A 72,089-nucleotide genomic window follows, 5' to 3' on the forward strand; every position below is an offset into this window, starting at 1 on the left:
AAGCCTTGTCAACCCGGGCTTTGTGAAGCTTTCCGCAAACTTAATCTGCAAGTTGTTCCTCAAGGTTTCCTCGCCAACCTTCAAGTCTCTCCTACCTTGGAAGACCAGATTCGCCAAGCCCAGCTTCTTGATGCTATGGTGAAAAAGGTGAAGATTGGGATTGCCAAGAGTCAACCCAAGTACAAGTGCTACCGCCTTGATGACAAGGACACTCTCTTCTTCGAGGATCGTATTGTTGTACCCAAAGGTGACCTTCGTAAAGTGATCATGAACGAGGCTCACAATTCTCTCCTCTCCATCCACCCTGGGAGCACGAAGATGTATCAGGACCTCAAGCAGGCTTATTGGTGGACTCGAATGAAGCGCGAGATTGCTCAATTCGTGAATGAATGTGATGTCTGCAGAAGAGTGAAGGCAGAACACCAAAGGCCAGCAGGTCTCCTCCAACCTCTTGCCATTCCAGAATGGAAGTTTGACCACATTGAAATGGACTTCGTGACTGGGTTTCCAAAGTTCAAGCGTGGCAATGATGCTATATTCGTTGTCATCGACAAACTCACCAAAATGGCTCACTTTCTGCCTATCAAAGAGTCGATCACTGCAGCTCAATTGGCGGAACTCTATACCTCCCGTATTGTCTCTCTGCACGGTATTCCTCAAGTGATCTCTTCAGACCGTGGCAGCATTTTTACCTCGAAGTTTTGGGATTCTTTTCAGAAGGCCATGGGCACTAACATCCGCTTCAGTACAGCTTTCCATCCTCAAACTAGCGGTCAAGTCAAGCGTGTCAACCAGATTCTTGAAGATATGCTCAGGGCTTGTGTGATCTCCTTCGGCATGAATTGGGAGGATTGTCTTCCTTATGCTGAATTCTCCTACAACAACAGTTTTCAAGCAAGTTCGGGCAAGGCCCCATTTGAAATCCTGTATGGCAGGAAGTGCCGTACCCCTCTCAACTAGTCTGAAACCGGTGAACGTCAGCTTTTGGGTAATGACTTAATCACAGAGGCAGAAGAAATGTGCAAAGTCATTCGTGATAACCTCAAAGCAGCCCAATCCCGCCAAAAGAGCTACTATGATAGTAAGCACCATGATTTGGCTTTTGAGATCGGAGATCATATTTACCTCCGCATCTCTCCTATGAAAGGTACTCATCGCTTCGGTATCAAAGGGAAGCTTGCCCCCAGATACGTGAGACCTTTCAAGATTGTCAGCAAGAGAGGCGACCTCGCCTATCAACTCGAGCTTCCTTCAAACTTTGCAAATATTCATGACGTGTTCCATGTCTCTCAGCTTCGAAAGTGCTTCAAGACTCCTGACCGCACCGTCAACTTCGAGGACATTGAGCTCCAAAAAGATCTTTCCTATCGTGAGCACCCAGTTGCTATTCTCGAAGAGACTGAACGCAAGACTTGCAACAAGTCAATCAAATTTCTCAAAGTCAAGTGGTCACACCATTCCGACCATGAAGCTACCTGGGAACGCGAGGATCACCTCCGTTCTGAGTACCCGGCGTTCTTTCAGTCCTAGATCTCGGGACGAGATCCTTTCATAGTGGTGGAGTGTTGTAACACCCCGGGTGTAACTTTCCCAATTTGTACTCCAACTCTTGTCGTTTCCGGCGTTAAGTTAATTTATTTTCTCGGGTTCGGGTCTTTGTCTCCGTGTGTTGTGATCGTTGTCATGCATCTCATATCATGTCATCATGTGCATTGCATTTGCATACGTGTTCGTCTCATGCATTCGAGCATTTTCCCAGTTGTCCGTTTTGCATTCCGGCGCTTCGTTCTCCTCCGGTGGCCATTTCTAGATTTCTTTCGTGTGTTGGGATTAAACATTTCCGGATTGGACCGAGACTTGTCAAGCGGCCTTGGTTTACTACCGGTAGACCGCCTATCAAGTTTCGTACCATTTGGACTTCGTTTGATACTCCAACGGTTAACCGAGGGACCGAAAAGGCCTCGTGTGTGTTGCAGCCCAACACCCTTTCAATTTGGCCCAAAACCCACCTAAGTCTGCTCCATCGTATAGAGCGTTCAATCACAATCGCGTGGCCGAAAACCGCACCTCATTCGGACTCTCCTAGCTCCCTCTATGGCTATAAATAGACCCCTCTCGAAAAATCTGGATCCTCCCCCGTCCAAACCCTAAAAAAATCCACCGCGCCCCGCCGGACAAATCCCGTCGCCGTCGCCAGCCACTCCTCGCCCGACACGTGGCGCGCCGCCACCCGCTCCCGCGCCAGCCCGCTCGGCCCGGGGAGAGCCCCCGCGGCCCAGCCGCCCGCGCCGCCTCCTTGCGCCCGGCGCCGCCGCCTCCCTCGACTCCGGCGGCCGGCGCCGCCGCACGCCATCGCCGCCCGGCGCCGCGCCTCCTCTCGCCAACCCCGTCGCCTTCTTCCCGCGGTCCGGCCACTGCCGCCACCGCAAGCCGCCGCCCGAGCTCGCCGGCCGGTCGCCGCTCGCGCCGCCCGCGGCCGTCCCGACCTCCGTGCTCGCCGGCGTCGCCCCCAAGCTCCGGCCCATCCCCTCCCTCTTCTCCGGCAATGAACTCCGGCGAGGGACCCGTCTGACCTCGTTTTGCGTGCAGATCTGAGATCCGTGAACAGTAACCCTAATTTTCGCGAGGTTGATTTTTCTCTAAGTCCCAGAATTCCAGATCCAAGTTGCCATGTTCGTAGCTCCGTAACTTTGCATCTGTAGCTCCGATTCATGCATATAGCATATCAAAATGTTCATCTTAGAGAGTACATCATTTCATTCCATTGCATCATTTTCATTTGAGTTCATCTTGATGCCCGAAATGCTGTTAGAAGAGGGCTACTTGAGTTAATTGTCAGATCTGCTACTCCATTTAGGTTTTTGTCATTTTTGCCATGATTATTGTGTGCATGATATGCCCTGATGCTCTACTTATGTTTTGTTAAGGGTTTTGTCATCTTTCCAGAGGTGCAACCCATGTATTTTTTAGGATGTGTGTGGTGACTTGTGCAAGCTTGCAAAGTGGTGCACTTGCTAATTCTGTTTTCAGGGACTTAGCAATTCCACTAAGTCCTTGATCTGTTTAGCTCATGTTGCCATATGTTCTTGTTGTTTCCTAGTGGTCCGTGCCTCTTTTGAGGATGATCAGTAAGGATGTTTTGTTAATCGTGTAGTGCTCTATCCATCCATGTATTTGTTTGCAATTATGGAGCAACCTAGCTTGAGTCAATCGAGCTCTACTTTTGCTACTTTGTGAATCTGAGCAGTTTGTCAACTTGTTTGCAATTTTGCCGATGATGTTGTAGTTGATCTGTGCCTGCTATGCTGTTGATCTTGCCATGTCTAGCTTGCATTTTGTGCCTTCTTGATGGATGTATGCTTGTCTTGTCATGACTTGCCGTTGGTTGGCTATGTTACCGCTTTGCTCAGCCCCTCTTATAGCGTTGCTAGTTGCAGGTGAAGTTTGAAGGCCGTTCCTTGTTGGAACTTTTATTCACTTGTTGGGATATCATTATATTGCTATGTTATCTTAATGCATCTATATACTTGGTAAAGGTGTGGAAGGCTCGGCCTCTCGCCTAGTGTTTTGTTCCACTCTTGCCGCCCTAGTTTCCGTCATATCGGTGTTATGTTCCCGGATTTTGCGTTCCTTACGCGGTTGGGTTATAATGGGAACCCCTTGATAGTTCGCCTTGATTAAAGCTTTTCCAGCAATGCCCAACCTTGGTTTTACCATACGCCACCTATCCTTTTCTTTCCCTTGGGTTCTACAGACTCAAGGGTCATCCTTATTTTAACCCCCCCCCCCCGGGCCAGTGCTCCTCTGAGTGTTGGTCCACCTGTCAGCTGCCGGTGGCCACCAGGGGCAACTCTGGGCTGGCCTACCCGTACCTAAGACAATCTGAGTGTGCCCTGAGAAAGAGATATGTGCAGCTCCTATCGGGATTTGTCGTCACATTCGGGCGGTGTTGCTGCTCTTGTTTTAACCTGTCGAAGTGTCTTGAATTACCGAGATACCGAGTCTGATCAGAACGTCTTGGGAGGAGGTCTATTCCTTCGTTGACCATGAGAGCTTGTCATGGGCTAAGTTGGGACTCCCCTGCAGGGATTTGAACTTTCGAAAGCCGTGCCCGCGGTTATGGGCCGATGGGAATTTGTTAATGTCCGGTTGTAGATAACTTGAACCTTAATTAATTAAAATGAATCAACTGAGTGTGTTACCGTGATGGCCTCTTCTCGGCGGAGTCCGGGAAGTGGACACGGTGTTGGAGTAATGTTTGCGCAGGTTGTTATCTAGTTTCTCACTCGCGCTTTGCCTCCTTTTCTTGCTCTCTTTTGCGTATAAGCTAGCCACCATACTTGCTAGTCGCTTGCTGCAGCTCCACATATATTTACCTTGCCATACCTATAAGCTTAAATAGTCTTGATCGCGAGGGTGCGAGATTGTTGAGTCCCTGTGGCTCACAGATTACTATTACACCAGATGTAGGGCCTGATGATTCCGCTCCAGGAGACGCGTATGAGCTCAAGTGGGAGTTCGACGAAGAATCTCAACGTTACTATGTTTCCTTTCCCGATGATCAGTAGTGGTGCCCAGTTGGGGGTGAACGGGACCATTGTCGCATGTTGGGTTCTCTTTTATTTTGGCGCCGTAGTCGGGCCATGAGTGTTTGAATGATGTAATGTTATTTATGTACTTGATTGACGTGGCGAGTGTAAGTCAACTATGTTATCTCCCCTTTCATTATTATATTACATGGGATGTTGTGAAGGTTGCCTAACTTGCGACATATGCCTTCAATGCGATTATGCCTCTAAGTCGTGCCTCGACACGTGGGAGATATAGTCGCATCGAGGGTGTTACAAGCTGCTTATATATTGGGCATCAAAATCTATAGAGATAGATCAAGACGCCTAATTGGACTTTCACAAAGCACATACCTTGATAAAGTTTTGAAGAAGTTCAAAATGGATCAAGCAAAGAAAGGGTTCTTGCCTGTGTTACAAGGTGTGAAGTTGAGTCAGACTCAATGCCCGACCACTACAGAAGATAGAGAGAAAATGAAAGATGTTCCCTATGCTTCAGCCATAGGCTCTATCATGTATGCAATGCTGTGTACCAGACCTGATGTGTGCCTTGCTATTAGTTTAGCAGGGAGGTACCAAAGTAATCCGGGAGTGGATCACTGGGCAGCAGTCAAGAACATCCTGAAATACCAGAAAAGGACTAAGGATATGTTTCTCATTTATGGAGGTGACAAAGAGCTTGTCGTAAATGGTTACGTCGATGCAAGCTTTGACACTGATCCAGATGACTCTAAGTCACAAACTAGATACGTGTTTTTATTGAACCGTGGAGCTGTCAGTTGGTGCAGTTCTAAGCAAAGCGTCGTGGCAGGATCTACGTGTGAATCGGAGTACATAGCTGCTTCGGAAGCAGCAAATGAAGGAGTCTGGATGAAGGAGTTCATATCCGATCTAGGTGTCATACCTAGTGCATCGGGTCCAATGAATATCTTTTGTGACAATACTGGTGCAATTGCCTTGGCAAAGGAATCCAGGTTTCACAAAAGAACCAAGCACATCAAGAGACGCTTCAATTCCATCCGCGATCAAGTCAAGGAGGGAGACATAGAGATTTGCAAGATAGATACGGATCTGAATGTTGCAGACCCGTTGACTTAGCCTCTCTCACGAGCAAAACATGATCAGCACCAAGACTCCATGGGTGTTAGAATCATTACTGTGTAATCTAGATTATTGACTCTAGTGCAAGTGGGAGACTGAAGGAAATATGCCCTAGAGGCAATAATAAAGTTGTTGTTTATATTTCCTTATATCATGATAAATGTTTATTATTCATGCTAGAATTGTATTAACCGGAAACTTAGTACATGTGTGAATACATAGACAAACGAAGTGTCACTAGTATGCTCTACCCGACTAGCTCGTTGAATCAAAGATGGTTAAGTTTCCTAGCCATAGACATGAGTTGTCATTTGATTAACGGGATCACATCATTAGAGAATGATGTGATTGACTTGACCCATTCCGTTAGCTTAGCAGTTGATCGTTTAGTATATTGTTATTGCTTTCTTCATGACTTATACATGTCCCTATGACTATGAGATTATGCAACTCTCGAGTACCGGAGGAACACTTTGTGTGCTACCAAACGTCACAACATAACTGGGTGATTATAAAGGTGCTCTACAGGTGTCTCCGAAGGTACTTGAATTGGCATAGATCGAGATTAGGATTTGTCACTCCGATTGCGGAGAGGTATCTCTGGGCCCTCTCGGTAATGCACATCACAATAAGCCTTGCAAGCAATGTAGCTAATGAGTTAGTTACGGGATGTAGTATTACGAAACGAGTAAAGAGACTTGTCGGTAACGAGATTGAACTAGGTATTGAGATACCGACGATCGAATCTCGGGCAAGTAACATACCGATGACGAAGGGAACAACGTATGTTGTTATGCGGTTTGACCGATAAAGATCTTCGTAGAATATGTAGGAGCCAATATGAGCATCCAGGTTCCGCTATTGGTTATTGACTGGAGACGAGTCTCGGTCATGTCTACATAGTTCTCGAACCCATAGGGTCCGCACGCTTAACGTTCGGTGACGATCGGTATTATGAGTTTATATGTTTTGATGTACCGAAGGTAGTTCGGAGTCCCGAATATGATCATGGACATGATGAGGAGTCTCTAAATGGTTGAGACATAAAGATCGATATATTGGATGACTATGTTTGGACTTCAGAAAGGTTCCGGGCAAGTTTGGACAAATACCGGAGTACCGAGGGGTTACCAGAACCCCCCAAGGAGTGTAATGGGCCTATTGGGCCTTAGTGGAGAAGAGGAGGGGAGTCCATGGCAGGTCGCGCGCCCCCTCTCCCTCTAGTCCGAATTGGACAAGGAGGGGGCGGAGCCCCCCTTTCCTTCCCCCTCTCTCCTCCTTCCCTCTCTCCTACTCCTACTCATGGAAGGGTTGGAGTCCTACTCCCGGTGGGAGTAGGACTCCCCTTGGGGCGCGCCTAGGAGGGTCGGCCTCTCCCCCTCCTCCACTCCTTTATATTCGGGGGAGGGGGGCACCCCATAGACACAAGTTGATCAGTTGATCTTTTAGCCGTGTGCGGTGCCCCCCTCCACCATAATCCACCTCGGTCATATCGTAGTGGTGCTTAGGCGAAGCCCTGCGTCGGTAGCATCATCATCACCGTCATCACGCCGTCGTGCTGACAAAACTCTCCCTCGAAGCTCTGCTGGATCGAAGTTCGTGGGACGTCACCAAGATGAACGTGTGCTGAACTTGGAGGTGTCGTGCGTTCGGTACTTAGATCGGTCGGGTCGTGAAGACGTACGACTACATCAACCACGTTCTCATAACGCTTCCGCTTACGGTCTATGAGGGTACGTAGACAATACTCTCCCCTCTGGTTACTATGCATCACCATGATCTTGCGTGTGCGTAGGATTTTTTTTAAATTACTGTGTTCCCCAACATATCCATACCCACTAGATATCCATTGGGTCCTCTCAAGATATACAAATAAGACATAAGACAATGTTAACATAAGATCTTCCATTCTTCACCTCGTGGCAAGCTAGACTTCGCTTACTGTAAACATTAACTTATGGTAAATCAACGTCTAGTAACAACCTAATATAATTTAGTAATTTTTTGAAAAGATGAGAATGACGAGTCATTTAATGAGGAGATAAAAATAAGGGAAGGGGCGATGGAGTACGTTAGTGGGGATTGAATGTCAACTAATGAAAGTTACGGTGGGGATTGTACAATTTCCTTTTGCATGCTTTACATAACAAAGTTTAAATTTGTAGTGGGACATGTGATTATGGGGTAGGGATAGCAGATTTTGCCCACTAATGCATACTATCGGGTTCGGTTTGGGTATATACACGGGTACAAGATTATATCCATGCCCTACCCACGAGCAATCGGGTCGGGTTTGGGCGCCGTCCATGGGCACAAAAGCATATCCAAACCCTATCCATTCGGGTCGGATATCCATGGGTATCCATGTCCATGGGTAAAATTGCCATCCTTACAACACACACTCCTCATTGTCGGGGTCGTGTTGTTTTCAAACCATAGATCGCCAACAAGTCGGTCTTGGATCAAGCCATATGAAGATTTTAATCTTGGTCATCACACAAGCCTTTATAATATCCATGGCTTGAAATTCAGCAACTCCTTAATGGAAGGCATGGTATAAAACATTCAGGGTGGTTCCAACTTCCATCGGGAGGAGTCAGGCTCGAGGCAAAGAGTGCGGGTTGCGAGTAGACTCGCCAAATGTTGCCACCCGACCATCTATGTTGTTCCTAGGTTACGGCTGTAAGGAGGTCTCCACTGACCTTAGATGCAAACATCATCTAGTAGGGTTTCAGGGTCATCTACAATCGCAAAAGAGGCCCACAAAATAGCTGGAAGCGAAGCGTCGCTAATCCAATGATCCAACAAAAGCATGTGGCATTGTGGCCTGGCCGTTCATGACCTCACGGAATACGCAAGTCCGCAAAAGGTGACGAACCTTCACTATAGACTTCAAGAATTAGGACCTTGTAGCATAAACCCCTGTCGCCAGAGCCCAAAGGGGCTAGTCAAAGATTTCTTTTACAAACTATATCTAACGACATGCCCCCTAGCCGATGATAATTGGCCACACCAACTTAGCCATCAAATATTAGTTCATGTGCCTATCCAGGTGGAGTCAAAGTTCTTATCAGTCATAACATCCTCTAGAAAGTCTGAGCTAACTCCATCATATACCTTCGCGAAGTCAATCCTCATGATGAAGATTTCTTGAAGGCATGCGTCGAGTGGAGCATTTCATGGAGAATACAGACCCCCTTAAGGATACTCCCACCATGAACAAACGCCAATTGATTCGGCTGAATCAATCTATTCCCACCGGGAATGGCTGGGTGGAATAACCCTTGATGGCTAGCATAAATGCTATGTTGATCAAGGCAATCATACCAAATTAACAAATAAACTCTTCGTCAGGTACTTTAGGTAGCAGAATACGAACTATGGAATTCAGGTGTTCGATTTCAATCCTACCCTTGGCAAAGTCATCAAGAAACCCAAATATCTGGCCAGCCATAAGGTGCCAGAACTTCTTATATAACGATATCAAGAAACCGTCGCAACCGGGTGCCATATTGGATCCAATATCCCGCATGATGGCCTCTAATTCATTGAGGTAAAAGTTCTCATCATGGTTGTTTTCTGGTTTGCATTAACCCTTTCTCGGGTATCCCGAGCCGATAATGAGATGTCAAAGCCTCCTCGCTCCTTGAAAGTGAGGAGCGCAAGGTAGAAGCCTTAAATTTGTTGTTGCAGCGTCGCGTCTTTGGTGATCATATGGAGTTAGTGCGGAACACAAAAATGAAACACCTATGTGTTCTTCAATTGACCAAAACATGAAACTAGGACATATTAAGGTCTCCTTTTATCTTTCCAATTTAATGCCCCCACTATAGTTAGTGAATTATATTTCATCTTCTAATCTCTTACTACTTAAAAACAGAGTACTACTTCTTTTCCTGCCGACAGAACGGTTCGTCAACCGGTTCCCCCATTCATCGTTTTTTGTCAGCCGGTTTTTTGTCTCACCATGATCTTTGTCCGCACAGTTCCCTTATGCTAACCGATCACCTTAATTTACTTACCAAACTTCTTATCAAACTATAAGGAAAATCACATACAGGATTTGATAAATATTTATTTACACAATTGAATTAATATTGGCAGTCAAAGCACAAACATTTATTTACGAAATATTTATATCGCGTTGCAACGCACGGGCATTGTCCTAGTCATTTTTGAGGAAATAACCGGTAACTGCTCGGTTAGCTGGCAAGTAGGGAATTAATAGGCTTCGACATGGTAATCACTTAATCCAACTATTTATCAGTTTATCGGCTACTCAATGACCCTATGAGTAGGGATTGATCGACAAGTTAACTGGTTAATCGGATGAATTCTTGAACATGGGTCCTAGTAAATTGAAAAGAACCGAGCCTACAGAAAAAGAGAGGCATACTCGACTTCCTACCAGCAGAACGCTTCGTCAACCGGTTCCCCCTCCTTCCACCACATCCATTCATGATTATTTTTCATCCAACCGGTTCTTTAGTCCCACCACATGCTTTTTCACACCTTCCCCTAGTCAATCAACTTAATATACTTACTTTTTGCACCAAATCCATCTTAATTTATTTAACAAACATTTATTTACACAATCACGAGCAGGATTTGATAGACATGTAGTCCTTCCGTTTTTTTAGTCTGCATATAAAGTTTGGTCAAATCAAACTTCGCAAAGTTTGACTAACTTTATATTAAAAAATATCAACATTCGCAATATGAAATCAATATTATCAGATGCATCATGAAATGTATTTTCATACTATATAGTTTTAGTATTGTAGATGTTCATATTTTTTGATATAGTTTTGGTCAAACTTTGTGTAGTTTGACTTTGACCAAATTTTATACGTGGAGTAAAAAGAAAGAAATGGAGTATTTATACAATCACATTAATATAATAGATAAATCACTGACTAACGTATAGAACATTTATATCCCGTTGCAATGCAAAGCATTCTCACAGCACTGTACGATTGCAAAGAGACAAAAGAGGATATTACAATTCCAAATACCTGGAAGGCATGCGCTTTGGTCAGAACTTTTTGAAGAAATCGTAGATGTGCTCGCTGACCTCCTCCGCCTTCTCCAGGTGGATGTAGTGCGCACCGCCGGCGATTACCGCCACCTCCTCAAGCCCCGGCACGTCGCCCTTGAGCCCGCCCTTGTGTATGTACTCCTGCACCCCCGTGTAGTTGTACAACATCGCCGATTCCCCCGCCATGAACTTGGTTGGCACCGTCACCTTGGCAGAAAATGATACACACAGAAAATAGAAACGAAAGATGTTGAACTAATACAGTAACATGGCAGTACAACCGCACTTCACTAAATTACTTTCACGATGAAATAGAATGTAAAGACCACGTCACACAAAGCTGAATGGCACACGACGTTCTCTGGCTCATCGTCGGTTCATGTTGTATGTAGATATCACAGTTCAGCCTCGAGATCCTACACAGAAGAATACAATAAATCACATGGACATCAATTATGAGTAAAACACATGCAAAAAATAAATATGAACATATTTTGTACCTCTAGCAATTTAGCGCATTTACGTCGATTGTGACCTGGTTTCTTGCAATAGCCACAGATATTCTATGATCTTGACTTCTTTGTCTTTGCCTGCAGCCTTTTCTTCGATGCACCTCGTCCTGGCACATGCACAAGATCCAGAACCTTATCAACTTTCTTCGAGTGCGGCATCAACGGGCCAAACCTAATGCTGTTATGCTGAGCATTACTTGACTCCTTGCTGTCAGCTTGTTCAAAACTTGATTGCTTGCCATGATGTTGTGCTTGCAAAAGCATCTTTAGACGGTGATAGTCCTCATCAGAGTGGCATGCCTTGAAACTTGCGGCGTGACTACAATTCCGCAACTCACAGTACCTCTGCAGGCTTACCGAATAGTCATACATCTGGGTTTTTCTGGTAGGTGTGTATGCGCATTTTGCATTCATAGTCCACCTAGTGGGAACGCAACAACCTGGCAGAATTGTTTGTTTTAAAATCCCCAATATGTAAAAAATGTGGGAACATGGTGTGCCTGCGCATTCCAGCTTACGGCAAGAACAACTCACCCTGTGCAAAAGACCTCCTTGCTCTTCAATGCGCACTCCAAACTTTTTATCCATTCTTTCCTGCTTGGACACAACATAAGTGGAATCTTCTGATTCATCTAGTATCTCTCTGATTTGACATTTGCTGACAGCATTTGTGCTCCATAAGACCATCTTAAAGACACTAGGTGTGAAAACTGTTGCGGCGTGTTTCTCAAGTGGCGAAGCATTTTCCTCTGTAAATGGAACGGACTGCAAGGCTTCGACGTCATGGAGAGCTTCGTTAATCCGTCGCGACGCAAGGCAACGCTCATAGTGCTCTAGCATTTCAAACAATGACATCTTACCCTCAAGATGCGTATGTAGCACAGAGTTCAAGCTCTCACTCCTCTGATTGCTGCTCAATCCTAGGAAACAACGCCCCTCAAGATATGGAGCACACCACAACTTTTTCATCTGATACATCTGATGCAGCCAAGACTCCTCACTGGTTACTTTATTCCGTTGTAAGAATTGTATCCATTTTATCTCATGCTCTTCAATGGAAGAAGTATCATAAATGAAAGATCTGAATTCCTCCTTTACGTCGTCATCATGCAGATGGCGCACAATGTTCTGCTGAATGTGCCATATACATAGTCTATGGTTTGAGTCTGGCCAGACCACCCTTATTGCTCTCTGCATTGCAAGGTCCCCATCTGTGATCATAGGTATCGGATGCTTCTGTGTCATGCAATCAGAAAAGGTCCGCAACATCCACTCGTATGCCTGGCTTGTTTCATGAGAAATTATACCATAGCCAAAAATAACAGTGATGCGGTGGTGATTCAACCCGACAAACGGCACGAATGGCAGATTGTATTTGTTGGTTCTGTATGTGCTATCGAAAACAATGACGTCTCTGAAAGCCTCGTAGTCAAGTCACGACTGACTATCAGCCCAGAACAGTCCTTTCAGATGGCCATGCTCGTCTACCAAGTACTTGAAGAAAAAATCCACATCTCGCTCTCGCCTCGCCATCATGTGCATGATCACCGTATTAGCATCACCGGCACTGATTGTCTCCTACTTATTAGCATGGCAGAAATTATAAACGTCCCTCTTTATGCATCCAACCTTATCAAATCCACCGTATTAAAAGCACAAAATATCCATAATACGATATTTGCGGATCCCATATTTTTCCATGTCCGCTTTCTGCTCATCGCTAATTCGTCTGTGCGAACGCAGCAGACAAGAAAGATCCCGTGGGGCTAGAGGATGGCTGTGCTCATCGATGAAATCCTTGACAAACCACCGACCGGTTTCCTCCTGTCTCGTAATTACCAATTTAGCATTACACCCAACACGAGTTAAACTTCGTGGCCTCCTCTTTCTATCTTCCATCTTTCTTTTCATGTGCTTCTCTTCACGAAACCCTTGACGACTACACACAATTTTCCTTAAAATTATGTATTTGTTGGATCCATCCCACTCAACGTAGCTTTTCCTCACACTAAAACATTTTTCAAGAGCATATTTGTTGTAGAATTCATAGCCTTCAGCCTCACTATCAAACATCTTGCTAACAACATTTACATACTCGAACATACTCTCATCACTTGCATACGCCATGTCTTCCTGCATATGACATGTGAGGGAAACCAATCATCAACATCTTTCTGTTTATCAATGTTGCAGGTGTAAAATAGCTCATAGGCAAAGACAAGTGCATGGAAAAGACTTTGCTCGTTTGACATGTGAGGGAAACCAATCATCAACGTCCAACAAGTAGTATCTCATCTTCCTTTAAACTATATTTCATGCACTATGCAAACCTAAAGTGATGATGACTTTAATAAACTAAATTAAGTGAACTATGGAACCAGTATCTCATCTTCCTTTAGTATATCTCATCTCAAACGTCAAATAAGTCACTTTTTTCTGCGGTACCAAAGGAAGTAAGCAATGCCCTCAACATCTTACTTAAACAAACATGATGTGATTAGCTCAAGAGAAACTATGCCACGATGAAGCTTTCCATTCGTTATTCTAGTCCGTACCCGGATCTTGTGGGGGTTGAGGTTGTACTGCATGCACGGTGGAGGGGCGCAACGGCCAAGAGAACGAGCAGAACGCCAAGCCGAATTCATACCTTAAGGATGGTAGCGCGAAGAGATGGGATCGCCCGCCGCGGTCGCCGCCGATTTAGCCAGCGCAGATCTGGCCTTCTTCTTCTTCGGTGACGGCGTGGGGGGCTGGGGTTGGTTGGGTGGAGGACGAGGACGATGAATTTATTCCTCTCGCCGGGCAGGTCGAGGACGGAGAAGGTCAGGAGCGGCGAGCGGCGACGAATAGATCGGAGGAGGATTCTGAACTGGATCGAGTAGACATGGATCTAGTCCTCAGGTGATCGGTTCAAGAAAAGATATTTCCCCCTGGACCATTATGCCCTTATCGTAGTTAACATATTAAATTTAATCAATTAAAATTCCCCGCAAGATCTGACGGCTAATAAAAATCAGACATGATCAGACATGTAAGTACTGCTAAGTACTCCGAGTACTAACCCAATCACCATAAAACAGTCATAACATCCTCTAGAAAGTCTGAGCTAACTCCATCATATGCCTTCGCGAAGTCAATCCTCATGATGAAGATTTCTTGAAGGCATGTGTCGAGTGGAGCATTTCATGGAGAATACAGACCCCCTTCAGGATACTCCCACCATGAACAAACGCCAATTGATTCGGCTGAATCAATCTATTCCCATCGGGAATGGCTGGGTGGAATAACCCTTGATGGCTAGCATAAATGCTATGTTGATCAAGGCAATCAGACCAAATTGACAAATAAACTCTTCGTCAGGTACTTTAGGTAGCAGAATACGAACTATGGAATTCAGGTGTTCGATTTCAATCCTACCCTTGGCAAAGTCATCAAGAAACCCAAATATCTGGCCAGCCATAAGGTGCCAGAACTTCTTATATAACGATATCGAGAAACCGTCGCAACCGGGTGCCATATTGGATCCAATATCCCGCATGATGGCCTCTAATTCATTGAGGTAAAAGTTCTCATCATGGTTGTTTTCTGGTTTGCATTAACCCTTTCTCGGGTATCCCGAGCCGATAATGAGATGTCAAAGCCTCCTCGCTCCTTGAAAGTGAGGAGCGCAAGGTAGAAGCCTTAAATTTGTTGTTGCAGCGTCGCGTCTTTGGTGATCATATGGAGTTAGTGCGGAACACAAAAATGCAACACTTATGTGTTCTTCAATTGGCCAAAACTTGAAACTAGGACATATTAAGGTCTTCTTTTATCTTTCCAATTTAATGCCCCCTCTATAGTCAGTGAATTATATTTCATCTTCTAATCTCTTACTACTTAAAAAACAGAGTACTATTTCTTTTCCTGCCGACAGAACGGTTCGTCAACCGGTTCCCCCATTCATCGTTTTTTGTCAGCCGGTTTTTTGTCTCACCATGATCTTTGTCCGCACAGTTCCCTTATGCTAACCGATCACCTTAATTTACTTACCAAACTTCTTATCAAACTATAAGGAAAATCACATACAGGATTTGATAAATATTTATTTACACAATTGCATTAATATTGGCAGTCAAAGCACAAACATTTATTTACAAAATATTTATATCGCGTTGCAACGCACGGGCATTGTCCTAGTCATTTTTTGAGGAAATAACTGGTAACTGCTCAGTTAGCTGGCGAGTAGGGAATTAATAGGCTTCGGCATGGTAATCACTTAATCCAACTATTTATCAGTTTATCGGCTACTCAATGACCCTATGAGTAGGGATTGATCGACAAGTTAACTGATTAATCGGATGAACTCTTGAACATGGGTCCTAGTAAATTGAAAAGAACCGAGCCTACAGAAAAAGAGAGGCATACTCGACTTCCTACCAGCAGAACGCTTCGTCAACCGGTTCCCCCTCCTTCCACCACGTCCATTCATGATTATTTTTCATCCAACCGGTTCTTTAGTCCCACCACATGCTTTTTCACACCTTCCCCTAGTCAATCAACTTAATATACTTACTTTTTGCACCAAATCCATCTTAATTTATTTAACAAACATTTATTTACACAATCACGAGCAGGATTTGATAAACATGTACTCCTTCCGTTTTTTTAGTCTGCATATAAAGTTTGGTCAAATCAAACTTCGCAAAGTTTGACTAACTTTATATTAAAAAATATCAGCGTTCGCAATATGAAATCAATATTATCAGATGCATCATGAAATGTATTTTCATACTATATAGTTTTAGTATTGTAGATGTTCATATTTTTTGATATAGTTTTGGTCAAACTTTGTGTAGTTTGACTTTAACTAAATTTTATACGTGGAGTAAAAAGAAAGAAATGGAGTATTTATACAATCACATTAATATAATAGATAAATCACTAACTAACGTATAGAACATTTATATCCCGTTGCAATGCAAAAGCATTCCCACAGCACTATACGATTGCAAAGAGACAAAAGAGGATATTACAATTCCAAATACCTCGAAGGCCTGCGCTTTGGTCAGAACTTTTTGAAGAAGTCGTAGATGTGCTCGCTGACCTCCTCCGCCTTCTCCAGGTGGATGTAGTGCGCACCGCCGGCGATTACCGCCACCTCCTCAAGCCCCGGCACGTCGCCCTTGAGCCCGCCCTTGTGTATGTACTCCTGCACCCCCGTGTAGTTGTACGACATCGCCGATTCCCCCGCCATGAACTTGGTCGGCACCGTCACCTTGGCCGCAGTCCACGGCGCAGTCAGCTCCCAGTTCCTCCATCACATCCATAAATTACCAAGTTTATTCATCCAGAATGAAATCGAGTTAAGCCGTATGAAATGAACGAAAAGCACGAGGACTAATTTGCAGCAGCAAAGTTCTTACAGGTCGAGGCAGCGGTAGAAGTTCATGGCGCCGGCGAACCCCGTCTCGTCGAACTTGGCGGCGAGGTGGCCGACGTAGTCCTCTGACACCCACGGGGGCAAAGGAATGTCCTCGTCCGTCGGGCCCCACCACTCTTTGGACATGGAGATGGCGCCGGTGTCGCGGGTCGTCAGGAGCTTCTTGAAGATGAACTTGGTGTCCATCTGCGCGAACTCTGCCTCCATGACGCCGGGCTCCTGCAGCCGGAGGAGGTAGTACCCGTCGCCGTAGAGCCGACGGAACAGCTCGAGCGGCTTCACGGCCGGGTTGCGCGGCATGAAGGCGACGCTCATGTTGACCAGCGCGCGCACCCGCTCGGGGCGGAACGTGCAGAGGTGCCACGCCAGCAGGGCGCCCCAGCCTTGCCCCACCACGAACACCTGCGGCAGGGACAGGGCGTCGAGGAGTCCGACCAGGTCGCCCACGATGTGGAGAGCGGTGTAGGACGACGGGGAGGCCGGGGCGGCGGAGTCGCCATAGCCGCGGAGGTCGGGGGCCAGGCAGCGGTAGCCGCGCTCGGAGAGGGATCGCAGCTGGTGGTGCCACGAGCACCAAAGCTCCAGGAAGCCGTGCAGGAGGAGGACGGTGCCGGCCGCGCCGTCGCCGATCTCGGCGACGTGGATCTTGATGCCGTTCACTTCCAGCGTCCGGTGGGTGACGTCATCCAATGCCATTGCCGTTGCCATCTCGCTCTCTCTGTGAGCGTGACTGTGTGTTTCTCCTGTATATATATTTGTTGTCCATGACTCTTTCGACCTCGCTCATGGTCTTGTCGTTGTATGTAAATGCCAGCACGCAAGATGAAGATACTCTGTTGTTCCTGTTTTGTCGTTGTATGTAAATGCCAACAGCATGCATCGGCCACACCAAACGTCCAGCGACGTTTCCTGATGTGTTCGCGGATATGGAACGGACATGCAATCAGGTGCGTCAAACGCCCGCCTCATTTCAAACGGATCTTTCACAGAAACGAACAAAATTCATGCAAACTGGATGATATTAGTTAAATTTTGATATGTTTAAGAAAGGATGAAATTTAACAAAGTTCAACTAAACCGAACGATTCCGCAAAAAAGTTAAGAAAGATTGAAATTTAACAAAGTTCAACCGTTCGGCGTTATCTTGGTATACATGGACTAGCCGGCGACGTACTACACCAAGTGGCGCGCATCGCTGATGGCGTCAACACGCCCTCCCAGAACCGTCCCCAATAGCTCCGGCTGCCAATAAGCATGATCCTGGACGCGAACACGTGCAACGTGTGCCAGGTCTTCCGCCCCTCAACGCTGGACGTACAGGAGCATCCATGCCCTAGCGGCGGCGTAGCACAGAGCTCATTAGAATGCTCCTCTACGCCGCACACTGGGATGCCCATGGCAGTCAACCTCACTGCGTAAGTGGGATGACGTGCTCCAGGAACTTGAGGGAAGCGGGCAGCGCCGCATGGTCAAGAGCACCATGAGATCGCCGATAGACGATGTAGTCGCCGCTCCACCCGGCACCGTCGTGTGCCGCCATTGTTTATCATTGCCAAGGGTTAGGTTCCCGACGTAGATCTCATGGTGGAAGATGCTCTTTTTCATGAAGTTGCGTGTCACGCATGGCAGTTGTACACACATAGCATCGTCGATCAATTTTTCTAAAACTTGTTTGCAGAAAAAACGTCCTCGTATCCCGTTTTTCTATAAACGCAGACTTTGGATGTTACGAGAACCAAATTTTGCTTATCCATAGGTTAGTTAGATTAGCCAAACAAAGTTTTAGGTTGCTAGAACCCGAAACACGTTTGTAGCTAACTCGTGTCCTAAAATGCATGTATAAAGAGAGCTTTTTTAGGAGACTATTCAAGATGCTCTTAGATCCCTATCCGTCGAGCTAGCACCCCCCCCCCCCCCCCACCCCACCCCAAAGGCAAAAAAAAACCCGACGATCGCTTAGATCTGGCCATGACTAGATTCCAAGGTAAGTCGCCGCCACCCTCACCACCGGAGAAGACTATTGTGTGGCCCACGGGAGCAAATGTGCGGCGCTAGCCAGAACCACAATTCCAACTAGCCATGTAACGCTTGGAGACACCATGCTTGACTTGCCAACTAATTGTGCACAAGAGCTCTATAGATTAGCTCCCTCGAAGGCTCGACTTCCTCGTCATCGGAGTCGCTCACCCTGCTCAGCGCCCAAAACCGCTTGCGCCCGCAGCACGGATGAGGAGGGGAGGAAGGGAGGGAGCCGCAGTTGAGGTTAGAGGGAACGGAGCGGAGGTGCATCCTGAGAGGACAGGGGGAGAGGAGTTGAGAAAGAGAAGGTCATCGGGTCCATCATGGACATTAGTTAGATAACTTAATTATTAGGTCCCTTACAAAGTGTTTAATTGATACCATTGAAGAAGTTGTGCCCTTTCCCAAGTTTTCCAGATGGGAGGGTGGTGTGTGTTTGTCTACCAAAACAACCATTTGGTTTGTACTACTTCGTTGCTAATTAGTAGTACGACACTGTGGACTAATGACGGTGGTGGTACTCTGACTTGATTTGCATACAAATATTCTTTGGAGACAGCTACTCCTATATACTAGTGCTAGATGACAGGTACCTAGCGCAAAGCATATGTGAGCTGCAAATACCGGTATCTAATCAAACTCAGTGACAAAGGGGGAGTTTGGAACACTAGGTGTTTGCTTCCTCGAGATGCTCATGGAAATGCCCTTTGTCGCATCCAGTATTGCACTATTGCTTTGTTTATTTGCGGGAATCACTGGCATAACAATATCTACTCTTACTTATATGTGCAGAACATTGTCAAACTGCTACAGAGGAAAAACAAGCCGGCCCTGCTGATCAAATTGGATATTGCCAAGACATTCGATAATGTTTCACGGGAGTATTTGCTCGAGCTCATGCAATGGATGGGGTTCCCGACGCGCGATGGAGAGACTCGATTGCACTGCTACTGTCTTCATCGACGTCGTCCTGCCTGTTTAGTGGCATCGAGGGTGCGATCATTCATCATAGGAGAGGCTTGCGGCGAGGCGATCCGCTTTATAAGCTCTTGTTCATCCTCGCAATTGATCTGTTGCACTGGTTGCTCGACACGGCCACGCGCTCAGGAGAGCTGCACCCCTTTCCGGCAGGCGCCGCTCGGCTATGCGTCAGCTTATATGACGCGGTTGTTTTCATCAATCCAGTTCGGGAGGAGGTGGTCAGGCTTGTTGAGCTGCTGCAAGGTTTAGGACTTGGTGGTGCCTCGGGGCTCCATCTGAACCAAGTCAATTCGTCGGTCACGCCGATCCGTTGTGTGGAGGTGGATCTCATGCACATCCTGCAAGGCTTCGGCGGGCAGGTCGTCAGATACCCTATTACATACCTAGGGATGCCGGTCACGCTCGGGAGGATCAGTTTGTTGCACCTCCAATACATTTAGACAGGAATCAGGGCTTGGTTAGCCACCTCATGCCGTTCTCGGGCCGTGAGTGCTCGTCGGGTGCGTGCTCTCGACGCTCCCCGCGTTCACGATCACGGTGTTGCGCGCACCCACAAAATTCTTCAAAGATGTGGACAAGGCATGGCAAAAGTTTTTATGGACGCACACTACTAAGAAAAAGCATATAGGTAGATCAATAGTAGATGCGAGGGTTTGGTTTGGTAGCCGGCGCTACGGTTACTTAGCAGTAGCACAGCCTAGAAGTACGTGCTGCAGGTAGGGTTTAGCAGTAGCGCGGTGTCTGTCAACCAACAATACTGCCAAATGGTCCCCAGTACACCCCTTGGCTAGCAATAGTAACAACATTGGATAACAAACCCGCGCTACAACTAACAAAGTAGTAGCAGCACACGCGGGCTAGTAAACATGTGCTGCTACTGTATATATGAGGGTCCAGTTACTTTTTACTAATTTTCTACATTCGTGATTATTTTTTGAATTTTATACTGTTTTCAAATCCACCAACATTTTTTGAATTCACGGATATTTTTTTACCAAATTCACTAACATTTTTTGTATTCTTGAATATATTTTAAAAATCGTGAACATTTTCTCAAAGTCATGAACTTTTTTTTTGAATTTGTGAACAGTTTTTTATTCCTTATCATTTTTAAAATTCTCAAACATTTTTCAAAATTACAAAACTTCCATCTAGTCTGTTAACTTTATTAAAATTCATGAATAATTTTCAAATTTGTAACTTCGTTTTGAATTCACATTAAAGAATTCAATTTGTAAACATTGTTAAACTATTTTCAAAAAACACTGAATGTTATTTTAATCTGCAAACATATTTTAATTCAGTCCCTCTTAAAATCATATGCAGTGGGTAAACAACAAAAAGAAAGGGAAAAACCACACACCATAGGTATGCTCTAATGGGCCGACCCCAGGTAGGCTACCGCTTTGGGCGATCCCTATTTGGCGTAATTTTTCCTACTAGCAAAAGAGTCCGTGCGTTGCAACGAAAGAAAAAATATATATCATGCGCCTCTAACACAGTAACCATGGCTCAAGATCCAAATAGATCCACCTCCTTTATTTCAATATGGCATCTTATCAAAGTTGTCATTTATCCTTCTTCCCATCCTCGCCGACAGACATGCATGGTTATAGATCGTTTTTCCGTCTCCAATTTGTTTTTACGGAGATGTTCATTTTCAATCTGGCTCGACATCGGTATGAAAGAAAGATGGGTCGTGCAGTACTGATTAAGGTTGTATCCTAAACAACATTTAAAAAATTATCAACAGGTGAAACAACATCATATTTTCCTAATCATTTTTCATATATAATATGTTAGGGTTCAAAAGATATGAATATTTTTTTAAACATTTGAATCTGTCCCTAAACAAAATTTTAAAATGGTTAACAGGTAAAAAGAACATTATATTCAGATTCTGCATATTTTTCTAATCAATTTTCATGTACAATATATTAAAAATTAAAATTACGGTTTAAAAGATATGAATATTAAACAAAACATTTGAGTATGTAAAGAAAATGTTATTTTCTAGATGGACGGCGGGTTTATTAACCAAAACCTCAGGGAGTTTTATGCATAAAATGGAACATTTTTTATTCTCACTTAAAATAGGACCGCGGGTTGATTAATCGAAACTGAAACCTAGGGATTTTGCAAAACACGAACAATTTTTATTTTCTTACTTAAGACGAGGCTACGGGTTGATTTCAGGAAAGTGGGGGGTTTCTACAAAATTCCAGAGGGACAGCAAGAAGCACTGCTCCCTTTATTATTAGCTAGAGCTTTGCCCCTTGATGCGGCAAATTGTCGAAACAACGCACACGCAATGCTCAAGAAGTGGGTCGGCCCAGTACTCAAGGCTTTCTGTTTCCAGTTTTGGGAACCTTCTTGACGTTCCAGGCTGGTTTTTACCTTCTAGAAGGTTCCTGAACCATTTTTCATTTTTTTTCTGTTTCTTTTTTCTCTTTCTCCTCCTTTTCTCTTATTCTTTTTTCTTTCCTTTTCCTTTTTCCTGTTTCTTTTTTCTTTTCCTTTTCTTTCCTTTTTAGTTTGTTTCATTTTTCTTTTTATATTTAAATGTATTTTAGTTTTTTAAGAAATGTTGAGAAATTTCAAAATGTTAATAGTTTTCAAAGATTGTTCACTTTTCCATAAAATATTCCAGTTCCCAAATTTTGTTCCAAATTCCAAAGAAGTTTAAAATTTAAAATTTTGTTTGCTTCTTTTCAAAAACAAACAAAATGTTTTGAAATTAAAATTTCCCAAAAAGATGTCGGCACTTCTTTTTTTCACAAATTTGAAGAATTGTTGAGGAATTTCAACATGTTATCATCTTCAAAATTTGTTCACATATTCAAAAAATGTTCATGTTATTAAATTTTATTCAAAAATTGAAAAAAACTTGTTTTAAAAATTTATTCACAAATTCAAAGAAAATTCAGCGAATTTCATACAATGTTTGTGTTTTATATTTTTTGTTCATAACTTCGAAAAGGGTTCTTTTTTTCAAAAAAAATGTTCATCTTTTCGAAATTTGTTTGCAAATCCAAAACATGTTCGTGGATTTTATAAAATATTTGTGTTTCGAACAAATTTTTCATAATTTTGAAAAATGTTCACAGTTTTCAATTTTGTTCCTTGCTTCAAAATTGTTTGCATTTTCAACATATTGTTTTTACTTTCAAAAAAATGTCCTCATTTTCAATTTCGTTTCCTTTTTGCATAATGTTTGAGATTCCCGCATTTTCACAAAATGTACGAAGTTTTATAATTTTCAAGAAATTTTGAAAAAAGTTTGTGCTTCAATTTTTATCATTTTTCTAAAAGGAAATCATGCTCGAAATTTTAAAAAAATCTTACGCGGCTTATAGTTTCTATAAACTGTGCGGTTGTATTAGATGAGAAATCGCAGTAATGACAGTGTCTAGTGATGTGGTTCATTGGCTGGAGGTTTTGTGTTCGTTCCCTCTTACCCTCACTCACTTCAATTATTTGCAAACTAATGTTTTAAGTTTTGTTGTTGTCGTCGTTTCTTTCAATATCACTTTGCATGTCATGCACTAGTACCAGCCAGTCGACATGGCTAGCAGAGCGAGCGAATCTTCCGCTGGTCATGGGTTTGATTTACCCAGAGTTTTTTTTATTGATTTTTAACCGCGCGCTACTACAAATGGGCCGGCCCAGGTCAGCTCTCGCCTGTGCGAATGCTGCACTTGTTGCCGCAATAAGCAGCGTATAGGAGGTCCCATTTGGCACCTTAGGCGACCGTTTTAGTTGTTTTTATAAACAGGCATATACACCCTTTTTGCTCCGGGCCGGCCATTTGCCGGTTTTCTTGTGTAAACATTCAAAAAAGGATGCAGCGCTGGATTCGAACTCGTGAAGGAAATGATAGTAACCACCAGGCCATCAAAGGACTAGTGCTTTCTAAGCTTTTCTTAGTTTATTTCTTTTCTCACGGGAATCCCCGGTTTGGTTTTTTATCGATTCGCTCGTCATTTCTGGGGCGGTTTTATTTGAGTTTTTTTCTTTTTTTCTTTTTTTTCCTTCATTATTTCGTGTTTTGAAAAAACAATGATCTTTCTTCAAATTCTGTTGTTTTTAAAAAAAATGATGAACTCTTCTAAATTTCATGAACCTTTTTCTATTCAATGAAATGTTTTTCAAATTCAATGAAATTTTTTAAAACTTGATGAACTTTATTCAAATTTGATGAACAAAATTTTTAATTTATGTGAACTTTTTTGAAAATTTCATGTACATTTATGACTTCATGGATTTTTGCGATTTTTTCTTTTTTTTCACTTTTTCCTAATGTCAACAGGTTGACCGATCAAACGCGGCCTGTCAGCAGCGAAAGCAGGGAACGCCGAAGGGCCGTGACCAGCCAGCAAGCAAGCATTTTGGGCCGTCCTCAGAGTGTGCATACCGTGGGCGTCGGAACCCATAGTTGGCGCCAAAGGCGCTGACTAGGGGAAAATCCTATTCGCCCGTCGCTGCGGCGAACTGTCGAGCGATCGCACAGGGGCACCGCAGCGAGCGAAAGAAATGGGCCGGCCCACACATAATGCGTCCAAACCGGTTTTGTTCCTGTATGGTTTTTTTCTGGTTCTTTATCGGTTTTCTATTATTTTTTATTTCTCTTTTCTTTTCATTTCTGTTTCTTTTTCATTTTTTCGTTTTTTGTTTTTTGTTTCACTTTCTTTTTCAAATTTATTTTTCTTTTTCAGAATATGTTCGCATTTTTACAAAATGTTTATGATTTACTTTTCTATTTCTTTTTCTTTTCTTCTCTTCCTTAAAAAATCAAAAAATTAAATTTTGTTCGTGTTTCCAAAAAATGTTCAGTTTTTGAAAAAAATGTTCTCAAAATTCAAAACTTGTTCTTGTTACACAAAAAAGTACAAAACTTCTGAAATTCAGAAATGTACTGGATTTCAATTTTTTGTTCACATATTCAAAAAATGTTTGCGCTTCCAAATTTGTTTGGGATTTTTCAAAATTTCTCTCCGTTTCAAAATATGTTCTCAAGATTCAAAAAAATGTTCGTGCTTTAAAAAATTGTTCGCACTTCCAAATATGTTTGGAATTTTTCAAAATTTCTCTCCATTTCAAAATATGTTCTCAAGATTCAAAAAATTCTTGTGCTTTAAAAAATTGTTCATGCTTCCAAATTTGTTCAGGATTTTTTAAAATTGTTCACCATTTCAAAATTTGTTTTGAAGATTCAAAACCTGTTTGGGAATTGAAAAAAATGTTCCATCTTTCCAAATTTGTTCACAAATTCAATAATAGTTCATGTTTTTCAATTTTTTTCAAAATTAAAAAAATGTTCTGGAAGTTTAAAATGTAAACATTTTTATTTTTTGTTCATCAATTCAAGAAATGTTCCCCTTTTTCAAATTTGTTCACATCATCAAAATGTTCCTGTTTTACAAAATTTGTACGAAAATTCAGGAAATGTTTTTATTTTGAAGAAAATATTCATAATTTTGAAAAATTCAATTGTTCAACCCAATAAATGGACTGTAGTCTTTAACTGTTGTGCTGCTAATTGAACATGAGAACGTCTACATTGCAGTGGTTTGCATGGCAGGCCAATGTCACCAATCTAGCTGTCATTGAGTGGAGCATTGACGACTAACTTCGATCTTCTTGTCCGATCCGGAATCAGACCATGGACTGTGGGTGCAATCTCCATAATTCTCCATTCGTTGATCCATCTAGAATCCCAGAATAGGGTAGATTTGCCATTGCCAATTGTAGTGTGTGCCGCCGCATGAACCAACTCCAGTGCTTCCGCCACGACAGGAATGTTAAACTCATCCTATGGCCGGGATCTGTCCGCCGGCTGCAGCCAAGCCCATCTGGCTCGCAGGGCCTTGTTAAGCCAATGCATATTCGGGATCCCCAAACCGCCCGCCCATTTGGGCGTGCAAATTGCGTCCCAAGCGACGGCGCAATTGCCCCCTCTCGCATCTTTTTTACCGCACCACAGAAAACCTCGGCAAATCTTGTTAAGGGCCACAAGAGTCTTTGCAGGAAGATCAAGCGCTAACATGCAATGGAATGGGATCACACAGAGCACTGACTGGATTAGAAGTAGCCACCCGCTTTTCAGCATTGTCGCCGCCTTCTAGAGAGGCAAGTTGTCGCCCACTCGATCCACCGGCGGCTGGAGCTGCACCGCATTTTTCTTTTGAAGTGTCAACGGCAGACCCAAATATTTGCACGGAAAAGGAGCAGTAGGGCATCCCAACATAGTGGATAGTAGCTCGATCTTGTCCTGGGAACATCTAATGGGGAGCACCGTACTCTTGGCCATATTGACAGACAAACCGGAAGCTTGGCCAAACAGGTGCAAGATCACCCTGGAGGTGGCTGCCTCAAGTTCAGTTGGCTTCATGAAGACCACGACGTCATCCGCAAACATGGAGACACACTGCTGCATGCCAGAACGAGCCAATGGTGCTAGAAGGCCATGCTCAGAAGCATGTTGGAAGAGTGCATAGAGGGGTTCCATACAGAGAATGAATAGCATCGGCGACAGCGGGTCCCCTTGTCTGAAACCTTGACACGCCAAGATTGGCTTGCCGGGACGGCCATTAATCATGATCCGCGTGGAGGAGGTGGCTAGGAGTCCACAGATCCAGGTTAGCCACTTGTGTCCAAAGCCTAGTCTACGCTAGACTTCGATCAAGAACGGCCACTGTATGGAGTCAAATGCTTTGGTGATGTCGAGTTTGAGCAGGGCCGCTGGGTTCCTCAAAGCATGCATGCGTCGTGCCGTGCATTGCACGAGCATGAAGTTATCGTGGAGAGAACGCCCTTTGGTAAACGCGCTTTGGTGGCATCCCACGAGCTTCGGAAGCTCCATAGCAAGTCTTGTGGCAAGGATCTTGCCAAAAAAATTGATCGGGCTATTAACCAAGCTGATCGGGCCCAGAATTGAAATATTTGTGTGGAGAAACATTTCATAACAAAGGGGGAATCAAACAAAATATCCCCCTCCTCTGCATTCTTTGGGAAAAGAATGATACTTGAGCAACATATAAACAGAGGCATAGGCCAGCAAATCTGTACAAGCTGATTCAGCATCAACTAGGGAAAACAGGGCCGGGGCATACAATTCTCTCCTACAGAACCCCACACCCACCCTTTCTAGCCAAGCTAAAACTGAGAACTGATCACTTGAGGTTTGATCAGGCAAGCAACGGCGCAGACGTATCCTTGCATCTCCATTTCCGGCTGTAGTAAGCGTAGAGCGCCAACTGCGTTGCTCCCAGGACAACTCCAAGTCCGTTGGGCAGCTGAAAATTCAGACGGCAAGAAGTGTAATCGTCAGCACAATACATCGATTCAAGTAAAAAAATGCAATTTGAAATCGGATCGGGTGCTTACGTAGATGAAGAGATCACGCAGCAGCACTCCATAGACCGCGAAAGAGGCGCTCATGAGCAATGTAGAGAGCGAGAGGTAGAAGGGCATGAACTCCACGCACTCCGTCCTGATCACCACGCCCTGAAGAAGCAGCGATGAAGACATGCGTGAGAACAGTTCCATGTCACGCTGTTGCGCGCCGATCGCGTACGTAGTCCAAAAGGGATGATCTAGGTAGGAGAAATTTTCATGAGGAGCTGCGTACCATGACGGCTAGTGGGGAAGCAAACATGGAGATGAGCGACGCCATGCTCACGGCGCCGACGAACTGCTGCCGAGTCGGCTGGTCAAAGAAAGCGATGCTCGCGTGCGCGACGAGGGCGAACGCGCAGACCAGGAGAGCCAGGAGCCCTACCATCCTCAGCTGTGGAGCAGATGGATAGCAGATTTCAGTACAGGAAGAAGTATTGCAGTTGTTGTTCCCTGTTTGACTGGTTTTCTGAGATGATGAAAGTGCAACGGGGTTCAGGACGGGAAGGAAATTACCCTGGTCTTTCTGCTGTCGGCGTAGATGAAGAAGAGAGAAATGTAGGCGAGCTGGAACGCGGCGCCGGTGCCGTTGACGGTGGCGACGAGCAGCCGGCCGTCGGAGACCCAGGGGAGGCCATACCAGAGGCAGATGAAGCAGTTGAGCAGGGAGAGCAGGTAGGGGAGCCCGTCGAACTGCTCCGTGGACTTGGCCTTGAGGATCCTCTTGAAGGTCGGCCTGAAAAAGGCGACAACACGAAACACAAACGCGTCGTCAGAAACCCCTCTCCACGACGATCAAGCCAACAAAACCAGCGCCATCCATGTATATAGCATGCTTACACTGGGGAGAGGAAGAGAGCGAAGGCGAAGAGGTTGCCGGCGAACCCGGCGGCGAAGCAGGAGATCTCGTACAGGGAGAGGGAGTCCATGGATGAAAGATTGAAGAAGCCTCCTTGTACCTTAGCTTTTCCACGTCTGCCTCCACAGCACTGTAACGCCGTGGCTTTTGTAGCGGGCTGCACGGCACGAGCCAAAACCCCACAGCCACAAGTTGGGTTGTATGGTTGAATCATCGGCAACCTAGCCCTGGGAACGCGCCTCTTCATTTATTTTCTTCGCGCCTATGGAACGGGAGACGACTGCGAGCACGCGTCTCCACTCATATCAGTTAACCAGCAACTTGTCTCGCCTCTGCTGACACCGGGGCTCCCTCTCACTGTCGTGTATCGCATGGACGTGGTCCGCAGTGGCATGAATGTGTTTTTTTGTCAACTAGCTCATTACTGACGCACTGGCAAGATCATTACTGGAGTAGCTTTTACGAAAAAAAAATGAAATTTACTACTCCCTCCGTTTGTTTTTGTAAGACGTTTCAGACAGCTTGCTTTGTACTGTTTTGGACAGTGTCTGAATGTCTAAAACGTCTTATAAAAGTGAACAGAGGTAGTAGTAGTACCAGCTATCTACAGGCTATCGTTTTCTGCGGTAGGATCTGAAGAATCTTTCCTGGCGTCCAGGTAGTTTTTTTCATTTTTTGAGGTAATGGCGTCCAAGTGGTTGATAGGTCGGATCGCCGATCATCGCCGTGAACACAAATCGGCCAAGTCACTCTTTGAACTTGTGGCCGAAAAGTTTGGATGGCCACCGCTTGCTTGGCCGTCATTTGACCCAGCGGTCTCCGGCCCTAGCAACCAGAAGATTGGACGGCCGACAGCACCTCTGAGAAGCGGAGCGGATGACAAAAGGTGCGTTTGAGGCTGACACGCCTCGCCATGTCGATGCTTAGAATGACCAAACGAAATTCAGCACGGAGAAATGCAGCGGTTTGGGAATTCCATGCTCAAAACTTGTGAAGATGAGTCATCAGTTGAGCCAAATATAAGTGGCTAAGACACGCCATCTTTCAGACACAGCTTCTCAAAATCGGGGTAAACCTTGCCACACTTGATATTTTTCTTCTTTTTTGGTCTTCCCGATAATCTTCAATTCAAAGATCTAAGAAAGTTGACCTCAACAAAATCGTGACGCTAGTTTGCCAGAATAAGCGATATCACATTCCAGGTGAGCCTTTTTCCTTGAAATTGTGAGTAAAGACCATGGAAAAGCAAGTAATGGAGCTCAACTATTTGAACAAAAAGAAAAAGCAAGCAAGGTATATAAGTCGACAAGGCAGAGCCAGCATCTTTACACACTTCGTAACAATATTTGGCCAAATATATGTACGTCTGTCAGACAACAAGTTCACGAGAAATTAAGGTCCCAGCATGTGCAATCATCTGATGGAAGAGCAACACAAAAGAGTGTAACCCATATCAAGATCTTTATTTTTGCTTTTGTATTCAACATTCTGATATGCTGTGAGGAACTACTTAAGACCACGATAAACAGCATCTCAAATTGTAACAGGGCCATTAAAAGGGACGTAACAGACGATACCTCCCGACAAATAAGTATAGAACATAAAGACCAAAATTTTCACTGTTGACCAACTTTTTAACTCATATGCTACAAGGACAGCAGAACCTAAAACATGCTAGACAAGGGGTAATACTCAGAATACCGCACCCAGGATTTTAACCACAACCAATACAATGTAACTTTGCACAGCAAGAAACGGAAAACACGGGTGGAGAGAAACATCAGCTCGATGTCATTCGAAATCCTTCAACTCCATCATCTGTATGAGCACTCAACGAGCCTAGTTACAGATACCCATCAGCTTTGCACAACTTTGCATCTTCTGCCGTCTTGCTTTCCACGTTCCTTCCAATTCATGTACCTGAGCATAACAAGGGCATTTCTTGAGGCTGCTAACGAAATATAACTTAGCATGAATGAAGAACAAGCACAAGACACCGAAGGATCACTATAATCTTTTACCAAGGTACTGTTATCTAAGTCATGACAGATTTTTGAGTTCATTATCCACATTTTCGTGCATGTCAAACAACAGTAAATATAGAGAATGCATCATGGATAGATTGCAGATGAATTCTCAAGATAAAATAAGCCAAGGATCCCAGTTAACTGAGTGGTATGTTACTACTTATCAGCTCCGGAGCTATCTGTTCTTAAAATGAATAAGAGTACAGAAAATATCGCAGAAAAGGTGCATCCCAGATTTCCACATGTAGCAGGGAGCAGGTTCTTCACAATAGTACAAAGAAGGTCCCCTAGTACTTCTCATATAAGCTCACAGGAAAACACACACAAAACAAAACACATGAAATTTGGGAAATTCTTTTGATGTAAACAACGTGACTATTCCCCACTATATAAAAACTTAGGGTACAATTTTGTGTACATGGATATTGCAATTTGCAATGAAGTTAAATGAGTAGTGTGTTCTCGGTTCATACGTAATAGTGTCCAAATGCTACAGCTATATAGCACATGTCAAGCTCATCAAACTTCTAAGATATTCTCTGCCAAATAAATGACTACTAGGACATAAGGAACAGCATATGATTTGACATGGGCCCCGGCCTCTTATAAATGCAGCACAATCAAATTTATTCAGGTACCATATCACGACACTCCCAACACATGGCTCGTTGATATCTTTACAAGTAACTCAGTGCTAAGCATTTGATTTAAGAAATCAGTTCTTTGTATAAAGCTCATTACATGTATGAGACTGAGATCTAGCATGGTATGATGCCTCCATACATATTGGAAAGCTTAATATGCCCAAAATGGTGCTTCTATTGTACAGATAAATCTTGGTAGCAAAAGGGCAGCACTAAGTTTGAAGAAATACTTACATGATACAGAGCAAATGTACTAATAAACCCAGCAGTCATAGACAAATTGAAAGATTAAGGACCACATAATAAAATGATCTCAGACAACTTGTTCAAGGTTTTCTTCCTGACATAATTTTCTCATAACCCCTTAAAATATGTTCCCAGCTGCAGACATGTATTATTACCATGCTCTCGATGATGGTGTCAGCCATTGTGAATACTTTTAAGACGGGAAGATAAAATCATAAGTGCTGCTACATTTAATCCTAGAAAAACAATTCCGGGCATGCTTGTATTAAATATGACAAATGTCAATACCGGGAGCATATCAATTTATCAAGAAGGGTAGTGGAAAGTGAGCAGAACACACTAGAAGGTCAAAGCCTTTGATTTGAAGTTAATATTTACTGAACGGGCTGTTCTCCGGCCATTTACCTAACAAATGATTCAAGTTCCCCAGTTGCACCCAATTGCTCTTGTACAGATTTGAGATGTTAAGTTATGCATAGGGAATACAAATCTGCATCTCATGTTCAAAGGTGCAGCACACAAGATTTTGTTCACTCACAATCACACAATTTGTACAGAATTCATACAGACAATTGATTGAATGGCACTCTCATTGAACGAGGCATAATCAAACACACTCCTAAGCACAGAACCAACTCACCTCCATCTATCTCTCTGAACCACCAAAGACTTCCAAAATCCCACAGCAATTCCACCATTTTGCCCGATGCCCCGAAGCAGCCACCGCCACCGCCGGTCCGCGTACCACCTGCACCAAAAGTAACCCACCTAATGAGAAATCACAGCTTCAAAATATGGGGAATGGATGGTAAACAGGCAGAAACGTTATGTACCTCTGTAGTATGCGCAGCAGCTGGCTCACGAGACCGTGACACCTCACCCTTTGCCTCCGGTTCCTGCACCACAGCAGCCGTGTCCGCATCCCTGACCACCACCTCCTCAGCCTTCGTCTCCGGTTGATGCGCAGGATGCACCTTCGCTGTGTCCCGGATCACCGCCTCCTCGCTCTTCACCTCTGGTTCCAGCACCTCAGGTGCTTCGGACACCACGATATCCTGCACCTCCGGTTCCTGCACCACGGCATGCGCCTCCGCCCTCGCATCCACCTTACCCTCTTGCTCCCGGTCAGCAGCTTCAGGCGGTAAAGCGTCAACCATGACCTCCTCCCCGGCCTCCCCCGTGGCGCCCTCATCAGCGACCTCGACGGCGCGCTCCACCGGCACCTCCGACGTGGCGCCCTTCTTCTCCTCCTCCTCGGCCGCCTCCGCCCTCGGCGTCACCATCTCCTCGGAGCTCTCCATCGAATCCTCGCTCGCATCCACTGCGCCCACCACCGAACACAAGCACACGGCATCAGAAACACACACGCATCCATCATCTTATAGGGCACGAAAGGAAGCGAGGCGGAAAAGGCACACAGCTCGTAAAGCGGGCGGTGGGAACGTGGGCCGGCCGGCGCCAGCGGAGGGCGTACGAATGCCACCCTCGCCGCAAGCGCAAAAGGCGATTCCCGCCGCCCCGCTGGTGCCGAAAGCGGCGTGGCGCAGATCTGCCGCCGGCTTAAAGAGGGGGGGAGGGGGAGGAGGGGTAGATGCCATGCGTACCGGGAGGAATGTTAAGTTTGATTGGTAGGTGGTTTCCATCGCTGGCGGCGTCGCCGTGGCTCGAGTTATTGCTTCCGTTGTCGTTGGTGGTGGTGGTGGCGCCGCCGTTGGACCCGGCAGGCTGGCCCCCCTGCTGCTTCTTCTTGAGCTTCGCACGCTTTTTGGCGCCCTTCGGCATCGCGGAATTCGAGGGTGCGGCGCCGGCGATGGAACGGGAGGAGAGGAGAGAGGGGAGGAGGAAGAGGAAGGGGAAGGAGATTTGTTTTGTTGTGGAGGGAGGGAGGGGATCAGTTTTTGTTAGGTTTACGCAGATGGAACAAATTTGAACGGGATTATATCTATTTTATCTGTGCGGAAAATGTATCGTTTGTTTCTCAAGTTGCATATTTTTTATCTGAACAAACTGTCTAGTTGCTCAGCGGGTTATATTGTCATGTTAGAAAGAGCATTTCCTCAGTTAAACGCATTTTTTTAGTTATATTGTAATGGTCCATTCAAAAAAGAATATTACCTCCGTCCCATGGTATAAGATGTTTCTGTAGGCTAGTTTATATGGCTATCGTATTTTATTTTTTGAAGATGATTTGTTTTATCTGCGATGATTCATAGAAAAATGATATGTATTTTTACAGTAGTGTTAGCAAACATTGTATGTGTCAAACAAGTTAGAAAGTATGAATTTTTACAGTGGTGTTAGCAAACATTTATGTGTCAAACAAGTTAGAAAGTATGAATTTTTACAGTGGTGTTAGCAAACATTGTATGATTAAAAACCTTAAAGAGATAGTAGCATGTAGTATTGGTGGTAGTCCCGAGTTTTATGTCAAATGTATAGAGTTCTAATTTTGTGAATCTTGCCGTGCAATGCCCTTGGGTTCATAAATAAGCGACTTTTAAGCATGGCCAGAATCTCAAATGTATAACTTATTTTCGTATGGATGAGTTGAAAACATAATGTAAACCTTACATGAATAAACATGTTTATATGCCAAACTATAACATTTTCACGGCGCAGCTCAAATATTATCGTGTTCATTTACGGAGATAAGCGTGGCAACTCGGTGTTTTCCGAGCAAATTCGGCCACGGAGCGTTTCGTTTCGTTTCAAGAGGAGGAGGGCGCTCCATTGGACCTCTATTTAGGAGCGTTGTCTATCGTCCATCTACCACAACTTGCTCAGCTCAGCCGGCTGCATGCGAATTCCCTTCCCTGATCTAAAAACGGCTGCTTTCACCTATGGCAATTCAACTCAGGGCTGGTACGTTAGAAACTGACAATTCAACTCCAGCCTGGTATTAGAGCCATTTGTTTGTTTGTTTTTTTTTGAAACGGAGGCAAAAGATTTGCCTCATTTATTAAATAAGAGAGAAGTGTTTTAGGGTGTTAAAAATGACCCGTATGCCCGGCATGGCAACTACTCGTGCACAAGAATACACCCCAGTTTTTTAGCTCCCGCGATAATCCAAAGCTTGACATCGTTGATAATAGCACGAAGAAGGACCGGAGGCGGTGCGCTCTTGTGTCGGAAGACCCGAGCATTACGCTCGCTCCAGATCGTTCAAGAGACTAGCATTGTAAGTGAGGCCAGGGCTCGTCGGTTTGGGTTTTGCAAGCAGGTTCGCTTTTCCCACCATTCCAAAACAGATCCATCCAAATGCCAAGAGGAGGTGTCCATGTGTGCTAGACCAAATTCAAGGATGACCGAGTTCCATAGCCTTATGGTGTAGCGGCATTTGTAGAAGAGGTGTGCACCCGTCTCGCCAACACGATTGCAAAGCGGGCAAAGACCACAGTTTTGCCAACCGCGCCGCTCCAATCCGTCGGCTGTCCAAATCCGGTCTTGGATAGCCAACCAAGCAAAAAATTTGATCTTAGGAGGGGCCCAAGCCTTCCAGATCATAAAGTCCATGGGCGAAAGTGTCAGTCCAAGAAACTGAGCCTTGTAGGCGGTGGCCGCGGAGTAGGACCCGTCGTTGGCGTGTTTCCAAATAATGTCATCGTCAGTTTGTTGATCCAAGTGTAGGTCATGCACAAGCATCCATAACGTGAAGAATTGGAGGATGTGGGCATCGGAGACAATGGTGTTGCGACCGATCTTAAGAATCCAAGCATCTCCATGGAGGGCCTCCCGCACAAGAAGCCATGAGGAATCCCAAAAAGATGTTTTGGCACCGTTGCCCAAAATGATGATCGTTGAGGCATAGAAGAAGTCCATGTCCTCCTCCGTGCAAGGGTTCCCAAGCCCCACCCAAGTAGAGCCATTTGTCACCACCCACTCTCTCACTCTCTTTTTGACACCGTTGTCACACCCTTGTCTTTCAAAGACAGGGCAACAGGGTTCTTGCGCGCAGACAATCACGTCGACACCTTTTTCCGGTGACAGCTGCAGGCTTGTTTCAAACAGAGCCACACGATCCGGAGCGCTCCTCGACACCAAACTGAGCTCGTGCCAGCGGCGGCTCCCTTTGCGGACGTTGGTTTCGACGTGGCCCACACCGTTTGAGCGCGAGGGGCGCCGGACTGACGTGCCACCCATGGGCAAACCGGGTCCAGACACTCAGCCATCAGCCATCAGTGGCACGAGGGCGTCGTCTTGGCAGGATCGGCCGTCTAATCCAAGGTTAACTGGAGTCCCCGCTGCATTGATTTCCACGCCCGTTCCTTCAAATCTCAATCCAGTTTTTTTCTTCCTGTCTATGAAAACGCGGCCGCACGGTGACTGTCTGTGTCTCTGGTCCTGAGATTTAAATCTGCCCGTCTTCCTTAGAGAAGACAAAACTGACCAACTTGATGATAAAAAAGTTTTCGTTATTCAAATCTGGCACTATTTAACGAGCATGTTATCGCGATCTGAGTGCAAGATTCCTTTTTGATTTGTTTTGGACCCGATTCCGTTTTGTACCAGTTCAAGATCCAGAGGGCCGTATATGATTTAGTATTCAGGTGCAGCACAAATCCGTTCCCGCGGTGTCCCGACGCGACGCATGTGGGAGGTCAGTGCGAAACACAAGCGCTTCAGACTAACATGCACTCACCTGGAGCACATAATTGTTTTTTATTTATATATGGAAGAAAAAAAGGGTAAAGATGCGCCTGGAAAAGGATGGGTGAGCGCTGGTTAGCGTCTAGTTCCTGCTCAGCCGTCCGTATGGTTCCAGGTTGCACGTATCATCATGACCTGGATCACACCGGGCCTACATTAAACGAGCGTGACAACGACGTAAAAGGATTCCGTTGCTATTTTCTTCTAAAAACATATGGGAACCAACAGCGACACAATCTAGAGAAAACTATACGCATTTCAAGAGTGAAGTTTGTTTTAAACCTTAAAATTGTAGTGCTCGTCGGAAATAAACCCTCACCTTAAAATCCTTGAAGTTTGTACCCTGTACTTATCATCCCGGTCTTATCCCGACCCTATGCATCAGTTTAGACCAATTTGGCACACCAAGAAAAAGACAATCCACTGAGATAACTTCCTACTCTCGCTGACTAAGTGGACCCACACGTTACATCCATCTTCTCACTCGATATATCCGACATCACCACCGTACTCAGCATAGCCTCAGGCCAGTTCGTCGCCCTCGTCGACGCGAAGCCCTCACGTACACTCACTCAGCCTGGCAACGGCATGACTTCATGTCTTCAGCGCTGCAACCAGGGACGTTTGGTGCCATTGCTAGCCACCCCTACGACAACGTGAAGTGAGCAGCCGAGCTCGTTCGTGGCCAGCACGGGCCTGATCTGGACGGTTCGCTCCTCCTGCAGATGCAATGCAGCCAGCTGTGACGACGCTTCTCACCGCGGCTAAACCTCATGGAGGACAAACAACGACCACTTATCACAATCATCACATCCACGGGCACGATCGCACCAGGGACGAGGTCGCAGGTCTGCGTCCATGGAGAAACATGAAGTTTTTTGTTTTGGAGAAACATGAAGTTGTTCGTTCATGAAGCTTGTATTTTTTCGCAGTGCCGCCGGCCGGCGTATCCGATCAGTAGCTAGCACCGGTCTGAAGATTGGTTCGAACGTTTCTCTATCTATTGTAGTAAGTACTAGAACTAGAATTTGTACTAAGCACTTGGAGCATAGTCGCATCCGTTGCAAGGATTGAATTCTCATTTGCGCAGACTGGCTGTACGCTGATCAGAGTAGCATCCATAAACTTGTCGGACTCGTTCTCCTTGCTTCTTCCTGCTGCTCCATAAACGACAGCTCTAGCAGTGCGAAGCAATACGTCGCAGGCGCGGCTGCGTTCTGCAGAGCTTGGCGGACACCGGAGCATGGCCGTAGCAATGGAATCGGAGAACTACAAGGCGAGTACGTATTGCCGTTCCGCCGCGTCAATGGCTTCGAGGCGCCTGCGCTGATTCCAGGAGAGAGGAAGGGACTGGGACACAGGATGGATATGGCATGTGGGGTAGAGATGTAAGTGAGAGCAGACTTTGATCCTGTGTGGGATGGATGTTTTCCCGGTGTGCCAAACAGGTTAAGGGTCAGGATTAGACCGGGATCATAAATACAGGATACAAATTTCAGGGATTTGAAGATTAGGGTTCATTTTCAACCACATCTACAACCTCAAGGTTGAAAACAGACTTCACTCCGCATTTCAATGGCGCGATTAAGTGCGCTTTCTCACGAGTCACGGCACGGTTGACAATTTGCTTTCCCGCAGAAAAATATTGATAATTAGCTACGCTTTTGGTTGACAGGGCACGGCAAGAAAAGCATTCTTACCCCAAGTGCCAGGCCCTGATCACAATACAGCGTTTAGGTACAGCCAATATATATATCGTCGCACGTTTTGAGATATGATAATTGAAACAAAGCAAGACAACGCAAGTTTGTTCTTTTCCTCACTGGATATCTAGAGAAAGCAAATATGTGCTTGAGTTCCTACCGTTGGTTCCTTGCGCGTTGTTTTCTTTCCACATATGCTAATTTCCAGGTAATTCAAAAAAAATTTCAACCTTGATTGATCTTAATCCAAAGTTGCAACATATTTTGCTTACTTTTGCACCTGTCGTGGATATGCAAGTTTAATGTACTATATATACAACTTTTACATTATTCATCTAGAAACAAACTCCCTGTCCCTGTCCCCAACGCCGCCTCTCTTGCAACATGGGCGAAAGACTTAAACCGCGCCTCCGGCTACCCTCCTAATCCCTCTCCTTCCCCTCGTGATGTCGAAGGGCGAAGCCCGAGCAATAGAGGGCAGCAGTGGAGCCATATTCTCGCCCGACTGCGGCAATTCACGGTGGGCAAGGCTCGCCCACCTTGATTGTGGAGCGTAAGCTTCAGCAGCGTTGTGATTCGGCGCTCCTCTCTTCAGTCAAGGCAGGGTGGCCTCTCCCTTCTTTTTCGATGTGGTTGTGGCATGCCTGTTATGTTGGAAATATGCCCTAGAGGCAATAATAAATTAGTTATTATTATATTTCCTTGTTCATGATAATCGTTTATTATCCATGCTAGAATTGTATTGATAGGAAACTCAGATACATGTGTGGATATATAGACAACACCATGTCCCTAGTAAGCCTCTAGTTGACTAGCTCGTTGATCAATAGATGCTTACGGTTTCCTGACCATGGACATTGGATGTCGTTGATAACGGGATCACATCATTAGGAGAATGATGTGATGGACAAGACCCAATCCTAAGCCTAGCACAAAGATCGTGTAGTTCGTTCGCTATAGCTTTTCTAATGTCAAGTACCATTTCCTTAGACCATGAGATTGTGCAACTCCCGGATACCATAGGAATACTTTGGGTGTGCCAAACGTCACAACGTAACTGGGTGCCTATAAAGGTGCACTATGGGTATCTCCGAAAGTGTCTGTTGGGTTGGCACGAATTGAGACTGGGATTTGTCACTCCGTGTAAACGGAGAGGTATCTCTGGGCCCACTCGGTAGGACATCATCATAATGTGCACAATGTGATCAAGGAGTTGATCACGGGATGATGTGTTATGAAACGAGTAAAGAGACTTGCCGGTAACGAGATTGAACAAGGTATCGGGATACCGACGATCGAATCTCGGGCAAGTATCGTACCGCTAGACACAGGGAATTGTATACGGGATTGATTAAGTCCTTGACATCGTGGTTCATCTGATGAGATCATCGTGGAACATGTGGGAGCCAACATGGGTATCCAGATCCCGCTGTTGGTTATTGAACGGAGAGTCATCTCGGTCATGTCTGCATGTCTCCCGAACCCGTAGGGTCTACACACTTAAGGTTCGGTGACGCTAGGGTTATAGAGATATAAGTATGCGGTAACCCGAAAGTTGTTCGGAGTCCCGGATGAGATCCCGGATGTCACGAGGAGTTCCGGAATGGTCCGGAGGTAAAGAATTATATATAGGAAGTGCTATTTCGGCTATCGGGACAAGTTTCGGGGTCACCGGTATTGTACCGGGACCACCGAAAGGGTCCCGGGGGTCCACCGGGTGGGGCCACCTGCCCCGGGGGCCACATGGGCTGTAGGGGGTGCGCCTTGGCCTGCATGGGCCAAGGGCACCAGCCCCAAGAGGCCCATGCGCCAAGAGATAAGAGAAAGGAAGAGTCCTAAAGGGGGAAGGCACCTCCGAGGTGCCTTGGGGAGGAGGGACTCCTCCCTGGCCGCACCCTTCCTTGGAGGAAGGGCCAAGGCTGCACCACCCCCCTCTCCCTTGGCCCTATATATAGCGGGGGGAAGGGAGGGCAACCATACCTAAGCCCTGGCGCCTCCCTCTCCCTCCCATGACACATCTCCCTCCTCCCGCAGCGCTTGGCGAAGCCCTGTTGGAATCCTGCTACTTCCACCACCACGCCGTCGTGCTACTGGATCTCCATCAACCTCTCCTCCCCCCTTGCTGGATCAAGAAGGAAGAGACGTTGCTGCTCCGTACATGTGTTGAACGCGGAGGTGCCGTCCGTTCGGCGCTAGGATCATCGGTGATTTGGATCACGACGAGTACGACTCCATCAACCCCGTTCTCTTGAACGCTTCCGCGCGCGATCTACAAGGGTATGTAGATCCACTCCTCCCTCGTTGCTAGATGACTCCATAGATAGATCTTGGTGACACATAGGAAAATTTTGAATTTATGCTACGTTCCCCAACAGTGGCATCATGAGCTAGGTCTATGCGTAGTTTCTATGCACGAGTAGAACACAAAGTAGTTGTGGGCGTTGATTTTGTTCAATATGCTTGCCGTTACTAGTCCAATCTTGATTCGGAGGCATTATGGGATGAAGCGGCACGGACCGACCTTACACGTACTCTTACGTGAGACTGGTTCCACCGACTGACATGCACTAGTTGCATAAGGTGGCTAGCGGGTGTCTGTCTCTCCCACTTTAGTCGGATCGGATTTGATGAAAAGGGTCCTTATGAAGGGTAAATAGCAATTGGCATATCACGTTGTGGTTTTTGCGTAGGTAAGAAACGTTCTTGCTAGAAACCCATAGCAGCCACGTAAAACATGCAAACAACAATTAGAGGACGTCTAACTTGTTTTTGCAGGGTATGCTATGTGATGTGATATGGCCAAGAAGAATGTGATGAATAATATGTGATGTATGAGATTGATCATGTTCTTGTAATAGGAATCACGACTTGCATGTCGATGAGTATGACAACCGGCAGGAGCCATAGGAGTTGTCTTTATTTATTTATGACCTGCTGGTCAACATAAACGTCATGTAATTACTTTACTTTATTGCTAACTGTTAGCTGTAGTAGTAGAAGTAATAGTTGGCGAGACAACTTCATGAAGACACGATGATGGAGATCATGATGATGGAGATCATGGTGTCATGCCGGTGACGATGATGATCATGGAGCCCCGAAGATGGAGATCAAAAGGAGCAATATGATATTGGCCATATCATGTCACTATTTGATTACATGTGATGTTTATCATGTTTATACATCTTATTTGCTTAGAACGATGGTAGTAAATAAGATGATCCCTCGTTAAAATTTCAAGAAAGTGTTCCCCCTAACTATGCACCGTTGCGAAAGTTCGTTGTTTCGAAGCACCACGTGATGATCGGGTGTGATAGATTCTTACGTTCGAATACAACTGGTGTTGACGAGCCTAGCATGTACGGACATGGCCTCGGAACACATGCAAAACACTTAGGTTGACTTGACGAGCCTAGCATGTACAGACATGGCCTCGGAACACAAGAGACCGAAAGGTCGAGCATGAGTCGTATGGTAGATACGATCAACATGAAGATGTTCACCGATGATGACTAGTCCGTCTCACGTGATGATCGGACACGGCCTAGTTGACTCGGATCATGTAATCACTTAGATGACTAGAGGGATGTCTATCTGAGTGGGAGTTCATAAGATGAACTTAATTATCCTGAACATAGTCAAAAGGTCTTCGCAAATTATGTCGTAGCTCGCGCTTCAGTTCTACTGTTTAGATATGTTCCTAGAGAAAATTTAGTTGAAAGTTGATAGTAGCAATTATGGGGACTAGGTCCGTAGACTGAGGATTGACCTCATTGCTTCATAGAAGGCTTATGTCCTTAATGCACCGCTCAGTGTGTTGAACCTCGAACGTTGTCTATGGATGTTGCGAACATCTGACATACACATTTTGATAACTACGTGATAGTTCAGTTAAACGGCTTGGAGTTGAGGCACCGAAGACGTTTTGAAATGTCGCAAAACATATGAGATGTTTCGAGGGCTGAAATTGGGATTTCAGGCTCGTGCCTACGTCAAGAGGTATAAGACCTCCGACGATTTTCATAGCCCACAAACTAAGGGAGAAAATCTCAATTGTTGAGCTTGTGCTCAGATTGTCTGAGTACAACAATCATTTGAATCGAGTGGGAGTTGATCTTCCAAATGAGATAGTGATGTTTCTCCGAAGTCATTACCACCAAGCTGCTAGAGCTTCGTGATGAACTATAATATATCAGGGACATATATGATGATCCTTAAGATATTCGCGATGTTTGACACCACAAAAGTAGAAATCAAGAAGGAGCATCAATTGTTGATGGTTGGTGAAACCACTAGTTTCAAGAAGGGCAAGGGCAAGAAGGGATACTTCATGAAACGGCAAATGAGCTGCTGCTCTAGTGAAGAAACCCAAGGTTGAACCCAAACCCGAGACTAAGTGCTTCTGTAATAAGGGGACCAGCCACTGGAGCAGAATTACCCTAGATACTTGGTAGATGAGAAGGCTGGCAAGGTCAATAGGAGTATATTGGATATACATTGTGTTAATGTGTACTTTACTAGTACTCCTAGTAGCACCATGGTATTAGATACCGGTTCGGTTGCTAAATGTTAGTAAACTCGAAATAAAAGGCTGCGGAGTAAACGGAGACTAGCTAAAGGTGAGCTGGCAATATGTGTTGGAGGTTTTTCCAAGCTTGATATGATCAAACATCGCACGCTCCCTCTACCATCGAGATTGGTGTTTGTGTTGAGCATAGACATGATTGGATTATGTCTATCACAATACGGTTATTCATTTAAGGAGAATAATGGTTACTCTGTTTATTTGAATAATACCTTCAATGGTCTTACACCTAAAATGAATGGTTTGTTGAATCTCGATCGTAGTGATACACATGTTCATGCCAAAAGATATAAGATAGTAATGATAGTACCACCTACTTGTGGCGCTCCCACGTAAGTCATATCGGTATAAAACGCATGAAGAAGCCCCATGTTGATGGATCTTTGGGCTCACTCGTTTTTGAAAGGATTGAGACATGCGAACCATGTTTGTTGGTAGATATGCATGAAGAAACTCTATACAGATGGATCGTTTGGACTCATTTGATTTTGAATCACTTGAGACATGCAAATCATACCACATGGGCAAGATGACTGAAAGCCTCGTTTTCAGTAAAATGGAACTAGAAAGCAACTTGTTGGAAGTAATACATTTTGATGTGTGCAGTCCAATGAGTGCTGAGGCGTGTAGTGGATATCGTTATGTTCTTACTTCACAGATGATTTGAGTAGATGTTGAGTATATTTACTTGATGAATCACGAGTCTGAATTATTGAAAGGTTCAAGTAATTTCAGGGTGAAGTTGAAAGATCGTCGTGACAAGAGGATAAAAGATCTATGATATGATCATAGAGATGAATATCTGAATTACGAGTTTGGCATAGAATTAAGACATTGTGGAAATTGTTTCACAACTAATACAGCCTGGAACACCATAGTGTGATGGTGTGTCCGAACATCATAACTGCACCCTATTGGATATGATGCATACCATGATGTCTCTTATCGAATTACCACGATAGTTTATGGGTTAGGCATTAGAGACAACCACATTCACTTTAAATAGGGCACCATGTAATTCCGATGAGATGACACCGTATGAACTATGGTTTAGAGAAACCTAAGCGGTCATTTCTTAAAAGTTTGGGGCTGCGACGCTTATGCGAAAAAGTTTCAGGCTGATAAGCTCGAACCCAAAGCGGATAAATGCATCTTCATAGGACACCCAAAACAGTTGGGTATACCTCCTGTCTCAGATCCGAAAGCAATAAGGGATTGTTTCTAGAATCGGGTCCTTTCTCGAGGAAAAGTTTCTCTCGAAAGAATTGAGTGGGAGGATGGTGGAGACTTGATGAGGTTATTGAACCGTCTCTTCAACTAGTGTGTGGCAGGGCACAGGAGTTGTTCCTGTGGCACCTACACCAATTGAAGTGGAAGCTTATGATAGTGATCATGAAACTTCAGATCAAGTCACTACCAAACCTCGTGGGATGACAAGGATGCGTACTACTTCAGAGTGGTACGTAATCCTGTCTTGGAAGTCATGTTGCTAGACAACAATGAACCTACGAGCTATGGAGAAGCGATGGTGGGCCCGGATTCCGATAAATGGCTCGAGGCCATAAAATCCGAGAGAGGATCCATGTATGGAAACAAAGTGTAGACTTTGACAGAACTACTTGATGGTCGTAAGGCTGTTGAGTACAGATGGATTTTAAAAGGAAGATGGACAGTGATGGTAAGTATCACCATTAAGAAAGCTCGACTTGTCGTTAAGATTTTTTCCGACAAGTTCAAGGAGTTGACTATGATGAGACTTTCTCACTCGTAGCGATGCTAAGAGTCTGTTGGAATTATATTAGCGATTACTGCATTATGAATCTTGCAGATAGGATGTCAAAACATTGTTTCCTCGACGATTTTCTTGAGGAAAGGTTGTATGTGATACAACCGGAAGGTTTTGTCAATCCTGAAAGATGCTAATAAGTATGCAAAGCTCCAGCAATCCTTCTAGGGACTGGAGTAAGCATCTCAGAGTTGGAATGTACGCTTTGATGAGATGATCAAAGATTTTGGGTTTATACAAAGTTTATGAGAAACTTGTATTTCCAAAGAAGTGAGTGGGAGCACTATAGAATTTCTGATGAATATATGTTGTTGACATATTGTTGATCAGAAATGACGTAGAATTTCTGGAAAGCATATAGGGTTATTTGGAAAGTGTTTTTCAATGGAAAGCCTGGATTAAGCTACTTGAACATTGAGCATCAAGATCTATAAGGATAGATCAAAACGCTTAATGGTACTTTCAAATGAGCACATACCTTGACATGATCTTGAAGGTGTTCAAGATGGATCAGTCAAAGAAGGAGTTCTTGCATGAGTTGTAAGGTATGAAGTTAAGACTTAAAGCTCGACCATGGCAGAATAGAGAGAAAGGACGAAGGTCGTCCCCTATGCTTAAGACATAGGCCCTACAGTATGCTATGCTGTGTACCGCACCTGAAATGTGCCTTGCCATGAGTCAGTCAAGGGGTACAAGAGTGATCCAAGAATGGATCACGAGACAGCGATCAAAGTTATCCTTAGTAACTAGTGGACTAAGGAATTTTGTCGATTATGGAGGTGGTAAAAGAGTTCGTCGTAAAGGGTTACGCCGATGCACACTTTGACACTAATCCAGATTATTCTGAGTAGTAAACTGGATTTGTATAGTAGAACAGTTATTTGGAATAGCTCCAAATATAGCGTAGTAGCTGCATTTATAATATGACCTAGAGATTTGCAAAGTACATACGGATCTGATTGTTGCAGACCCGTTGACTAAAACCTCTCTCACAAGCAAAACATGATCAAACCCCAGAACTCATTGAGCCTTAATCACATGATGATGTGAACTAGTTTAGTGACACTAGTAAACTCTTTGGATGTTGGTCACATGGCGATGTGACCTGTGAGTGTTAATCACATGGCGATGTGAACTAGATTATTGACTCTAGTGCAAGTGGGAGACAGTTGGAAATATGCCCTAGAGGCAATAATAAATTAGTTATTATTATATTTCCTTGTTCATGATAATCGTTTATTATCCATGATAGAATTGTATTGATAGGAAACTCAGATACATGTGTGGATACATAGACAACACCATGTCCCTAGTAAGCCTCTAGTTGACTAGCTCGTTGATCAATAGATGGTTACGGTTTCCTGACCATGGACATTGGATGTCGTTGATAACGGGATCACATCATTAGGAGAATGATGTGATGGACAAGACCCAATCCTAAGCCTAGCACAAAGATCGTGTAGTTCGTTCGCTATAGCTTTTCTAATGTCAAGTATTATTTCCTTAGACCATGAGATTGTGCAACTCCCGGATACCGTAGGAATACTTTGGGTGTGCCAAACGTCACAACGTAACTGGGTGACTATAAAGGTCCACTACGGGTATCTCCGAAAGTGTCTGTTGGGTTGGCACGAATCGAGACTAGGATTTGTCACTCCGTGTAAACGGAGAGGTATCTCTGGGCCCACTCGGTAGGACATCATCATAATGTGCACAATGTGATCAAGGAGTTGATCACGGGATGATGTGTTACGAAACGAGTAAAGAGACTTGCCGGTAACGAGATTGAACAAGGTATCGGGATATCGACGATCGAATCTCGGGCAAGTATCGTACCGCTAGACAAAGGGAATTGTATACGGGATTGATTAAGTCCTTGACATCGTGGTTCATCCGATGAGATCATCGTGGAACATGTGGGAGCCAACATGGGTATCCAGATCCCGCTGTTGGTTATTGACTGGAGAGTCATCTCGGTCATGTCTGCATGTCTCCCGAACCCGTAGGGTCTACACACTTAAGGTCCGGTGACGCTAGGGTTATAGAGATATAAGTATGCGGTAACCCGAAAGTTGTTTGGAGTCCCGGATGAGATCTCGGACATCACGAGGAGTTCCGGAATGGTCCGGAGGTAAAGAATTATATATAGGAAGTGCTATTTCGGCTATCGGGACAAGTTTCGGGGTCACCGGTATTGTACCGGGACCACCGGAAGGGTCCCGGGGGTCCACCGGGTGGGGCCACCTGCCCCGGGGGACACATGGGCTGTAGGGGGTGCGCCTTGGCCTGCATGGGCCAAGGGCACCAGCCCCAAAAGGCCCATGCGCCAAGAGATAAGAGAAAGGAAGAGTCCTAAAGGGGGAAGGCACCTCCGAGGTGCCTTGGGGAGGAGGGACTCCTCCCTGGCCGCACCCTTCCTTGGAGGAAGGGCCAAGGCTGCTCCCCCCCTCTCCCTTGGCCCTATATATAGTGGGGGTCAAGGGAGGGCAACCATACCTAAGCCCTGGCGCCTCCCTCTCCCTCCCATGACACATCTCCCTCCTCCCGCAGCGCTTGGCGAAGCCCTGTTGGAATCCCGTTACTTCCACCACCACGCCGTCGTGCTGCTGGATCTCCATCAACCTCTCCTCCCCCCTTGCTGGATCAAGAAGGAAGAGACGTCGCTGCTCCGTACGTGTGTTGAACGCGGAGGTGCCGTCCGTTCGGCGCTAGGATCATCGGTGATTTGGATCACGACGAGTACGACTCCATCAACCCCGTTCTCTTGAATGCTTCCGCGCGCGATCTACAAGGGTATGCAGATCCACTCCTCCCTCGTTGCTAGATGACTCCATAGATAGATCTTGGTGACACGTAGGAAAATTTTGAATTTATGCTACGTTCCCCAACAGTGGCATCATGAGCTAGGTCTATGCGTAGTTTCTATGCACGAGTAGAACACAAAGTAGTTGTGGGCGTTGATTTTGTTCAATATGCTTGGCGTTACTAGTCCAATCTTGATTCGGCGGCATTGTGGGATGAAGCGGCCCGGACCGACCTTACACGTACTCTTACGTGAGACTGGTTCCACCGACTGACATGCACTAGTTGCATAAGGTGTCTAGTGGGTGTCTGTCTCGCCCACTTTAGTCGGATCGGATTCGATGAAAAGGGTCCTTATGAAGGGTAAATAGCAATTGGCATATCACGTTGTGGTTTTTGGGTAGGTAAGAAACGTTCTTGCTAGAAACCCATAGCAGCCACGTAAAACATGCAAACAACAATTAGAGGACGTCTAACTTGTTTTTGCAGGGTATGCTATGTGATGTGATATGGCCAAGAAGAATGTGATGAATGATATGTGATGTATGAGATTGATCATGTTCTTGTAATAGGAATCACGACTTGCATGTCGATGAGTATGACAACCGGCAGGAGCCATAGGAGTTGTCTTTATTTATTTATGACCTGCGTGTCAACATAAACGTCATGTAATTACTTTACTTTATTGCTAACCGTTAGCTGTATTAGTAGAAGTAATAGTTGGCGAGACAACTTCATGAAGACACGATGATGGATATCATGATGATGGAGATCATGGTGTCATGCCGGTGACGATAATGATCATGGAGCCCCGAAGATGGAGATCAAAAGGAGCAATATGATATTGGCCATATCATGTCACTATTTGATTACATGTGATGTTTATCATGTTTATACATCTTATTTGCTTAGAACGACGGTAGTAAATAAGATGATCCCTCGTTAAAATTTCAAGAAAGTGTTCCCCCTAACTGTGCACCGTTGCGAAAGTTCGTCGTTTTGAAGCACCACGTGATGATCGGGTGTGATAGATTCTTACGTTCGAATACAACGGGTGTTGACGAGCCTAGCATGTACAGACATGGCCTCGGAACACATGCAAAACACTTAGGTTGACTTGACGAGCCTAGCATGTACAGACATGGCCTCGGAACACGAGAGACCGAAAGGTGGAGCATGAGTCGTATGGTAGATACGATCAACATGAAGATGTTCACCGATGATGACTAGTCCATCTCACGTGATGATCGGACACGGCCTAGTTGACTCGGATCATGTAATCACTTAGATGACTAGAGGGATGTCTATCTGAGTGGGAGTTCATAAGATGAACTTAATTATCCTGAACATAGTCAAAAGGTCTTCGCAAATTATGTCGTAGCTCGCGCTTCAGTTCTACTGTTTAGATATGTTCCTAGAGAAAATTTAGTTGAAAGTTGATAGTAGCAATTATGCGGACTAGGTCCGTAGACTGAGGATTGACCTCATTGCTTCATAGAAGGCTTATGTCCATAATGCACTGCTCAGTGTGCTGAACCTCGAACGTTGTCTATGGATGTTGCGAACATCTGACATACACATTTTGATAACTACGTGATAGTTCAGTTAAACGGCTTAGAGTTGAGGCACCGAAGACGTTCTGAAACGTCGCGAAACATATGAGATGTTTCGAGGGCTGAAATTGGGATTTCAGGCTCGTGCCCACGTCTAGAGGTATAAGACCTCCGACGATTTTCTTAGCCCACAAACTAAGGGAGAAAATCTCAATTGTTGAGCTGGTGCTTAGATTGTCTGAGTACAACAATCATTTGAATCGAGTGGGAGTTGATCTTCCAGATGAGATAGTGATGTTTCTCCGAAGTCATTACCACCAAGCTGCTAGAGCTTCGTGATGAACTATAATATATCAGGGACATATATGATGATCCTTAAGATATTCGCGATGTTTGACACCACAAAAGTAGAAATCAAGAAGGAGCGTCAATTGTTGATGGTTGGTGAAACCACTAGTTTCAAGAAGGGCAAGGGCAAGAAGGGATACTTCATGAAACGGCAAATGAGCTGCTGCTCTAGTGAAGAAACCCAAGGTTGATCCCAAACCCGAGACTAAGTGCTTCTGTAATAAGGGGAACAGCCACTGGAGCAGAATTACCCTAGATACTTGGTAGATGAGAAGGCTGGCAAGGTCAATAGGAGTATATTGGATATACATTGTGTTAATGTGTACTTTACTAGTACTCCTAGTAGCACCATGGTATTAGATACCGGTTCGGTTGCTAAATGTTAGTAAACTCGAAATAAAAGGCTGCGGAGTAAACAGAGACTAGCTAAAGGTGAGCTGGCAATATGTGTTGGAAGTTTTTCCAAGCTTGATATGATCAAACATCGCACGCTCCCTCTACCATCGAGATTGGTGTTTGTGTTGAGCATAGACATGATTGGATTATGTCTATCACAATACGGTTATTCATTTAAGGAGAATAATGGTTACTCTGTTTATTTGAATAATACCTTCAATGGTCTTACACCTAAAATGAATGGTTTGTTGAATCTCGATCGTAGTGATACACATGTTCATGCCAAAAGATATAAGATAGTAATGATAGTACCACCTACTTGTGGCGCTCCCACGTAAGTCATATAGGTATAAAATGCATGAAGAAGCCCCATGTTGATGGATCTTTGGGCTCACTCGTTTTTGAAAGGATTGAGACATGCGAACCATGTTTGTTGGTAGATATGCATGAAGAAACTCTATACAGATGGATCATTTGGACTCACTTGATTTTGAATCACTTGAGACATGCAAATCATACCACATGGGCAAGATGACTGAAAGCCTCGTTTTCAGTAAAATGGAACTAGAAAGCAACTTGTTGGAAGTAATACATTTTGATGTGTGCAGTCCAATGAGTGCTGAGGCGTGTAGTGGATATCGTTATGTTCTTACTTCACAGATGATTTGAGTAGATGTTGAGTATATTTACTTGATGAATCACGAGTCTGAATTATTGAAAGGTTCAAGTAATTTCAGGGTGAAGTTGAAAGATCGTCGTGACAAGAGGATAAAAGATCTATGATATGATCATAGAGATGAATATCTGAATTACGAGTTTGGCATAGAATTAAGACATTGTGGAAATTGTTTCACAACTAATACAGCCTGGAACACCATAGTGTGATGGTGTGTCCGAACATCATAACTGCACCCTATTGAATATGATGCATACCATGATGTCTCTTATCGAATTACCACGATAGTTTATGGGTTAGGCATTAGAGACAAACCGCATTCACTTTAAATAGGGCACCATGTAATTCCGATGAGATGACACCGTATGAACTATGGTTTAGAGAAACCTAAGCTGTCATTTCTTAAAAGTTTGGGGCTGCGACGCTTATGCGAAAAAGTTTCAGGCTGATAAGCTCGAACCCAAAGCGGATAAATGCATCTTCATAGGACACCCAAAACAGTTGGGTATACCTCCTATCTCAGATCCGAAAGCAATAAGGGATTGTTTCTAGAATCGGGTCCTTTCTCGAGGAAAAGTTTCTCTCGAAAGAATTGAGTGGGAGGATGGTGGAGACTTGATGAGGTTATTGAACCGTCTCTTCAACTAGTGTGTGACAGGGCACAGGGAGTTGTTCCTGTGGCACCTACACCAATTGAAGTGGAAGTTTATGATAGTGATCATGAAACTTCAGATCAAGTCACTACCAAACCTCGTGGGATGACAAGGATGCGTACTGCTTCAGAGTGGTACGTAATCCTGTCTTGGAAGTCATGTTGCTAGACAACAATGAACCTACGAGCTATGGAGAAGCGATGGTGGGCCCGGATTCCGATAAATGGCTCGAGGCCATAAAATCCGAGAGAGGATCCATGTATGGAAACAAAGTGTAGACTTTGACAGAACTACTTGATGGTCGTAAGGCTGTTGAGTACAGATGGATTTTAAAAGGAAGACGGACAATGATGGTAAGTATCACCATTAAGAAAGCTCGACTTGTCGTTAAGATTTTTTCCGACAAGTTCAAGGAGTTGACTATGATGAGACTTTCTCACTCGTAGCGATGCTAAGAGTCTGTTGGAATTATATTAGCGATTACTGCAATCTTGCAGATAGGATGTCAAAACATTGTTTCCTCAACGATTTTCTTGAGGAAAGGTTGTATGTGATACAACCGGAAGGTTTTGTCAATCCTGAAAGATGCTAATAAGTATGCAAAGCTCCAGCAATCCTTCTAGGGACTGGAGTAAGCATCTCGGAGTTGGAATGTACGCTTTGATGAGATGATCAAAGATTTTGGGTTTATACAAAGTTTATGAGAAACTTGTATTTCCAAAGAAGTGAGTGGGAGCACTATAGAATTTCTGATGAATATATGTTGTTGACATATTGTTGATCAGAAATGACGTAGAATTTCTGGAAAGCATATAGGGTTATTTGGAAAGTGTTTTTTCAATGTAAAGCCTGGATTAAGCTACTTGAACATTGAGCATCAAGATCTATAAGGATAGATCAAAACGCTTAATGGTACTTTCAAATGAGCACATACCTTGACATGATCTTGAAGGTGTTCAAGATGGATCAGTCAAAGAAGGAGTTCTTGCCTGAGTTGTAAGGTATGAAGTTAAGACTTAAAGCTCGACCACGGCAGAATAGAGAGAAAGGACGAAGGTCGTCCCCTATGCTTAAGACATAGGCCCTACAGTATGCTATGCTGTGTACCGCACCTGAAATGTGCCTTGCCATGAGTCAGTCAAGGGGTACAAGAGTGATCCAAGAATGGATCACGAGACAGCGGTCAAAGTTATCCTTAGTAACTAGTGGACTAAGAAATTTTCTCGATTATGGAGGTGGTAAAAGAGTTCGTCGTAAAGGGTTACGCCGATGCAAACTTTGACACTAATCCAGATTATTCTGAGTAGTAAACTGGATTTGTATAGTAGAACAGTTATTTGGAATAGCTCCAAATATAGCGTAGTAGCTGCATTTATAATATGACCTAGAGATTTGCAAAGTACATACGGATCTGATTGTTGCAGACCCGTTGACTAAAACCTCTCTCACAAGCAAAACATGATCAAACCCCAGAACTCATTGAGCCTTAATCACATGATGATGTGAACTAGTTTAGTGACACTAGTAAACTCTTTGGATGTTGGTCACATGGCGATGTGACCTGTGAGTGTTAATCACATGGCGATGTGAACTAGATTATTGACTCTAGTGCAAGTGGGAGACTGTTGGAAATATGCCCTAGAGGCAATAATAAATTAGTTATTATTATATTTCCTTGTTCATGATAATCGTTTATTATCCATGCTAGAATTGTATTGATAGGAAACTCAGATACATGTGTGGATACATAGACAACACCATGTCCCTAGTAAGCCTCTAGTTGACTAGCTCGTTGATCAATAGATGGTTACGGATTCATGACCATGGACATTGGATGTCGTTGATAACGGGATCACATCATTAGGAGAATGATGTGATGGACAAGACCCAATCCTAAGCCTAGCACAAAGATCGTGTAGTTCGTTCGCTATAGCTTTTCTAATGTCAAGTATCATTTCCTTAGACCATAAGATTGTGCAACTCCCGGATACCGTAGGAATACTTTGGGTGTGCCAAACGTCACAACGTAACTGGGTGAATATAAGGGCACTACGGGTATCTCCGAAAGTGTCTATTGGGTTGGCACGAATCGAGACTGGGATTTGTCACTCCGTGTAAACGGAGAGGTATCTCTGGGCCCACTCGGTAGGACATCATCATAATGTGCACAATGTGATCAAGGAGTTGATCACGGGATGATGTGTTACGAAACGAGTAAAGAGACTTGCCGGTAACAAGATTGAACAAGGTATCGGGATACCGACGATCGAATCTCGGGCAAGTATCGTACCGCTAGACAAAGGGAATTGTATACGGGATTGATTAAGTCCTTGACATCGTGGTTCATCCGATGAGATCATCGTGGAACATGTGGGAGCCAACATGGGTATCCAGATCCCGCTGTTGGTTATTGACCGGAGAGTCATCTCGGTCATGTCTGCATGTCTCCCGAACCCGTAGGGTCTACACACTTAAGGTTCGGTGACGCTAGGGTTATAGAGATATAAGTATGCGGTAACCCGAAAGTTGTTCGAAGTCTCGGATGAGATCCCGGACGTCACGAGGAGTTCCGGAATGGTCCGGAGGTAAAGAATTATATATAGGAAGTGCTATTTCGGCTATCGGGACAAGTTTCGGGGTCAGGGTATTGTACCGGACCACCGGAAGGGTCCCGAGGGTCCACCGGGTGGGGCCACCTGCCCCGGGGGGCACATGGGCTGTAGGAGGTGCGCCTTGGCCTGTATGGGCCAAGGGCACCAGCCCCAAGAGGCCCATGCGCCAAGAGATAAGAGAAAGGAAGAGTCCTAAAGGGGGAAGGCACCTCCGAGGTGCCTTGGGGAGGAGGGACTCCTCCCTGGCCGCACCCTTCCTTGGAGGAAGGGCCAAGGCTGCGCCCCCCTCTCCCTTGGCCCTATATATAGTGGGGGGAAGGGAGGGCAACCATACCTAAGCCCTGGCGCCTCCCTCTCCCTCCCATGACACATCTCCCTCCTCCCGCAGCGCTTGGCGAAGCCCTGTTGGAATCCCGCTACTTCCACCACCACGCTGTCATGCTGCTGGATCTCCATCAACCCCTCCTCCCCCCTTGCTGGATCAAGAAGGAAGAGATGTCGCTGCTCCGTACGTGTGTTGAACGCGGAGGTGCCGTCCGTTCGGCGCTAGGATCATCGGTGATTTGGATCACGACGAGTACGACTCCATCAACCCCGTTCTCTTGAATGCTTCCGCGCGCGATCTACAAGGGTATGTAGATCCACTCCTCCCTAGTTGCTAGATGACTCCATAGATAGATCTTGGTGACACGTAGGAAAATTTTGAACGACGCAGGCTCCTCCAAGCGCCCCCACGGCTCCCTCAAGGGTGACTGGGAAGCTTCTCCATTACCCGCCTTCAGCTGGATCGTCTTGCCACCCAAGCTTATTTTCCGGATCTAGATCTGGCCTCCACCCATCCAAGCTTAATCTTCGTAGATGGGCAGGTGCATGCCGACCGCCACCCCATCCCTCATGGGGATGACCGGCATGCATTGTTCCCTTTCTCCTCCGTGGCCTGGGATTTCCTATCCACACCTTCCTTCGGGACCTACTTGAATTTTACGGGATCCAACTCCACCACCCGACTCCCAATTCAATTTTACACATTGCGGGATTCGTCGCCCTTTGCGAAATGTACATCGGATGCACAACCCACTTCGGGCTGTGGAGGAAGTATTTTTGTGTGATGCCTTGCTCTCGGGGAGGGAGACTCCATGAAGTAGGAGCGGTCAAGGTCTGTCGAATAGTCGGGACTGGCTACCCCACAGGCACCCCTCGAGAGGATGCCGACACGTGGGCGTCCAAGTGGTTCTATATGGCCGATGTCCCGCTGCATGACCTAGTTCGGCCCGGGCTCCCGACATTCTCCTCGGATCCTCTGAAGAAGCGTTTTAATTGGAGGCTACGGAGCACCGCTAAAAAGGATGACTCTGGCATGGCACGCCTCGACGCCCAGGTGAGGTGCTTGACAAACAATGGCCTTACCATCATAGACATGATAGCGACGACCATTGATCGAAAAATGTTGGAAATATGCCCTAGAGGCAATAATGAATTGGTTATTATCATATTTGCTTATTCATGATAAAGGTTTATTATTCATGCTAGAATTGTATTGACTGGAAACTTAAATACATATATGAATACATAAACAAATACTAAGTCCCTAGTAAGCCTCTACTAGACTAGCTCGTTGATCAAAAGATGGTTAAGGTTTTCTAACCATAGACATGTGTTGTCACTTGATAACGGGATCACATCATTAGGAGAATGATGTGATGGACAAGACCCATCCGTTAGCGTAGCATATGACCGTTCAGTTTTTGCTACTGCTTTCTTAATGTCAAATACATATTCCTTCGACCATGAGATCATGCAACTCTTGGATATCGGAGGAATACCTTGTGTGCTATCGAACGTCACAACGTAACCAGGTGATCATAAAGGTGCTCTACAGGTATCTCTGAAGGTATCTGTTGAGTTGGCGTGAATCGAGATTGGGATTTGTCACTCTGTATGACGGAGAGGTATCTCCGGGCCCTCTCAGTAATACAACATCACAAGAAGCTTGCAGCAAAGTGACTAAGGAGTTAGTTACAAGACGATGTATTACGGAACGAATAAAGAGACTTGCCGGTAACAAGATTGAACTAGGTATGGAGATACCAACGATCGAATCTCGGGCAAGTAACATACCGACAGACAAAGGGAACTACGTGTGTTGTCATAAAGGTTCGATCAATAAAGATCTTCATAGAATATGCAGGAACCAATATAGGCATCCAGGTCCCGCTATTGGTTATTGACCGGAGAAGCTTTTCGGTCATGTCTACATCATTCTCGAACCCGTAGAGTCCGCACGCTTAACATTCGTTGACGATATAGTATTATATGAGTTATGTATGTTGGTGACCAAATGTTGTTCGGGGTTCCAAATGGGATCACGGACATGACGAGGAGCTCCAGAATGGTCCGGAGGTAAAGATTGATACATAGGATGATATGGTTGGGCCAAGGGGTAAGGCCCATGAGGCCTTAAGACAGTGCACAAAGGGGTTTTCTCCGAGGGCATGGGCTAGATGCCAAGGTTCCTAGCGTCTACCCCCTGGGCTAGACGCCGTAGTCTGTGGCGTTTATGTAAACGCCAGGAACCGTGGCGTTTGGCCCTGGAGTCCGAGAAGGACTCTTCTTTGCATTCCAACCCGACTTTGGGGAGGCCCTCTCCCCAATTAACGACCCCAGGGCTCAACATATAAATAGAGGAGCAGGGCTAGCCCCTAGAACACAAGTTTTTGAGCCTCCTCTAGTTGGTCCTAGTTGACTAATTAGAGCTAGCCCTAGCTACCTCTAATCCTCATAATTAGAAGCCCAATGTGGTTCTAATCTCCTCCGCTCTAAATCCGTTGTGCTTGGCGAAGCCCTACGGAAATAATTTCACCACCACCATCACCACGCTGTCGTGCTACCGGAACTCATCTACTACTTCGCCCCTCTTGCTGGATCAAGAAGGCGAGGACGTCATCGAGCTGAACGTGTGCTGAACATGGAGGTGCCGTACGTTTGGTACTTGATCGGGATGGATCATGAAGGTGGACGACTACATCAACCGCGTTGATAAACGCTTTCGCTTAGCGATCTACAAGGGTATGTAGATGCTCTTCCCCTCTTGTAGCTATGCATCTCCATGGATAGATCTTGCGTGTGCGTAGAAATTTTTGGTTTTCTTTGAAATGTTTCCCAACAAAAAATCCATCCCCTATGGCATCGCTAACATTCATTGTGTATGTAACAACAGAACCGATGACGCCAACTGATCAATTCGGCTTCAAGGACCAAGCAGCTTTTGGCGCAGCCCTGGCTGGCATATACAAGGGAGAACCAGCAGATTTCACGAAGCAAAAGTTCATAGACGGTTTGTCTTACTACAAACCTGCTGAAATAGTAAGTCTCCCTGAACCTCCTCGTCCATCTGAGCAATTCATTTTATCCTTTTCAAATGATGTTTGATATATTTGAACAAAGGTGAAGGCATTGGCTTGAAACGCTAAGTTTCCCTGCTTGAGCCGGGGGTATATCGTCAAGATGATGACCCCGGCTTCCACGAAGATGAAGAATTGTCCACCATATACCAGGAGGGGACTTTTTATCAAGAGAGCCTTGATGGCTCCAGACTGGCTCACTACTGGAATCAGCTTCTTTGCCGTCTGCCATGGCGGACGGCAAACGTCTTTGCCGTCCGCCAGCAGACGGCAAACTGTCCGTCTGAACATGTGCCAGCAAAGGCCTTCTTTGCCGTCCACTTCCTGTAAACGGACGACAAAGGATTTTTCCATCCGCCATCCGAGGCCAGCAGACGGCAAAGACAACGGACGACAGTGCGGTGGCGTGAGTGCCGTTAGGGGGTTAACGGCGCTCTTTATCGTCTGCCAGCGGACGACAAAGAGTCAAAGCTCTTTGTCGTCCGCTGACAGACAACAAAGAGCTCAGCTAGGCAGTACAGGTAGTTGCCACATGTCCTCTTTGCCGTCTGCTAGCAAACGGCAAAGAGCTTCACCGTCCGCTAGCAAACGGCAAAGATGCTACATATCCCCTGTTTTTATTTGAATCCATTTAATTTCACAGGAATTCACACACAGATATACATATATATTTTTTCACATGCACAACAGACATATGATGTATCCAACACATAACTCCATCCATGACAACATACATACATAATATGAAATAGAGTTCCATCCATACATATTACAGTAACATCACAATGTTCATCCAACACATTGTTCCATGCATGCATCCATATAACAAAGTTCCACATTTTTATCGATACAAACGAAAAAAAGAAAAGGGAAACAAGCACTCCATCCATGCAAGCTTCCATATAGTGAATTAAATTTGCAAAATGAGAAACAAGAAAGTTAGAAGAAGAAGACTAGAATCAGAAGAATAAGAAGAAAATGATGAAGAAGAAGAAGTAAGCATACTTAGGTAAAATGACGCTAACCTAGCTAATTGTGTCATTTTAGTGAACTAAGCATATTATGCCATTTTTTATATAACTTAGAGCTAACTTCATTTTGGAGAATAAGAAGAAAACTAGAAGAAGAAGAAGAAGAAGAAGACTAGAAGAAGAACTTCTTCTTCTTCTTTCTTCTTCTTCTTTTCTTCCTCTTCCTGGATTTTCTTCATCTTATTATGTCATTTGTGGACTAAATAGGCTAAATTATGTCATAAATGGACTAAATAGGCTAAATAAGAAGAAAAATTCCATTTTTAGCTTACCTAGCTAATTATGCCATTTTTGACCTAACTAAGCATATTATGAGATATAACTTAGAGCTTACTTCATTTTGGAGAAGAAGAAGAAGAAGAAGACTAGAAGAAGAAGAAGAAGAAGACTAGAAGAAGAAGAATAAGAAGAAAAGAAGAAGAAGAAGAAGAAGAAGAAGAAAAGAAGACCCTAAGTTTTCTTCTTCTTCTTCTTTTCTTCCTATTCCTTCTTTTCTTCCTCTTCCTTTATTTTCTTCATCTTATTATGTCATTTGTGGACTAAATAGGCTAAATTATGTCATAAATGGACTAAATAGGCTAAATAAGAAGAAAAATTCCAATTTTGAGCTTACCTAGCTAATTATGCCATTTTTGACCTAACTAAGCATATTATGCCATTTTTGATATAACTTAGAGATAACTTCATTTTGGAGAAGAAAAAGAAGAAGAAGAAGAAAACTAGAAGAAGAAGGAGGAGGAGGAGGAGGAGGAGGAGGAGGAGAAGAAGAAGACTAGAAGAAGAAGAAAAGAAGAAGATCTTCTTCATCTTCTTCTAGTATTCTTCTTCTTCTCCTTCTTCTTCTTTTCTTCCTATTCCTTCTTTCCTTCCTCTTCCTTGATTTTCTTCATCTTATTATGTCATTTGTGGACTAAATAGGCTAAATTATGTCATAAATGGACTAAACACGCTAAATAAGAAGAAAAATACCGTTATCACGGAGGTGTAGGAATGGTCGGGGCTGCGCCAGTGCCAGACGGAGGTGAAGGACCGGTCGGGGTTCCGGCGTTGGCAGAAGGAGTGGTCGATGCTTGTCGGGAGCCATGTTGCACCAAAGATCATTTCCAATAATGTCTCGTTAGCAAGTTCGCAAACTGAAATGTGAATAGTAGTAAGCAACGACCATCCAAATCAAACTCACCGTGTTCGCCGGAGCAATCTGGGGCATCGGCGGAGCGGGCTGACCATTTTTCTCGCACATGGTCTGCACATTTGGTTCTCACGAGTCAGTCATATTAGATAGTAATGGAACATTACGTGCATGATTGGGCTAATATGCACGAGAAACGTACCACGATGAGCTCGTATAGGGCCCGGTTAGCGCTGTCGTTCTGGTTCCTCTCCTCCTCCAATAGCTTAGCCGTCATGTCCTCCATCTCCTTTTGTGCCTCCCTTTTTGCTCCTCCACTGATAACCCACAAGTATAGGGGATCTATCATAGTCCTTTCGATAAGTAAGAGTGTCGAACCCAACGAGGAGCAGAAGGAAATGATAAGCGGTTTTCAGCAAGGTATTCTCCGCAAGCACTGAAATTATAGGTAACATATAGTTTTGTGATAAGATAATTGGTAACGAGCAACAAGTAACAAAAGTAAATAAAGTGCAGCAAGGTGGCCCAATCCTTTTTGTAGCAAAGGACAAGCCTGGACAAACTCTTATATGACGTAAAGCGCTCCCGAGGACACATGGGAATATCGTCAAGCTAGGTTTCATCACGATCATATGATTCACATTCGGTACTTTGATAGTTTGGTATGTGGGTAGACCGGTGCTTGGGTACTGCCCTTACTTGGACAAGCATCCCACTTATGATTAACCTCTATTGCAAGCATCCGCAACTACAACAAAAGTATTAAGGTAAACCTAACCATAACATGAAACATATGGATCCAAATCAGCCCCTTACGAAGCAACGCATAAACTAGGGTTTAAGCTTCTGTCACTCTAGCAACCCATCATATACTTATTACTTCCCAATGCCTTCCTCTAGGCCCAAATAATGGTGAAGTGTCATGTAGTCGACGTTCACATAACACCACTAGAGGAGAGACAACATATATCTCATCAAAATATCAAACGAATACCAAATTCACATGTCTACTAATAGCAAGACTTCTCCCATGTCCTCAGGAACAAACGTAACTACTCAAAAAGCATATTCATGTTCATAATATTAATGTGCATATAGGATCTGAACATATGATCTTCCACCAAATAAACCAACTAGCATCAACTACAAGGAGTAATCAACACTACTAGCAACCCATAGGTACCAATCCTAGACTTGGAGACAAGAATTGGGTACAAGAGATGAACTAGGGTTTGAGAGGAGATGGTGCTGGTGAAGATGTTGATGGAGATTGACCCCCTCCTGATGAGAGGACCATTGGTGATGACGATGGCGATGATTTCCCCCTCCCGGAGGGAAGTTTCCCCGGCAGAACAGCTCCGCCGGAGCCCTAGATTGGTTCCGCCAAGGTTCCGCCTCGTGGCGGCGGAGTCTCGTCCCGAAAGCTGGCTTATGATTTTTTTCCTCGTTGAAAGACTCCATATAGTAGAAGATGGGCATCGAAGGGCCACCAGGGGGCCCATGAGGCAGGGGGCGCGCCCCCCACCCTCGTGGGCAGGGTGTGGCCCCCCTCTGGAACTTCTTGCGCTCAGTATTTTTTATATATTCTGAAAATGACTTCCGTGATGTTTAAGGACTTTTGGAGCTGTGCAGAATAGGTCTCTAATATTTGCTCCTTTTCCAGCCCAGAATCCCAGCTGCAGGCATTCTCCCTCTTTATGTAAACCTTGTAAAATAAGAGAGAATAGGCATAAGTATTGTGACATAATGTGTAATAACAGTCCATAATGCAATAAATATCAATATAAAAGCATGATGCAAAATGGACGTATCAACTCCCCCAAGCTTAGACCTCACTTTTCCTCAAGCGAAAGCCAAAATCGAAAAAATATGTCCACATGTTTAGAGATAGAGGTGTCGATAAAAATAAAATACGGACATGAGGGCATCATGATAATTCTTAGAATAGCAACTTATATAATTCTTGACATATGATCTCTTATGCTAGAGTAATAATTCAATCACAATTTCAAGTATGAATCATAAACTTCATTGACAACTAACAAACTATAATCTCAGTCGTTGGAGCAATTGCAATTTATCATAACATACGAAAGAGTCAATATAAGAGCTTTTCAGCAAGTCCACATACTCAACTATCATATAGTCTTTCACAATTGCTGACACTCACGCAATACTTATGGGTATGGAGTTTTAATCGGACACAGAGAAAGATAGGGGCTTATAGTTTTGCCTCCCAACATTTTACCTCAAGGGTGATGTCAACAATAATAATTCATGAAAACTCACATCCAATTAGCCATATATACCAGGATCTTTCCAACATGTTGCGCTTGCCAAAAGATGAAATGTAAAAAGGAAAAGTGAAGATCACCATGTCTCTTATGCGAGGTAGGAGATAAAAGTAAAAGATAGGCCCTTCGCAGAGGGAAGCAGAGGTTGTCATGCGCTTTTATGGTTGGATGCACAAAATCTTAATGCGAAAGAACGTCACTTTATATTGCCACTTGTGATATGGACCTTTATTATGCAGCCCGTCGCTTTTATTTCTTCCATATCACACGATCGTATAAAGCTTATTTTCTCCCACACTAATAAGTCATACATATTTATAGAGCAATTTTTATTGCTTGCACCGATGACAACTTACTTGAAGGATTTTACTCAATCCATAGGTAGATATGGTGGACTCTCATGGCAAAACTGGGTTTAGGGATATTTGGAAGCACAAGTAGTATCTCTACTTGGTGCAAAGAATTTGGCTAGCATGAGGGGGAAAGGCAAGCTCAATCATGTTGGATGATCCATGACAATATAATTTATCTCAGATGTAAGAAAACATAACCCATTATGTTGTCTTCCTTGTCCAACGTCAACTCTTTAGCATGTCATATTTTAATGAGTGCCCACAATCATAAAAGATGTCCAAGATAGTATATTTATATGTGAAGACCCCTCTTTCTTTATTACTTCCTATTAACTGCAACAATGACCAAAACTATGTTTGTCAACTCTCAACAACTTTTATTCATCATACTCTTTCTATGTGAGCTCATTACTCTCCATAAGATCCATATGATCTCTTTTATTTATTTTTATTCTTTCTCTTTTATTTTATTCCCTCAAGATCATGGCAGAATAATCAAGCCCTTGACTCAACACTAATCTTTATTATATATAGCTCACGGACTCGATTACATAGAAGGATCATAAAGCAAAACTCACAACTAGATCATACTAAAACTTTATTCTACTAGATCAAGATATTACCAAAAGGATCGAACTAAGAAAAACGGTAAAGATAGAAGTGATGGTGATATGATACCGGGGCACTCCCCCAAGCTTGGCAGTTGCCAAGGGGAGTGCCCATACCCATGTGATTATGTCTCCTTTGTTGGTGAAGAAGTTGATGGTTTTGTTGATGGCCTAGGCTTGTCGTCCTTCTTCCAAGGCATAGGCTCACTGATACGTCTCCGTCGTATCTACTTTTCCAAACACTTTTTCCCTTGTTTTGGACTCTAACTTGTATGATTTGAATGGAACTAACCCGGACTGACACTGTTTTCAGCAGAATTGCCATGATGTTGTTTTATGTGCAGAAAACAAATATTCTCGGAATGACCTGAAACTCCACGGAACATCTTAGAAAAAATAATAAAAAATCCTCGCCAAAGATGAAGATCAGGGGGCCCACACCCTTCTCACGATGGTGGGGATGCCCCCCCAGGGCGCGCCCCCTACCTCGTGGGCCCCCTGGATGCCCTCCGACGCCAACTCCAACTCTGTATATTTGCTTTCGGAGAGAAAAAATCAGAGAGAAGAAATCATCGCGTTTTACGACACGAAGCCACCGCCAAGCCCTAAAACCTCTCGGGAGGGCTGATCTAGAGTTCGTTCGGGGCTCCGGAGAGGGGGATTCGTCGCTGTCGTCATCATCAACCATCCTCCATCACCAATTTCATGATGCTCACCGCCGTGCGTGAGTAATTCCATCGTAGGCTTGCTGGACGGTGATGGGTTGGATGAGATTTATCATGTAATCGAGTTAGTTTTGTTAGGGTTTGATCCCTAGTATCCACTATGTTCTGAGATTGATGTTGCTATGACTTTGCTATGCTTAATGCTTGTCACTAGGGCCCGAGTGCCATGATTTCAGATCTGAACCTATTATGTTTCCATGAATATATGTGAGTTCTTGATCCTATCTTGCAAGTCTATAGTCACCTACTATGTGTTATGATCCGGCAACCCCGAAGTGACAATAATCGGTACCACTCCCGGTGATGACCATAGTTTGAGGAGTTCATGTATTCACTATGTGCTAATGCTTTGTTCCGGCTCTCTATTAAAAGGAGGCCTTAATATCCCTTAGTTTCCAATAGGACCCCGCTGCCACGGGAGGGTAGGACAAAAGATGTCATGCAAGTTCTTTTCCACAAGCACGTATGACTATATACGAAATACATGCCTACATTACATTGATGAATTGGAGCTAGTTCTGTGTCACCCTATGTTATGACTGTTACATGATGAACCGTATCCGGCATAATTATCCATCATTGATCCGGTGCCTACGAGTTTTCCATATACTGGTTCTCGCTTATTTACTTTTCTGCTGCTACTGTTACAATCACTACAAAATACCAAAAATATTACTTTTGCTGTCTTTACTTTTGTTGCCGATACCATCACTATCATATTACTTTGCTACTAAACACTTTGCTGCAGATACTAAGTTTCCAGGTGTGGTTGAATTGACAACTCAGCTGCTAATACTTGAGAATATTCTTTGGCTCCCCTTGTGTCTAATAAATAAATTTGGGTTAAATACTCTACCCTCGAAAGCTGTTGTGATCCCCTATACTTGTGGGTTATCAAGACTAATTTCTGGCGCCGTTGCCGGGGAGCATAGCTCTATTCTTTGAGTCACTTGGGATTTATATCTGCTTATCATTATGAAGAACTTGAGAGATCCAAAAACCAAGATCTATCCCTCAACTACGAGGGGAGGTAAGGAATTGTCATCTAGCTCTGCACTTGATTCACCTTCTGTTATGAGTAAGCTAGCGACACCTACACCTGCTTCTGCTATTCGTTCTGATATGTCACATGTTATTGATGATACCACTTCTGCTATGCATGATACTTATGATAAAACTGCTGCTATGTCTGATACTACTGTGCCCCTTGGTGAATTTCTTGATGAACAAATTGCCAGGGCTAGAGAAAAAGAAACTATTGAATCTGAATACGATGATGAAAATATGCCTGTTATTCCCGAGGGCTATCTTTTTGATATGGAATCTTCTGCCGCTATTTTAGCTTGCAAGGATAGATATGAGCTTAAGAGGTTATTAATTAAATGGAACAAAGAATCACTTAGAGATAAAATGAAACCCAACCCTGCTTTTGCTACTTCACCTATTTGTGTTCCTGATAAGGAATATGAATTCTCTGTTGATCCTGATATAATTACTTTGGTTGAATCTGATCCGTTTTATGGCTATGAATCTGAAACTGTTGTGGCACATCTTACTAAGTTAAATGATATAGCTGCCCTGTTTACTAATGATGAGAGATCGCGTTACTTCTATATACTCAAAATATTTCCGTTCTCATTAAAGGGTGATGCTAAGATATGGTTTAATTCTCTTGATCTTGGTTGTGTGCGTAGTCCCCAGGATATGATTTATTACTTCTCTGCTAAATATTTCCCTGCTCATAAGAAACAAGTTGCTTTGAGGGAAATATACAACTTTGTGCAAATTAAAGAAGAGAGTCTCCCACAAGCTTGGGGGAGGCTTCTCAAGTTACTTAATGCTTTGCCTGATCATCCTCTTAAGAAACCTGAAATACTTGATATCTTTTATAATGGACTAACCGATGCTTCCAGAGATTACCTGGATAGTTGTGCTGGTTCTCTTTTCAGGGAAAGAACACCGGATGAAGCTGAAATTCTATTGAATAATATGTTGACAAATGAAAATAATTGGGCACCTCCTGAGCCAACTCCTGCTCCAATTACTGAGCCTATTCCTAAACCAACTCCGAAGAAGAGAGGTGTTCTATTCCTTAGTCCCGAAGATATGCAAGAGGCAAAGAAATCTATGAAAGAGAAAGGTATTAAAGCTGAAGACGTTAAGAATTTACCTCCTATTGAAGAAATACATGGTCTTAATATACCGCCTGTTGAAGAAACATATGATTTCAATTCTTTATTTACTGAAGAACCTCCTGATCCCGATATCCCGACACAGGTAGTAAAGGTAAATTCTCTCTATAAATATGATAAAGCTGAAGTCCCTCCTACTAAAATTGCTAGTCAGTGCTTGGATGAGTTTGATAACTTTATGTTTAAGCTAGACGACTTCAATGCTCATTTTGGTAGACAATTAAAAGAAAATGCTTATATGATTAGACGCTTGGGTGATTATATGGCTAATATTAAAGGTGAACTTAAACTTGTTAGCAAACATGCTTCTATGGTTACCACTCAAGTAGAACAAGTACTTAAAGCTCAAAAAGAAGTGCTTGATGAAATGACTAGTAAGAAAAATGATTATGCTGTTAGAGTGGCTACTAGAACTGGTAGAATGACTCAGGAACCTTTGTATCCTGAAGGCCAACTTAAGAGAATCGAGCGAGATTCTCAAAGAAATAATATTGATGTTCCTAGTTCTTCTAAAAAGAAGAAGAAGAAAAATGATAGAACTATGCAAACTTCTAGTGAACCTATTGCTGAACCACCTGATAATCCAAATATATCTATGTCTGATGCTGAAACACAATCTGGTAATGAACATGAACCTAGTGAAAATATTAATGATGATGCTCATGATGATGCTCAACCTAGTAATGATAATGATGTAGAAATTGAACCTGCTGTTGATCTTGATAACCCACAATCAAAGAATCAACTTTATGATAAAAGAGACTTTGTTGCTAGGAAACATGGTAAAGAAAGGGAACCTTGGGTTCAGAAACCCATGCCTTTTCCTCCAAAACCATCCAAGAAAAAGGATGATGAGGATTTTGAGCGCTTTGCTGAAATGATTAGGCCTATCTTTTTGCGTATGCGATTAACTGATGTGCTCAAAACAAATCCTTATGCTAAATATATGAAGGATATCATCACTAATAAAAGAAAGATACCGGAAGCTGAAATTTCCACCATGCTTGCTAATTATACTTTTAAGGGTGGAATACCAAAGAAACTTGGAGACCCCGGAGTACCTACTATACCTTTCTCCATTAAAAGAAATTATATTAAAACTGCTTTATGTGATCTTGGAGCCGGTGTTAGTGTTATGCCTCTCTCTTTATATCGTAGACTTGACTTGAATAAGTTGACACCTACTGAAATATCTTTGCAAATGGCTGATAAATCAACCGCTATACCTATCGGTATCTGCGAGGATGTGCCTGTTGTGGTTGCAAACGTTACTATTTTAACGGACTTCGTTATTCTTGATATTCTCGAGGATGATAGTATGTCTATTATTCTTGGAAGACCTTTTCTTAATACTGCAGGGGCTGTTATTGATTGCAACAAAGGCAATGTAACATTTCATGTTAATGGTAATGAGCATATGGTACACTTTCCGAGGAAACAACCTCAAGTTCATAGTATCAACTCCATTGGAAAATTCCATCGATTACAATTGGAGGTTTTGAATTTCCTCTTCCTACTATCAAAAAGAAATATGATATACTTATTATAGGGGATGTGCATATCCCCGTTGAGGTAACTTAGTGTTATTCGAAATTTCTCCGGTTTCATGATTATCGGAATGAGTTTGTTAACAAGACTTGATCAACCTTGTTAGTGGATTCTTTTTGATGAGCATGAGATGGATGAAACTCGAAGCACAAACTTCTGTACCCTCTCTATACTTTCTGTTAATTAGTAGAAATAAAGTAAAAATAGTATTTTTCTGTCTGTTTCCTGACTTATCCGTGCAATATAAAAATATCCCAAAAATAAAAGTCCTCAGAATGACATGCCAATTTAATATGTTTTTTTCGGGAATATTTGAGGATTTACTGTGCAAAAATTACCGTGGGAGGAGCTGCCACCTGGCCACGAGGGTGGTGGGCGCGCCCCCCCTCTAGGGCGCGCCCCTGCCTCGTGGGCCCACAGTGGCCCTCCTCCACTTATCCTAGCACCCATCTTCTTCCTCTGTCTCACACAAACCCAAAAAACCAACTCAAGCACGAGTTCCGGCCACTTTTGCTATGATTTTCGATCTCCTTGCTCAAAGCACCTGTCACAAAACTGCTTGGGGAGATTGTTCCTTGGTATGTGACTCCTCCATTTGTCCAATTAGTTTTTGTTCTAGTGCTTTATTCTTTGCAAATTTGTGCTGCATAGGTGACCATGTTCTTGAGCTTGCATGTCAAATTTATATGGTTCCAAGTAGTTCTAATGCTTGATATAGGCTCTAGGCACTTGTAGGAGTAGTTGCTATCAATATTATTGAGTTTGGTTTACTTTTATTTTGAAGTTACTAAAAATTTCAGAATTTTTCAGAGAAAAACAATATGCTTAGGAAGATGTTCCAAGGTGGTTCTTCTAAGAAGCAAGGACCCAGAATTGCTATGCGTGATGCTGACGAGGATCCACCAAGAGACGCTCCAGTACGGCCTTGCGAATGGCCGTCGGAAAATTTTATGGACCGTGCGGGAATTAAAGAAGAATTCAAAGCATATTTGCGCAATGCCGGTCTTGAGGATTTTGAGGCTAACAAATGCCCCCAGTATCATGATCTCACAAGTTCATTTGTGAGGAGGTTTGAGTATTCATCTTCGCGTAATTCTCCTTCAGTCATGTTTGATCTCTATGACAAATCTTATACCATGGACTAAGAGGATTTCACTTCTCCTTGCAAACTTCCATCATGGGGCAGTGTTAGGGATCCCCCTAAATCTGAATTTAGAAACTTTCTTACTAGTATAACTATGGGGGGATCTTGAGATATAACGCATGCTACCGTAGGGAGCATTCACTTTCCTGCTATACATTATTTTGCTCTCTTCATCGGTAGATGCATAAATGCTAAGGATGAAGCATGTCACATGTGTGTCCCTGATCTTAGCATTCTTAGGAGTGCTGTGTTAGGAGACCAATCTTATCATATGGGAGCCATTGTAGCTTGTAGGTTGCATCATAATAGACATAATGGAGATTTCTTTGGAGGAATTTATGCAACCCGCTTAGCTCATTTTCTTGAGGTAGACATTTGTGAGGGTGATACAAAGTTGCCTCCTGCATATTTAGATTATAACTCTATGGCTTCGCACCAGTTTGTCGAGAGGCCTGAATCACCTCTCTTATATCGTTTAATTTTTGATAAACGACGTGTTTTTCGTATTACTCTCCCTGCTCCTGCTTTCTTTGATTCACAAACAAAAAGAAGATATGTTATTACTAGAGACGAGGCAGAAGAGTATGAGAGGAGAGCGGAGGCAGCTCGACTCCACGCTGCAGCTCAGCAGGCGATAACCGCTGCACATCAGTGTTATCCCAACTATTCTTCCTCATCGCAGTACGACCCCAACTATTATTATGGATATCCGCCAGGCCAGCCGTGGCCATAGACCAACTTAGGACAAAAGCCTAAGCTTGGGGGAGTACGTATTTCTCACCTACATTACATTTATGTTTACACACACTCATTGCTAGATGTCGGTGCTCATACTTTTTCATTGTAATATCAATGCTAGTTTATTTTCTTTTTCCTACTTTCTTGTTGTGTGTTTGTTAAACCTTAAGAAAAAAAATAGTAGTAGTTTATTTTTCTGCTGTAGTAGTAATAACTAAAAAGAAAACCCAAAAATATTTCCCGTTCTTCTTTTGCTTGTTGGGAGCTTTCCCGTGTAAATAGTTTTATTTATTTTCTTTTCTTTGGGGGTCAGTACGAGAAGACCATAATTAAATTCTTGAAGTGGCTCTTATATGCATTATTGTTGATTTAACCAAGAGCTCATATTGCTTTGTCTTCTCCTGTTTATTGAATGCTCGCAGATTCCAGCTTAGTCCAAGGCACGTGCACTCTTATTATTATTCACACCGTTCGGTCATGCAAGTGAAAGGCAATTATGATGATATAGGATGGACTGACTGAGATGAGAAAAGCTGGTATGAACTCGACCTCTTTTGTTTTTGTAAATATGATGGGTCCCTCATTCTTGATTCAGATTATTATGAATAAACATGTTTGCAATGACAATTAGATATCATAGTTGCTTGTGCCATGCTTGATTAGCTATGAGTTATAATGGTTTACCTTGTGTGCCAACATGCTATTGAGATGATTATGATGTGGTATGATGGGGTGGTATCCTCCTTTGAATGATTTAAGTGACTTGACTTGGCACATGTTCACGCATGTAGTTGAAACAAATCAACATAGCCTTCACAATATTTATGTTCATGGTGCATTATATCCTACTCATGCTTGCATCCAATGTTTATTAATTTTAATGCATGTACATGGCTGTTGTCGCTCTCTAATTGGTCGCTTCCCAGTCTTTTGCTAGCCTTCACTTGTACTAAGCGGGAATACTACTTGTGCATCCAATCCCTTAAACCCCAAAGTTATTCCAGATGAGTCCACTATACCTTCCTATATGCGGTATCTACCTGCCGTTCCAAGTAAATTTGTATGTGCCAAACTCTAAACCTTCAAATAAACATTATGTTTTGTATGCTCGAATAGCTCATGTATCAACTAAGGCTGTCCTTATCTTCCGTGTTAGGCGGGTTATTCTCAAGAGGAGTGGACTCCGCTCCTCACTCACGAGAAAATGGCTGGTCACCGGGATGCCCAGTCCCATGCTTTATGCAAACTAAATCAAAATTAGTTGCAAACAAAACTCCCCTGGGACCTGATGTATGTTGGAGGCACTCGTTGTTTCGAGCAAGCCATGGATTGATGCTTGTTGGTGGAGGGGGAGTATAAACTTTACCATTCTGTTTGGGAACCGCCTATAATGTGTGTAGCATGGGAGATATCGCCATCTCTTGGTTGTTATGTTGACAATTAAAGTATACCGCTCAAAATACAATTTATCTCTATTTCAAAACCGAGCTCTGGCACCTCTACAAATCTCTGCTTCCCTCTGCGAAGGGCCTATCCATTTACTTTTATGTTGAGTCATCACCCTCTTATTAAAAAGCACTAGCTAGAGAGCACATCTGTCATTTGCATTCGTCACTATTAATCTATGTTGGGTGTGACTATGATTGGATCTCTTTTACCATGAATTACAATGTCTAGTCAGTCCTTGATCTTTAAAGGTGCTCTGCATTTATGTTTTGCGGTCTTAGAAAGGGCTAGCAAGATACCATCTTGTTATATCATATTATGATTGTTTTGAGAAAGTGTTGTCATCTGAGATTTATTATTATGACTTGCTAGTTGATTATGCTATTGATATCAGTAATTATGAGACCTAAAAATTATTGCAAATGTGGTTAGTTATGATCTATGCTGAAAACTTGAGGCTTGACATAGTTACAACAACAAGAGCAAACAGAGTTTGTAAAAGTTTTTCTTTCTTTCTTTCAGTTTGTCAACTGAATTGCTTGAGTACAAGCAAGGGTTTAAGCTTGGGGGAGTTGATACATCTCCGTCGTATCTACTTTTCCAAACACTTTTGCCCTTGTTTTGGACTCTAACTTGTATGATTTGAATGGAACTAACCCGGACTGACGCTGTTTTCAGCAGAATTGCCATGATGTTGTTTTATGTGCAGAAAACAAATATTCTCGGAATGACCTGAAACTCCATGGAACATCTTAGAAAAAATAATAAAAAAATCCTCGCCAAAGATGAAGATCAGGGGGCCCACACCCTTCTCACGAGGGTGGGGGGCGTTCCCCCCTAGGGTGCGCCCCCTACCTCGTGGGCCCCCTGGATGCCCTCCGATGCCAACTCCAACTCTATATATTTGCTTTCGGAGAGAAAAAAATCAGAGAGAAGAAATCATCACGTTTTACGACACGAAGCCGCCGCCAAGCCCTAAAACCTCTCGGGAGGGCTGATCTGGAGTCGGTTCGGGGCTCCGGAGAGGGGGATTCGTCGCCGTCGTCATCATCAACCATCCTCCATCACCAATTTCATGATGCTCACCACTGTGCGTGAGTAATTCCATCGTAGGCTTGCTGGACGGTGATGGGTTGGATGAGATTTATCATGTAATCGAGTTAGTTTTGTTAGGGTTTGATCCCTAGTATCCACTATGTTCTGAGATCGATGTTGCTATGACTTTGCTATGCTTAATGCTTGTCACTAGGGCCCGAGTGCCATGATTTCAGATTTGAACCTATTATGTTTTCATGAATATATGTGAGTTCTTGATCCTATCTTGCAAGTCTATAGTCACCTACTATGTGTTATGATCCGGCAACCCCAAAGTGACAATAATCGGTACCACTCCCGGTGATGACCATAGTTTGAGGAGTTCATGTATTCACTATGTGCTAATGCTTTGTTACAGTTCTCTATTAAAAGGAGGCCTTAATATCCCTTAGTTTCCAATAGGACCCCGCTGCCACGGGAGGGTAGGACAAAAGATATCATGCAAGTTCTTTTCCATAAGCACGTATGACTATATACGGAATACATGCCTACATTACATTGATGAATTGGAGCTAGTTCTGTGTCACCCTATGTTATGACTGTTACATGATGAACCGTATCCGGCATAATTATCCATCATTGATCCGGTGCCTACGAGTTTTCCATATACTGGTTCTCGCTTATTTACTTTTCCGCTGCTACTATTACAATCACTACAAAATACCAAAAATATTACTTTTGCTGTCTTTACTTTTTGTAACACCCTCGATGCGACTATATCTCCCACGTGTCGAGGCACGACTTAGAGGCATAATCGCATTGAAGGCATATGTCGCAAGTTAGGCAATCTTCACAACATCCCATGTAACATAGATAATAAAAGGGGAGATAACATAGTTGGCTTACACTCGTCACGTCAATCAAGTACATACATAACATTACATCATCCAAACACTCATGGCCCGACTACGGTGCCAAAATAAAAGATAACCCAACATGCGACACGGTCCCGTTCACCCCCAACTGGGCACCACTACTGATCATCAGGAAAAGAAACATAGATTCGTTGAGAGTCCTCGTCGAACTCCCACTTGAGCTCAAGCGCGTCACCTGGAGCGGAATCATCAGACCCTGCATCTGGTGTAATAGTAATCTGTGAGCCACAGGGACTCAGCAATCTCGCACCCTCGCGATCAAGACTATTTAAGCTTATGGGTAAGGCAAGGTAAATATGTGGAGCTGCAGCAAGCGACTAGCAAATATGGTGGCTATCCTGTTCGCAAAAGAGAGCGAGAAGAGAAGGCAAAGTGCGGTCGAATAACTAAAGGGCAAACCTGCGGCAAGCATTACTCCAACACCGTGTCCACTTCCCGGACTCCGCCGAGAAGAGGCCATCACGGTAACACACTCAGTTGATTCATTTTAGTTAAGTTAAGGTTCAAGTTATCTACAACCGGACATTAAAAAATTCCCATCTGCCCATAACCGCGGACACGGCTTTCGAAAATTCAAATCCCTGCAGGGGAGTCCCAACTTATCCCATGACAGGCTCTCACGGTCAATGAAGGAATAGACCTCCTCCCGAGACGTTCCGATCAGACTCGGTACCTCGGTTCTTCAAGACACTTCGACAGGTTAAAACAAGACCAACAACACCGCCCGAATGTGCCGACAAATCCCGATAGGAGCTGCACATATCTCTTTCTCAGGGCACACTCAGATGAACACTACATACAACTAAAACCAACCCTCGAGTTGCCCCGAGGTGGCGCTGCAAGTGGCTCTATTTGGACCAACACTCAGAGGAGCACTGGCCCGGGGGGGTTTAAATAAGATGACCCTCGGGGTCCGGAAACCCAAGGGAAAAAGAGGCTA

General features: G+C 44.0%; 3 protein-coding genes across 4 annotated transcripts; all 3 read right to left on the reverse strand.

The window, feature by feature from the left end:
- Positions 1-12,682: 12,682 nt before the first annotated feature.
- LOC123058472 (epoxide hydrolase A) lies at positions 12,683-17,415 on the reverse strand. 2 transcript variants are annotated; one of them, XM_044481189.1, is made up of 3 exons: positions 16,622-17,415; positions 16,244-16,510; positions 12,683-13,352 (listed from the first exon to the last, which is right to left on the reverse strand). In XM_044481189.1, exons 1-2 carry the CDS (start codon positions 17,344-17,346, stop codon positions 16,264-16,266), a joined length of 972 nt encoding a protein of 323 aa, XP_044337124.1. In that variant the 5' UTR covers positions 17,347-17,415; the 3' UTR covers positions 12,683-13,352; positions 16,244-16,263. The 2 variants fall into 2 exon arrangements, with proteins under 2 accessions (XP_044337124.1, XP_044337125.1); XM_044481190.1 differs by lacking the exon at positions 12,683-13,352 and having other exon boundaries at positions 16,110-16,510.
- A 9,170-nt stretch (positions 17,416-26,585) lies between these two features.
- Positions 26,586-28,144, reverse strand: LOC123058473 (bidirectional sugar transporter SWEET2b). The gene is made up of 5 exons (XM_044481191.1): positions 27,874-28,144; positions 27,550-27,769; positions 27,269-27,427; positions 27,025-27,144; positions 26,586-26,933 (listed from the first exon to the last, which is right to left on the reverse strand). Exons 1-5 carry the CDS (start codon positions 28,137-28,139, stop codon positions 26,826-26,828), a joined length of 873 nt encoding a protein of 290 aa, XP_044337126.1. The 5' UTR covers positions 28,140-28,144; the 3' UTR covers positions 26,586-26,825.
- Positions 28,145-29,310: 1,166 nt separating this feature from the next.
- LOC123061780 (serine-aspartate repeat-containing protein I) lies at positions 29,311-32,702 on the reverse strand. The gene is made up of 4 exons (XM_044485044.1): positions 32,414-32,702; positions 31,643-32,130; positions 31,450-31,557; positions 29,311-29,812 (listed from the first exon to the last, which is right to left on the reverse strand). The coding sequence occupies exons 1-3, from the start codon at positions 32,589-32,591 to the stop codon at positions 31,456-31,458; spliced, it is 768 nt and encodes a 255-aa protein (XP_044340979.1). The 5' UTR covers positions 32,592-32,702; the 3' UTR covers positions 29,311-29,812; positions 31,450-31,455.
- Positions 32,703-72,089: the final 39,387 nt, after the last annotated feature.

Source organism: Triticum aestivum, chromosome 3A (assembly GCF_018294505.1).
Source record: "Triticum aestivum cultivar Chinese Spring chromosome 3A, IWGSC CS RefSeq v2.1, whole genome shotgun sequence".
Classification (NCBI taxonomy): domain Eukaryota; kingdom Viridiplantae; phylum Streptophyta; class Magnoliopsida; order Poales; family Poaceae; genus Triticum; species Triticum aestivum.

What these genes read in the sequence shown, in the direction of transcription:
- LOC123058472 (XM_044481189.1), bottom strand. Translation starts at nt 17,346, where the DNA reads ATGGCAACGGCAATGGCATTGGATGACGTCACCCACCGGACGCTGGAA. An exon ending in TTCTACCGCTGCCTCGACCT is followed by an intron (nt 16,511 to 16,621) that starts GTAAGAACTTTG and finishes GATGTGATGGAG; the next exon opens with GAACTGGGAGCTGACTGCGC.
- LOC123058473 (XM_044481191.1), bottom strand. Translation starts at nt 28,139, where the DNA reads ATGAAGAGGCGCGTTCCCAGGGCTAGGTTGCCGATGATTCAACCATAC. An exon ending in CCGACAGCAGAAAGACCAGG is followed by an intron (nt 27,428 to 27,549) that starts GTAATTTCCTTC and finishes TCTGCTCCACAG; the next exon opens with CTGAGGATGGTAGGGCTCCT. An exon ending in TGCGTGATCTCTTCATCTAC is followed by an intron (nt 26,934 to 27,024) that starts GTAAGCACCCGA and finishes CTGAATTTTCAG; the next exon opens with CTGCCCAACGGACTTGGAGT.
- LOC123061780 (XM_044485044.1), bottom strand. Translation starts at nt 32,591, where the DNA reads ATGCCGAAGGGCGCCAAAAAGCGTGCGAAGCTCAAGAAGAAGCAGCAG. An exon ending in CAAACTTAACATTCCTCCCG is followed by an intron (nt 32,131 to 32,413) that starts GTACGCATGGCA and finishes TGGTGGGCGCAG; the next exon opens with TGGATGCGAGCGAGGATTCG. An exon ending in CTGCTGCGCATACTACAGAG is followed by an intron (nt 31,558 to 31,642) that starts GTACATAACGTT and finishes CTTTTGGTGCAG; the next exon opens with GTGGTACGCGGACCGGCGGT.